We start from the raw sequence: 72,089 nt of genomic DNA on the forward strand, positions 1-72,089 counted from the left end.
ATAGACGGTCAAAAATTGACTTCTGTAAGATCTTTTCTTTACTTAGGTCTGGCCTTTGCTGCGAACAGTTCCTGGAGTGAGCATTTAGCTCACCCCAGGAGCAAGTTCTCAAAGGCCACCAATTCAATTTTAAGTCTACCCTGCCCTAAGACCACGGTGCTCTTTTAGCAGTACAGAAAATATACACACTCCAGTGCACCCCGGTGGCTACATTCGGTGCCGAGATCTGGGGAACGGCCAACTGCTCAGCAATACAGCAGGTTTTGCAGGAAACTACTGAGCTCCCCAATCTCAACCCCCCAATATATATGTCACAAGATGCTCAACATCAATTTTATAACTGATTTTATACGGGCACGACCGGCACTTATGTGGGTATCAGTGTGGAAGAACGAAGCGGCATTCTTGACACAGCAGATTATTAAGGATTGTTTACATTGCGATAAAGGCTTAGAAATCCCATGGATAAGCGGTGTGCTCAGAAGCTTGCTCAGCGTAAATAGAGAAAATGTCTTCCTGGATCCCATATTAGCAGAATCAGTTCCAAAAAAGGAACTGCGGAATGCTTTGTACTCCCTATATAATAAGGAGCGGGATGTGGTGGAGTCTAGGAAACAAATTGTGCGAAATTATATGGCTATTGAACAGCACTGTTATCCGCTTCATATGTATTTGACCTTACCGATGAGCCGTTGGGAAAGGAGCCTTTTGTTTCGATTAAGAGCTGGCAGAATCCGATTTGCACTTTGTTTTCCACTGGGTTATAGCCCAAATTTTAACCAAAATTTGTGCTCTTGTGACGGGAGGAGTGAGCAAACTACTATGCATTTTATATTCTTCTGTAAATATTATCTTAAATACTCTAAACCATTTTTTTATCCATATTTTAACAAGAGAAGACCAATTACTTTGGAGGTGGCGTATCATTGCATACTAGACTTAGATGTTGTTGAATTGATTTTCCGCACTGGCACTTTTCTTAAAACTGCAATAAGGGCGCGTAGGTCTATGATGGATCCCTGATCATATATGACATAATCTTTGAACTGTTTTAACAATTGTATATATTAACATGATGGTCGTCTTTGCACCAGGCACTTTGGATATATGTATATGGAATTTTAATCTTTGTATCAATTATTGTGATGTATTTATGTTTTTGTGCTTTTATGGGTACTATCGTATCCGAATAAAGTTGAACTGAACTGAACGGAACTTAACTGAAGTGATAACTTTCAATTGGGAGCAGGGAGGAATGTTGAAGTTTGTGTCTAAAGTACTATATCTTTAATGGTAAAGTCGGATTTTAAATCCCATTCTGTAAATTCCACTTTTAGAAAGTTGGCATTTACTTGTTCCAACCATTTGGTTCCTGCAGCCCGTATCCTGGGTCACATGACTAGGTGGATCTGCAGTTGGTCTTGGTATCTTTCTCCCAGACAGTGAGACAGAGGAGTATTAGTGTTGGTATGATAGGCTGTCTCTGACTTTATTAGGGGTGGTGCTGTCACCTACCACACTTACACATCACAACGGATTTGTCTGAGCATACTCACAAAGGGTTTGTCACTAGTCAAATGTAACCCCAGACACACTGGGACAGGGCTGGGAGGGAGGAAATTCCAAACGCGGACGCCTCTGGGTGGTGAAAACCTCCAGAACCTACTCCTGCTTCAAAGTGGGTACTAGGTCTAAATATTGAAGAACCAGACCCAACTCTTCAGTACATTTCTGGATCTGTGGAATTCTCAGAAGTACTGCTGCTTCGCCGCTGCTGCCTGTTTGAAAGTACTGGACCTGCCTCTTGATTCTAGGTCTAAAAGTGTGACTCCAAGTGCTAGTTCTCTGGCTTCCTATCAGAGCCTGAGGAACGAAAAGGCTCCAGCCACCTTGATCCCAGCAACTGGACCATGTCTACTGTGAGTTTTGCAACCCCAGTCTATGACCCTTGGAGGTGGACTTGAAGGTGCTCTGCCAGACCACCTTTGGTCCTGTGGGCAAAAATGGTGCAGCAAGACACATTTTCTCACAACTCCTCTTCGGACCAGCCTGATGCAGATAATTTGCATTGCAGCACCCAGTCTTCTCTGAACCACTGCTGTGCCATGCCTCCTTGACGCAGACCTTCGCGTCACATGCCCAACGTAGACGACATCCTCAATGATAACGCAGGACTCCGCATGGCAGCCCTGCAGCTATTTTCGAACAGCAGGTGTGTGACGCATCTTTGTTGCAGGACATTAAACTGCAAGCACTCAGTCGAAGGCATCCTTGATGATGACACAGAACTTTGTATCACAGCATCACAGCTCCAGGGAACTGCCTCTGCACAACCCATCTTCAAAGTGGGATCTCACAATGCTCTGCAACCTGGATTTAAGTTAAATAATTTAGGGCCAGATGTAGAAGCCAAAATACCGGTCCGTAACGGCCGATTTCGGCCGTTACCGACTGGTATTAAGTTTTTGGCATGTAGGGGCCCTATTTTACCGATTCGGTAAATTTACCAAATCGGTAAATTTACCGAATCGGTAAAATACCGAATCGGTAGTTTTACCGATTCGGTAATTTTGAGATGTAGGTGGGATTCTTCTGAGTCCCACAGGCCTTACCGAATCGGTATTTTACCACCCAATCCAATTGGGTGGTAAAAAACCGATTCCAGGTGTGCATGCACATGTGTGCATGTACACCTTAGGGCATGTCTGTCTGTCACATGCCATAGGTGTAGGGCATGTCTGTGTGCCACATGTCACACATGCCTGAATTCGGGGTGCTAGAGGGTGTCAAAGTGACACCCCCTGCACCCTTGCAACATTTGGTATTTACCGAATCGGTAAATACCGATTCGGTAATGCCCATTGATTCCTATGGGCTTCAATGCCCATAGGAATCAATGGGCATTACCGAATCGGTATTTACCGATTCGGTAAATACTGATTCTTAGAGAATCGGTAATTCAATTACCGATTCTACCTAAATCTCCCCCCTTCTATTTTACTGATTCATAAATACCGAATCGGTAAAATTCGGTATTTATGAATCGGTAAAATATACTAACCTACATCTGGCCCTTAATGTACTTTGTTCAGCAGGCTTAGCTTGGACCCTGTAACCTGCCAACGCTCCATCTTGGTCAGCCTGAATGTATAACTTGGTCCAGGTCTGGCGTCTCCAGATAAATACAGTGAGTGGTTTGTGCTTTTTGGCACTATTTTCACTTAAATCTTCAAAGCTGCATATCTCTAGTTCTACTGATTGGCTTTTTGTCATTTGTCATTTTGGTGTTACATAATTTATTACATTTTGCTCGATGTTTCTAAGTTGGTGTGGGCTTTTCTTGTGTTGTGTTTTCACTTTATTAGTGTTTGAAGTGCTGCATAAATACTTCACATATGGCCTGCAATTAAGCCTGACTGCTTTGTGCCAAAAGGTTAAGCACAGGTTCAGTTGGGGTTATCTTGTGACCTCATCCTGACAGAGATTATGGCTGCTGCTTGATTAGGGTTTCATAACTGTTAGACCAAGAATCCTTGGTGGGGTTTTCCTACTTACATTTTGCCTTCAGACCTCCTGTTTGCTGACTTATATTTTGCAGCAAAGTTTACATCTGCTAACCAGTGAAGTGCCTTAAAACATGGTGGAATTAACTGGTACCCAACTGGCATCTTTAATTTACTTGCACGTCCATTGTAAAGTGGCACTACCTGTGGCCAGGACCTGTGAATTAAATGCTAATAGTGTGCTTGCAACACTGATTGTGCCACTCACTTAAGTAGCACTTTAAGCATGTCTCAGGTCTGTCATGGCAGCCTGTGTGTGTAGTTTTTAACTTTCAGTTCAACCCGGCAAAATAAATGTATTACCAGGTCTGAACCTTCCTTTTATTACATACAGGTCACCTGCTAGATTAGGCCCTGAACAGCCCAAAAGGGCAGGATGCAATGTATTTGAAAAGTAGGGCACGTGCGTTTAAGTTTTACATGTCCTGGTAGTGTAAAATTCTTAAATTATTTTATCACTAACGCAAGGCCTATCTCGCTCATATGATAACATTGGAGATACCTTTAGACATCCAGTAGACTGTAAAGTGCAAATGGGAACATGAAACCAGTTCACGTTTGGTGTCTGGAATTGCAATGAGAAATGATACTGTATGGTGAAGTCAGATTTTACATTTCAATTTAGAAAATAACATTTTTAGGAAGTTGGCATTTTTGTGGCGTATTCACTTGGAGCATACAGCCTGTCTATGGGCCACATGAGCGGGTGTTGTTGGCAATTGGGCTTTGCATGCTCCTCTTATGGGGGTTTTTGGGTTTATAGTTGTAAAGAGTGGAAAGTTAATTAATTTTAATGAACTAATATTCAGAGCCTGATTATGATGTCGGTCAGAGCGACACGTTAGCGGAATGGAACCACCAAATTATAAGTCAGCGGTTCCATTTACAGTATTAGGATCTGACTTTTTTTGGGGTGTTGGAAACATCAATTGCTCTATTGCAGCTTGTACAGTGGCTTCTAACGGGCTGCAGCACAAGCTTTAAAACAAAAATGGATGTTTTGAAACATCCCTGCATCATGCGGTGCCTGCCACATGGAGGAGGGATATTTAGGGGGGCACCATAAATGCCCCCTACAATCCTACAGCAGAGGGTCGGGGGAAGTGGCCCCCTAGTCACTTTCTGCCTGCCTTTTCCTGGTGGATCCTGGGCTGGCTCCGCCGTCTATTGAGATACAGTCTCAATCGCCATCCCAACGGGCTACATGAGCCCGTCCGAAGCAGAGATTTCCCTTGTAGCTTTACCTCTGACCGCCGGTATCATAATACTGACGGAAACCTATTTTATTTATTTATTTTATTTATGAAGCTTATAGAGCGCACAGCTACCTCCGACGGAGGTGTCCCGGTGCTAAGATTACATGATTGTCCCCATGAAGAGAAACCAGAATCATATCTCACAGAGGGACCTAGAAAAAGCGATAATCTGATCGTGCCCGGTCCTACCGCTTAGTGAACAACCAGGTCTTGAGTTTGCGACGAAAGATTGGCTCGGATTCGCAAAACCTGAGGTCAAGGGGGAGACCGTTCCAGAGCCTGGCGGCAGTGACGGCGAAAGATCCGCCGCCAGTCCGAAAAAGCTTGAATCTAGGAACCATCAGCAGACGAAGGTTGTTGGATCTGAGATGTCTAACTGAAACAGAAATTTTGAGACGCTTTCTCAGATATAGCGGGCCAATTCCATGTATAGCCCAAAATGTCAGGATCAGAATTTTATAGTTGATGCGTCGTAGAATGGGGAGCCAGTGAAGCTCTTCTCGGTAGGCTCTGACTGAAGTACGGGCAGGGATGTTACCGATGAGCCGGGCCGCCGCGTTTTGGACTATTTGCAGTCGATCAATGAGGTAGAGGGGGACACCTGCATATAGACTGTTGGCATAGTCTAGATGGGTGGTGATAAGAGCCTGAACCACAGTTTTACGTGAAGATTGAGGGAGGAAGGGGAAGATTTTCCTGATCATACGTAATTTGGAGAAACAGGACCCTACCACTTTGTTGACTTGAGCACTTCCAGACAAGGAGTTGTCAAAAGTGAAGCCGAGGTTACGAGCTGCCTGCACGGGAGTGGGAGGGGGATTCAGGATGGAAGGCCACCAAAGGATGGCAGGAGGGGGGGATTTCTTGCTGAAGAAAAGAACCTCTGTTTTATCGGTGTTAAGGGCAAGATGATTAGCTGACATCCAGGTGCAGATGTTACCAAGGCAGTTTCTAAAATTGGAGAAGAGGGAGTCAGAATGGTCTCGAAAAGAAAAAATAAGCTGAGTATCGTCAGCATAAGAGACCACCCTGACACCCCAGGACTCAACTACCTTGGCCAAAGGAGCCACATAAGCATTAAACAGTAGTGGGCTCAAAGCAGAGCCCTGGGGCACTCCGCACAGGAGGGGTTGGTCCTCGGATTCAAAAGGGTGCATCGTAACCCTTTGAGAGCGACTAGACAAGAAGGAGGTGATCCAGGCCAGCACTGTCCCACCGACCCCTAGCTGTTGTAGGCGGGTGGTAAGTATTTTATGGGAGACAGTATCAAAAGCAGCGGATAGGTCGAGGAGGACCAGCATGGCCTCCTCGCCCCTATCCACTGATTCCCTGATGATTTCAGAGACTTCAAGCAGTGCAGTCTCAGTGCTAAAGCCGGACCTAAAACCGGACTGAGAATCATGTAGCAACTGGTTTGACTCTAGGTACAGTGCTACTTGTTTCTGTACCACCTTCTCCAGAATCTTAGCAGGTTTAGGCAAGAGGGAAATAGGTCGATAGTTGCTAAAAAGTAAAGGGTCGGCACCAGGTTTTTTCAGTATGGGGACAAGCCTGGCCTGTTTCCAAACTGAGGGGAAATGGCCATGCGACAAAGAGGCATTCCAGATGGAAAGAAACGGGTTCACTAGAATAAGGACAAGAATGCCCATGACTTTGGCCGGGACAGGGTCCAGAGGGGAACCAGATTTAACATTGCGTAGCAAGGCTAACGCAAAGTCTGGAGTTAGCTCGCTAAAAGAATTAAAAGAACCTATGATGCCGGGCGTAAAGCTTCTACTAGCTTTCAGATGACTTTCCTCCCAACATCATAATAAGGTCCTCAGTTTTTAATTAATAATATTTGTGTTATTGATAATGTATTATCTGAATTGTGCAATAATTTTTTTTTAAAGGATTTAGATGTGGGTTGTGGGTTGTGTATGGATATGGTTTGGAGAGTGAATTAATTGTAACAATAAATAATCTTTGAATTAATATTAATTATTACATAGATCATTAATTATGTCAATTGTGTAAATAATTTTATGTTAGATTTTATGAGTGTGTTGTTTTAAAATTCCGTTTTAGGTGCAGGTTGTGAGTTTTGTGGGGTTTTAGGGTGGGAAGTAACTAAATTAAATGTGTGTAATAAATATGTTTTGTTGATTAATAATTTCTAAATAGAAACATTTATTTTTTCTGATAGTTATTTTTGTATTGTATTTATAATATTATTTGTAGTTATTTGTGATATGTATTTAACATTGTATCACGTTTCTATATATTTTTTTTAATATATATTTTTTAGTTTTTTGTACATATTTATATTTTTTCTTCATTCACTTTGTTTTTGAGATTTTTTTGTTTAAAATATTTTGTTTCTTTTTAATGTTGCACTGACCCCCACACAATCCAACACCTTCCCTACTATTGTACTGACTGGAGTGGGAATAGTACATTTTACCTCTCTTCATTCCAGCACCTTCCCTACTGTTGCAGTTATTGGAGTGGGAGTAGTACATTTTACCATTCCGCTATCCAACACTTGCCCCACTGTTGTAAGGACTGGAGTTGGAATGGTAAATTTTAGCCCTCTGCAATCCACCACTTCCCCTATTGTTGCACTTATTGGAGGGGAATAGTAAATGTTACTTCCCCGCAATCCAACACTTTCCCTACTGTTGTACTGACTCAAGTGGGAATCGTACATTTTACCCCTCAGCTATCCAAAACTTTCCCCACTGTTGTACTGACTGCGATGGGAATATTACATTTTACCTCTCCAGAATCCAACACTCTCCTTACTATTGTACTGATTGGAGTGGGAATAGTACGTTAGTACGTTAGCCCACCACAATCCAACACTTTCCCTACAGTTACACTGCCTGGAGTGGGAATAGTACATTTTACTCCCCTGCAATCTAATACTTTCCCTACTGTTGTACTAATTGGAGTGGGATTAATACATTTTACCCCTGTGCACTCCAACAATTTCCCTACTGTTGTACTGGCTGGAGGAAAATGTGTACAGTTTACCCAGTTTAATAATGTTTGCATTGCATGAAGTGGGAGTACACATTTTTTATATATGTAGAGTAATAGCTTGCGTAGTTTTGTAAAAGATTGTTGTGGGACACCCTCTTTGATAACCCCTTCTCACCCCCTGGTAGATTGGCATGAGCAGCACGCTTATCTTCAAGGCAATGTGTAAAGTATTTGCAACCACACTCCCAGTGACACAGTGATAACACCACAAATGGACACCACAATGATGTATGAAAATAGAGGTATCTTTATCACGAAGAAAAATACGGTAAGACCAAATTATATAAATCCAACATATGCATATTCGTAATCTTTCACTTGGACGGTTATTAGGCCAACAAACACAGGTTCTTGCGGTATTAATGAGCAGTGCAGGATGTTCAAATGCAGTCCTAATGCAATGCTATGCAGTTCGTATTCTCAGACCAATGCAGTTTGTAATAATGTAAGAATAATGCTACACTCAATGGAAGTAATCAGGAAGTTCGTAAAGGAAGAATAATGCAATCCTCAATGTACGTAATCAGGCAGATCGTAATGCAAGTGTAACACACTCCTTAATGTAAGTAATGTCAGTTTGTAATGCGAGAATAATTCAATCCTCTATGCACAAAATCAGGCAGTTCATAGTGCAAGTATAATGCACTCCTCAATACAAGTAATAAGGCAGTCCATAATGCAGGTATAACGCACACCTCAATGCAAGTAATAAGGCAGTTCATAATGCGAGAATAATTCAATCCTCAATGCACATAATCAGGCAGTTCGTAATGCGAGAGTAACTCAATCCTCAATGAACATAATCAGGCAGTTTGTAATGCAAGTATAACGCACTCCTCAATGCAAGTAATAATGCAGTTCGTAATGCAGGTTTTCTGCCAGGAATGCGATGTGCCCGCTCTATGGTGCAAAAAGAGAGAAAAGGAGGAGGACGAAAAAATATCCTTGAGCTACCGTTCCAAGAAGACCACTGCATCCTGAATCTCTGCCCCCTCCAGTAGTCCAATCAGGCACACATTATTTCATCTAGGGTGACCCTACTCCACTCTATCTTGAAGGTATCTGATTCGGGTGTCAGACACATTCTGCTGCTTCTCCAGGAAATCAGTTGCCAGTTTTAATTCTGTAACATCCTGCTCCACTGCAGTAACTTGGTCTCCTAAATTCCAATGATCCGCATGCAGAAGCGTAAGATCCAACACAACCTTGTCCACTTAGGATTCAATAGACTCCCTGGTTCGTTCTATGGCATGCAAGATGACATCCAAACGGTCATGCGTGGGGTCCTGTTGTGTAAATGGTTGCGTCAAATCCATATCTGTTGAGCCAGCAACTTCAAGGAGGTCCATGACCCAGTACCTTTAGTATGGGCCATTGTTCCAGCCAATTTCTTTAGTGCACAACAGAAGGTGCGACACTCCCAGCAGAACAAAGCAGTATAGTTGGAAAGATTTCCCTATTCACTGTGCAGTACTTAATGGAAGAACCAGCAGGAGAAGCCCCTACAGTCCCTCCACTCACATGGCCAGCTGTTGTGGTTTGGTTGTACCCCTCAAATGCAATACCCTCCATATTCCATCTTCAGGACCCGCATCCCCAACCTCCTGCAACAACGCAAGTCTTTCCAAATGGTCCCTCTGGCGATCTCTGTCCCAAGCAACAGTGTCATCAATACTATCAGGCCTCAGCCCGACTGCTCCCGAGGTCACAATCAGGTCCTGAAGTGGCTGTGCCGCCCACTTCTTCCCATACCAAGCAGAGCTGCAAACAATGTCTACCATAGCACGCATGAAGGCCGTTGCAAGCATTACTCCTCCAAGTATTTTAAGCAGGCCACACACTGCTCCCACAGCCATGGTCAGACCGCATTGTCACCCTTCTCTTGACCTCACCAATCAGTGCTGCTGGCAGCGACACTTTCCTTCCTTCACGCAGAGGTGCGATATGGGGCCCATCGGCAACCACTGTTTGCACTTCCCAATGCATGTCGCATCAACAGCAAGAGCAGGCCCAGATCGGGCCACTCGCAGAGGTAAGGTCAGTAGCAGTGTCTCCCATCACTTCTATCACTTGGGCTGCACCACCACTAGTCTTTACTGCTGGGCAGGTGCCCCCATCCACATTGCCTGGTCCTTGTGACAGACCAGGCCCCAACGCCGGGCACTCCCAAGGCCTCAGGATGCAGTGCTACTCACCCTGTCTCACATTGGGTGGTCTCCTCGTAGCATCATCCACAGGTTTTCATCTCCACTCTGAGTGGTGCGATGTGCACTTCCTCTGTTGCCGGTGACTGCTCAAGCAGCGGCCACAACTGCCTCACAGGTGGGTCAGCAGGCTCCACCCGGGACGCACATCTCCAGCTGTGGTCTGATATCTGGTTATAAATGAGAATTGCCATAAAAAAATTACAACTTCCAAAACTAAAAGGCGGTATAGGTTTACCCAACTTCAGAAATTACCAAGCCGCCTTTCTCTGCTAGCAGGGTGCTTCCTGGTTTGCTGAAGACCCTAAATATACGCCTCTATGGATTGATATTGAGAAATCCATTATAGGCAAGGCCCCACTTTCTGCAGTACTTACAATGGACCTCTCACACCTTACGCACTCTAAAAACATCATGCTCATTACCAAGAGAGCACTTTTGCGATTAGATCAGCTCCACAAGACTGGTCTGCAATTCCACAAATCAACCTCTGCATCCTTATGGCGCAACCCATTGATTAAGATTAACGGCTCGCCCCCCCATATGGGACCACTGGTCTGATAACGGTATTAACGTAGTCTCAGATCTCTATGAGAATAATATGCCATTGCCCTTCTCGACACTACAAGCTAGACACTCCCTATTACAGATTGACTTCTACGCTTTCCTGAAGATAAAATCGGCTCTGTCCACACGAACTTTCAAGCCAGCGACACCGTGTCTAACGTCTATGCTTCCGCACTTCCAATCCTCAGGACATTTCGTCTCAAAAATATATAAACTACTTGCACCTTCACCTAACAAATCAATGAGGTGTAATGAGTTCAAATGGGAAGCAGAAGCAAACAACACTGGTATAGACATAGACTGGACCAGGATACATGCATCGGCACTCACACACAAGGTTTCACCGATACTGTGGCAAACTAAGTACATGATACTCAACAGGACATTCTGGACCCCACAGAGACTATATAAGGCTGGCCTAGGAGATACACCAACATGCTGGAACTGTTCTTTGAATGTTGGTGATCTCCCACACATGTTATTTAATTGCCCCATGCTTCACACATATTGGACCAAGATCTTTGATTATATTGGACACATACTTGACATACATCCCACAAGAGAATTCACTTATATTATCCTGGGAGCCATAGACCAGAGATTAAAGGGAGACCATGACCGCCAGCTTCTAGACCTTTTACTAACACTGGCATGCAAGGTGATCCTATGCAACTAGAAATCAGCGACAGAGGTCTCTTTCAATGCCTGGAGGGAATGGCTGTCCTGCATCAGGGGCACTGACAACCCTGCTCTACACACATCACCATGGCAGGTCAGCAACAACAAGTTGTGGTCCTCCTTAGACCAGGCTTCCTCCTCCTTCACCTTCGACCCACCATAAGGTACTGTCCGACACACTTAATGTTTAGTTACTCCATGGGGTAACTTCTGCACAAAATGAGCATATTAACCAGAGACGTAATGTGCAGGGATGACGAGGTACTGCATGACATTTCATGCCTGGCTGTAGATGGAAGGCTTCTACGGAATTGTATGCAATAGTAATAATGCGATGCTGATTGTTTATTGTTTTCTAAATTGTTATCACTTCTTCTTTTTTAGAACGGTACGGTGTTTATTGTCTTATTTGGTACAATATTATACTTTATTCTTTATTCTTTATTCATATATCATTTTATATGTTTTGACCCATGACCGATTTCGGCACCACTCCAATATGTTTGTATGAACAACGATGCTTTATTGCTGCTCTAAATTTTGTTATTGCTTAATAAAAAAGATTTGAACACAAAAAAATAAATGTTTAGGCAATTGCCACCCTACAGGTATCTTCGCACAAATCGGTTTCTGGGGGCTTGCACATTGATCCACTGTGGCTCCACACTGTGGATCTTATGTCTGTGCCAAAGAAATTTATCCCAGGGTGGTGTGGAGTGCAAAAAAACGATGGATTTGGGCCCGGATCTTTGGACTGGGGTGAATGTGTGACATTGATCCACATTCTGTCCATCACCTGTTCTGTTTGCAATTACCGCCATAAGTGCGATGGGGATGCTCAGACGTGGGTCCCAGGCACTCCACACCACTGGAGTCAAGCTAGCCGGGCTGATGAGAGGTGTTACCTCGAAACCGGTCCGGTCCTCGGATGCTTGATTCCGTTCTGGGAAGGACATGGCTTTTGTAGTTCGGACTGGACTGTTCCCATGGGGCACAGGGTCAGAGCTGATTTGCATATCGCCATTGTCTAACCCAGGGTGGTGTGGAGTGCAAAAAAACGATGGATTTGGGCCCAGATCTTTGGACTGGGGTGAATGTGTGACATTAATCCACATTCTGTCCATCACCTGTTTTGTTTGCAAAGAAATTTATCGGATGAAGGGGATGAGTGGCAGAGCGAGCTCAGAACACTTCCACCATGTTGCCCCTGCAAGCCACAAACCTGGTCCATCATACATCCTTACTGAAGAGATGAGTCTGAGAGTTCAATATTCATACTTCATGCCAGCATTGAATTAGGAGAAGGTCCTAGAGATTTTTGCTCCTAGACCTCAGGGTCGTTTGGAATTCCTCCCCCCCCCCTGCTCTGGCCCCAGCTTGTCTGGTGGCACAACAGACTGGTGCATACAACCTTTGTGAAGGTGCAGCAGCAGAGCCTTTGTGATGTGTAAGTGTGATAGATGACAGCCCCTCCCACAATCGACTCAGAGATGTCCTATCCTGCCAACACCTATTCCTCCTTTATCTCAGTGTCTGGGAGAAATAGACAAATACCAACTGCCAGCTACACTTAGTCATGGGACCCAGGATACAGCTGCAGGCAACAAATGTCTGGGACAAGAAAAGGCCAACTTTCTAAAGGTTTTGGAGGTTTCGGAATTGTAACTGAAAATCCAACTTTTAAATTGCAACTTATTAGACACCAAACTGATCATTTCTACTTGCTCCAAATTGAAATATATGAACTTATTCCATGTAAAGAGTAACCCATTGTTATTCTAAGGGAGAATTTGGCCTTCAGTATTGAAAAACAAATTAAGATTTTTTTCACTACCAAGACATGTAAACGTTAAAATACTTGCCCAGCGGTTTAAATGCACTGCACCCTGCACAATAGGTTGTTTAGGGCCTACCCTAGGGATATTAAAAGGATGGTCTAACCTAGTAAAGGTTTACATTACCAGATCGAAATGGCAGTTAAACTGCACACACAGACTGCAATGATAGTCTAGAGACATATTTGAATGGGTGGTACAATTAATGCTAAAGCCCCACTTGTAACATTTAATTTACAGACCCTGAGTAAACGAAGTGCACATTTACTAGTGACAAATAAGTAAAATAAATCTGCCAATTGGGTGTGAGCCAATGTTACAATGTTTTATGGAGTGAGCACACACACTTTGGCGCTTTTTAGCCGTGGTAAAGTGCACAGAGCCCTATGGCCAACAAAAACATGATTAGCAAATTGGAGGAGTGAGGCAAATGTTTTGGGGGAAGACCACCGAAAGGCTGACAGGTAAACAGTATTTAAATCTATTTTATTAAGGGTGAGGTAATTATAGTGTAAAGGAGTGTGCATCCTATTCACAATTGGATTTGTACTTTATCAATAGCATTCCAGTACATAATCCTATGAGACAATTCAATATGTGAAATGTTAAGATAAGTTAATAAATGTTTCCTACTTAACATCTGTTAACATCTGTTTCAAGAAGGATTTATATTTTTGTGCTACGTTCAAACAAAGTTTTAATCTAGAAAGCCAAAAAGGAAACCCGTCATGACTGCACATGTCACATCTTCATGTAATTGCAAAACGTTCTGTCCATATAAGTGGCAAGAATGACATACCAGCCCCTATGTGCCGTAATAGATTATAATCCCCACGTGCTACTTTTACCAGATGATGAATCTGTTGACCAAAAATGCACTAATTATTTCCCAATAAAAAATCACCCGCTCTGTATGACATAGAATTTCTTTTTATATTCTAACGTATGTGATGCCGTGAGGTATCAAGAAAATGTCGCCCCTGCAGTATCTGAGGATGTCCAAGAGTTTTTGAAAATGAGGAGGAATCCATTGTCATGTTTGTGCAGAAATCGAATTTTTTTAGATGTGGGTTGGTTAGAAGCTTTCGAGGATACTAGTTGCCAGTGTGCTGTTTTCGGGAACAACCTTATTAAAACAATTCACACCACATGTTTGCAAAAAAACAAACACACTATGGTTTCATACAATTAACAGTGTTAACTTGAAATGTTGTAGGACGTCACCCTTGTTGTTGCAGAAACGCGAGAACGCATCACAGTTAAAAGTACATAACATGGTGAGAATACGCAACATGTCTTGCAAAATAAGAGAACGCCCTTGAACTATTATGATAGCAGGGAAATTTGTCTTTGTGAAATATTAAATTGAACTTCCCTAAATTATGTGAAAGACAAAAATAGTTCAGAATAGGTCATCAGGAATAGCTGCAAGCAGGTATTCATTTCAACTCTCAGCAGGTGTAACACTACCTGTGCTTTTAGGAAAGGTACATTTTAGTGACCCGGCGCGTGATTCGCACCGTTTATTTCCAGGGAGTATGTAACTTACACGAACATTCATGAGTCGGCCGCACCCAAACCTGGAGCGTCTTGTTTATTCACAGACAGAGTTGTGCAAATGTGCCCAAGTGATCCCTCGGTGAAATATGTCAGGATATATAAACCGCAGTGCTTTGGACGTGCCCACTTGCAGCCAGTCTCTGACAGGAAACTTTGACCGCAGCTGAATTGAAAGCAGGTATGTGTCAATATCTATTTTTTGTTTTGTATTTTGGGTTAATTATAAAAGATGCAGGTACTTCGAACTATAATTTGTAGACCTAACCATTTACTGTGCCCAATACATTGTTTAAATTACTATATAACAATATTGATGTAGGTTCTGGGTACCCAGGGGCAGCAGACACTGCTCCTGCTACCAATACATTCAGACATCAAGCTAGTGCGGAAGATACAGATATCTTGAAGACTCGTATTTACTCTCTGTACACTTCACGTCAAGTTCTCCTAACAATGCTGGGGTAAAAAGGGGGACTTCGAGGGTGCAATGGTGAGACAAGGAGACCATCTTGTATTCATTGGAGATACGGTTTGCATGGTCTCACATCTGCTACTCCCCTACAATTGGTTATTAAATGTCCATGATCTCTTGTTCATAAGACTCTTCTAGGCGCTTAACAACCAATCTGACTAGGCCATTCACAATGTCGACATCTCACAATTCTTTCCATTCTGAGCCTTTTTCCTTTTTACCTAAAAGGGGACAAGTGAAACTCCATGTCCCAGAATGTAAAGTGGTGTTAGCTATGGTCTGGGCAGGCGGGAGAATTCATACATAAGACAGCCATCGTTTCACCATGACAAGTGATGCAGATGTTCCCGTTCGTATCAGTTTATCTTAAGATCGTTGAAAGATAAGGCACTTTCTATTTCATCATATTTTCTTTAGTTATTTTGCCCACCTCTCTTTACTTCTGCAGACGGTCTCCTGTGTACTGTACCTTTCCTTAAGAATAACTCTGGACTGCCATGTACAGATGTGCTCATCAGTGACTGCATTGTTAGGTTGAATCTCCCTCTAAAGGAGAAGCGAGTGAGAGACGGGCTCCTGCAATGATTAGAATGTAAATTAAGGGGGACCTTTAATTACCACATTTCATGACGAAGAAAAGATATCTAAAGCACAAAACAGAAGAAATCGTTTTGATTATACTGAAGGAAGTTCTCAAAACTTTGTAAAATTGTTACTAGTAATATAAAGCAAGAAAAACCCTTGGAACATGTAGTTATTATGACCATGGGCCCATCAAAGTGATAAACGGCCTAACGTTAGCGCAATGCATTGGGTAAAAGCGGTCACAATTTGTTCACTCACTTTTTACTAAGTGCTTTGTTGTTTTGCAAACTAACATATGTTGAAACTTATTGGTTCACAAAATTCTGATTCGTAAGTTGTCATAATTTGACCTTCTTCATTAATATGCATCAGGTAGGTTGTAACTTGCAACCCACTTCAAATCGCTGCCATCACATGGATCGTGGACTGCCTGGATCAGAAAATCACTGTCTCTGATTGCTTTTAATTAAAGAAATCAAATTTTTTTATACGTCCGGTCTACCTTTAACTGAAATGTACCGAGAGCAAATAGGGGACTTGGAGACATCTTTATTTTCCTGCCTAAGTTGATGCCTGAATTTACTGGTAGCAAGAGCAGTGTTGGGGTATCATCTGCTGCCGCTGGGTACCCGGAACTGATATACATATTTGCTATATTAATTTAAACAATGTTTTTGGGCACAGTTAATGATAAGGTCTACAAATCCTTAAAGGAAAACAGGGTGCACTTAAAAAACTGAAAAAGAACAACTTCTAAAGCCTTTTACAGGTGAGCAGCAGACCCAGGAACCACTGCCTACTCCCAAAAATGCTTATTATAACATTGACAAAGTGGAACGTGCATTTAGGGGACCCCTTCCTGTTTGCTAGTGTGATACCACCTTCTGTGAGGTATCAATAACCTATAAATGATTTGCAACCACAATTGCTGTCGTAAACCATAGGTAAGTACCTTAATAAATCACAAATTTGAAGGGACGCCCTAAACATGCCCTTTTCAATTTGTGATTTGGTATGTAGTTGGAGTTTTGAACATACCCAAATGCTATTTTGAGGTCACAAAGGTTCCGATTTAGGCTGGTCAGAGTCTTTTTTACCACCCAAATAGGTTTGACCATAAGGCCCAAAATCACAAACACCTACTATTTATTACTTAATATCAAATTCTTCTATGCCAATGTAATCGATCAATACAGAACACACTGTAAAGTGACTGCATGATCACCAACCTAATGGGTGTAATCACTGAAGGAAAATGACACTTGCAAAAGGAAATGATGAAAAAGAAGCCACTAAAATAAGGAACAGGCCATATGGCTCATTTGAGCAAAAAAGCTGCCTCACGGGCATAGTAAAGGAAATTAGCAACAGAACCAACCCTAAAATGCCTTCACATTACATAAAGATTGCACAACTCACTAAATCAATCTATTCATGAAACATCCCTATAAGGACTCTAAAAGACATAGATCACTCTTTCAAATTATCAGATATTTTGCCAACCCTGTCTCATAACCTGTCATCTAGGAGCAAAGGATCATAGTGATCTTCGCCCTCAAAAAATTACAGTGAGAGTGCAAGGTGTGAATCCAAACCGGCCAATGGAGCATCCTAACTCCATAAATACTGTAATAACAAAAGGATCAAATGCAAAACCTACTACCCAGAATGACTGTTGGCTTTGGTGAAGGCTCTTTCAAATGACAGGCCCAAAAGCAACAATCAGCTAGGAAAACTTCACTAAACTATTAGGAGAATCTCACACAGCAAATGAAGGGCCACAATCAATGACAAGAGAGAAGCCTTGACATGAGGATCCCCCCACAACTCAAATCATGCTAGCCAATCACCTCTCCACCTTACAAAGTAGGCAAATTCAATGCCTTAACCCCTTCACTGCGGCGGCTATTCCGCCGCAGTGCTAAGGGGGCGGGGCGGAAATGCGGCGGGCCCATGCTGGTGACGGAACCTCTCCGTCACCAGCTTCGGTTGCGCTGTGCTTATGATGGAGCTGTTCCGTCATAGCCCCGCCCGCTCAATAGAATGCTCAGCGTAGGCGCAGAATTCGCGCCGCGCAGAAGCGTCGGGCGGGCCATGACGGAACCGCTCCGTCATCAGCACAGCGCCACCGCAGCTGATGACGGAGCGGTTCCGTCATCAGCAGGGGAGGGGTTAAGAAAGCAATAAATAGATCACTGCCTATCTGACCCTGAGAATAATGCCCTAAAGGAGTTCAGACAAATAAAAGTCATCAAGAAAAACCTAATCTGTCAATCAAACAGGAAATCAGTGTAGACGCTCCTTGGCAAATTACTCCATGATATAAAAAAAAACAACAGAACAAGATTCTGGCACACTGGAAACAGATTACAGAATCCCACAGTTCACAGAGTTAGCTCTCACATGACAAAAAAAAGCCTGGGTACGTTTTCTGTGTCATTATTTTAATACAGAATACTCCAACAGTACAAACAAAGAGAAGATAACGGGTTATACAAACACAGAAACACAGGAGAAACTCATGATCTAAAAATGCTCAGACAACATTAACAAATGCAATTACGGACACACAGATTGCAAACAGGAAGCCCAAAGAAAGGAGGGAAGGAGCACCAGGTCCAAAATCCCCCCCAATTCTGTTTAAACTAGACCCAGATTACTGGGCAGAAGCATTAAAACCAGTATTTGAGAACATTCTTCACACATACACAATCCCAGCTTTCTGGAGGGGTTAATCATTTCCCTAATACACAAGACATGTGACAAGAATGAAGCAAAAAATGATAGGCTGGTCACCTTAACAGACAACAACGCAAAATATTGTGTTGGGCTCATTCTAGAAGAACTAACAGATTGGGCATCCCAAAACCTAGACATAACCCTTAATCAAACAGGTTTTAGCAAGCACACGGGGACAACCACAAACATATTACCTCTTCCCCTGTTGATAGACGCTATATAAGTTGACAACCTACCATTATACTCCTGCTTCATTGATTAATCCTCAGCCTGTGATCACACGGACAGAGAGAAGCTGTGGGACAAACTCACTAAAAGAAATATTCCATCCAGTCTTTTGAATCAGCTAATTCTTTTACACATTGGTTCTTGGGTCCAAGCGAAGCTTGCAGGCGGCGACCATCTATCAATAAAGATTTCAACCCCAAAGGGGCTGAAACAAGGCAGCGTACTAGTCCTGACTTTGTCCATTCTCTCTTTGCCAGATGTATCAAACAAATGGGACAAGTGTAATTCCCATGCTCTAAAGATGGTCGGTCTTTCCCTTTTGAAGCTGTTATACCCTGATGACCTTGTGGCCATCAGCTTCCAAATCTTACTGGACACCACCAAAAGTTATTCTGATGAAAATGGGCTGAAAATAAACATAGACAAATCTAAAAGCCTGGAATTGAACCCAAAAAAATAATCTTAAAATGTCACTGGCATCTGACAGACAACAGGTAGAAAAAGTCAATGAACATAAATATGCGGGGTTCACAAAATATAGCAAAGGTGCATTTACGGCTCAAAAAGAGGCATTAAAAAGAAGAGGAATTACAATGGCAGTAGCAAAAAAAATCTCAAGAACAAAATTGTCTGTCCAAAATGTACTCCCTTGATCCAGGTGGTACAGGCAAAAGTCATTCCAACTACCACCTATGGGAGCGAGTGTATGAGGGGTGGGATGCTATCACGCAGGATGGTATAGTAACGTGAGCATTTGGAATGATTTTTAACTTACCAAAATACACATCACCTGCTCAAATTAGACTGGAATTCTGATTGCAGTTGTAACAATGAGCACGCAGAGCCGCTTATGTCAAAAGCTGGTATAAGATCAAGAGAGCTAAGAATGGCTCACTAAATTCTCATCTATGAATCAATTGCTGTCTAAATATACCAGTGCAGTGAAATCCTATTTGCAAGAGTTAATAGAAAAACTAGCCTTATATATGGTCTTTTGGAGGAATAAGGAGCATACAACAGCTTCAAACAGCCTGTCACAGCAAGTGTCAAAAGGGTTTCCTTGGCAAAGGATGAAACTCTGCTGTCTGGGAGAGTGCACAAATAGTTTACTCTGCACAGCTACCCCAAGGGATTTCCACAACCTTACCTAGGTGCCGGGTTCAACACAAGAACTAAAGAAAAAAATCTATGGCACCGGCTTAGCCTTTTTCCATCTCTGCTCCACTTACCACCATAGAAACACCATCAGACAACATTTAGTTGCAGTTTGTGTGGGGCAGCCACAGAGGATATGATTCAGTTGCTATGCATACGTGGAGAACTTGTACATGAATACAGATTTCCCTTTAATGCCAAGGGATTAAAAACTTGAAGTCAAGCAGTGAAAGCATGCTTTGCTGGCAGATATGTTCCATTAAACTGCTGCCTTGTGTTGTTCCTGAGCATTGCTGAAAAAAACTCAACACCAGTCGCAATAGATTGACAACTGTTAGACCTGACATCATTGGCTTGAGTCTCTCCTCCATTTTTTCTGTTTGCCTCCTCTGTTTACAATGTTTTGCTGGTATATCGCTCTGGGCACTGTGCCACTGCTGATCAGTGCCGCTGTGCAAGTGTTAAATTACTGTATTTATTGATTTCCATGTTTGGCTTATTTGGTTTACTGTCAGTCCCTAGTCTAGTGCACGCGGAGTGCCGGGGCTTATAAATACAAATGCCGCTAGTGGGCTTGCAGCACGCGTTGTGCCACCCACACGAACGGCCTGGTAAAAGTATGTCTACAGGTCTGTCATTGCGAGACCTACGTGCAGTCCCGTACTGTCACGCGGGCTGCGCAAGAACGCCTACTTGCCAGCCCTCCAAACCTTCCCTTAACTTCATATTAGTCACCCCTATGGTAGGCCCGAGGGCAGGGTGCATTTTAAGCGTAAGGTAGGACAAGCCTGACGAAGTTGGCGTGTCCTGATAGTGAACTACCGCCATGTTCGTCCTTCACTATCGTAAGGTCGCCTCCTCTCCATTAGTTAGAATGGGCTGCCAGGATTATTAATATTATGATCCTAGCTGGCTCGGGGAGCATGGTGCAATGTCGAGTTTGGTATCCCTGAACTCAGAGTTTGATAACGCATCCGTTTGAGTGGATGGTTTTTGGACTCTGGGTTTGACAATAGCACTTTTAGAAAGTGACTATTTTCTTGTCTAACTAGTTCTGGTTTCTACTGGTTTGGTGTGTGTGTGACAGGGGCTGGGTGGCTCCAGAGTTCTGAATGAGTCAGTGTGGGGTGAGTGGTACATTTGCCTTGAGAGTAGGGGAAGAGTAGCTCTTGATGGCCGGCCCTGCCCGATACAATGCTGGCTTCTCCTCCCGCCGAGCGACGGATAGCTCTGCTCCTGCCAGTGACAATACTGGCTCCACCTCCTACTGGGTGTCTGAGGACCTAGCCCTGCACCGTGAATCGGCCAAGTGTCACCACCTGGCTTCACCCACCACAGACCCGGAATGGACAAAGGGATCAAAGCCGGAAAGGGGTATAAAAGAAGGACCCCTGAACCAAGACTTTAGATAAATTCTGACAAGGAACCATGAACCAAGGACAAGAAGCCTGCTGATCCAAGGACTTGCCTACCCCTTCTGCCAGTGTGCTGTTTGCTGGGGGGAATCCTGCAGTTGCTTCTTTATTTTTGCCAAGGAACCAGGAGAGAGGAACTGAGTGTGTACTCTCGAACTTTGCCAAGGAAATCTCCAAGGGCTGGAAGAGTGCCAGCCTCCTGTTGAAGTCACAGGGCTAAAGGACTTCACCGTTTGCTGAAAGTGCTTGTTGCTGGAACCTAAAAGTCCAGCACCTCTGACAGAATCCAGCAATCCCTACGCCGACGGCCGTCGCCGAATCCAGCTCGACATCGGGAGTACGGCTCCAGTGTCCCGCTTCCTCGACGCCGGACGCCGGGCCCGATCGATGCCAGTAGCGACGCCAGTGAGAAGTGAGTTCGGCTCCAGCCCCAAGTGACCTCGTGTCTGCACCGCCGCTGATCGCATCGACTTCGAGCCCTCTCGACGCCGTGAGCGCTGCACACTCTTGCAACATCATCATCGACATCGACGACTACTGAGGCCGGATTGACACCGAAGACGCGACGCCGGATTGCTCGACGCCGCTGATCATCGTGTGCTTCATTTTCCCAAGGTACTGTGTTGTTGGGGGTCCGTGGGACTCCGGGCTCGACGTAGCGCTCCTCGCGGTCGACGGCGAACCTTTGGATTAACCTTGCCTCAACGTCGTGTGGGTTACATTGTTGCCAAGAACTGTGATCTAAAGAAGAAGAGTTGCTTTTGTGGCTGAAAACTTTTTGTGCTAAGAAGAAACTACGCTTGACTTATTATTTTTCCTTCCAAGAGTATTTATTAAGATTGTGGTATATTTTTGTCATTATCTGGTCTTGTGCTAAACCTTATATAAACATTCGTATTTTTATAATACTACTGTGTCGTGTCTATTTGTAGTGTCTTCACAGTATTACTGTATGTGGTCGTAAATACTTAACGCACTGCCTCTGAGATAAGCCTATCTGCTTTGCCAAGCTACAGAGGGGGTGAGCAGAGGTTATCTAAGTGTGTGATTCCCTTGCCCTGACTAGAGGAGGTGAGTCCCTATTTGTCAGAAGTGTATACCTCTGCCAATTAGAGACCGCAGAGTCTAACAACAACCAATAAATAATTATGTATATTTCTACTGGCCAGAATACTGACACCACAAGAGGGCAAAATACCTTGGAAAGGAGAAATATTTAAGACTATGGGGCATATTCACAAGGAGCTATTGCTGAATTAACTGCACTTTATCGCAGCCAAAGTCATGATAAATTTACCCCACCATTCACAAGCAGGTGCTAACAGCATATCCTCGTCCTGAAGAAGGAGTCGCTGTACTCCGAAACATGTCGACGCACTTTCTGAGGTTGGTATACCCTAATACGTATAACTAACAACCTCGTCTTGCACCCCTTTTAACAATACCAGCCGAGGACATAATAAATATTTTTTCCTATGAGCCAGGTATTTTTTAACCTTCACTTTCTCACCTCACCACTCACTCCCCATCTCACACACACATACACATAGTTCACTATCAGTGCTCCTACGTATTCGTGAATCACTATCAGTGCTCCTACGTATTCGTGAGTCGCAGCACGCCGTGTCCCGTAGAGGGATGCGAAGGCCCCGATGATGAAGCATGACACCAAGGGGCCTGTTGGTGTGTGAGGGGTATTCAAACAACACTGAGTGCTCCCCATCACTTTAGGGATCACTACCACTTTCTGAGTGGATTCTATTTTGTTTAAACAAATTGTTAGGGGAGACTAAATCCACTCCTTCCTCTCCCTCCCTCCTTTGGTTGTATTTAAATTTTTAAATGTATTAATTCTTATATATTTTTTACACTGATTTACAACATTTTGTTAACTATTTATTTTTAGATATTTTATTTTTTAAATTACATTATAGTTATTATACATTTAATTACAAAATATACTTTCTCAGAATGAATTACTTTAGTTTAAATACCTTGCAAATAGGCAATAGATGTTTAAGTACAGGAGTTTCAGTTGTTGTAATGCGCAACACAATTTCAGACACAATGCAACATTGAGCTCAATGCAAATTTCTAGTTAAATGCAATGAGTTACTTTTTGGATTACTTTTCTAACCACAAGACTAGATCCTAAATTCAGTCCTGGGATATCTCCTGTAAACAGTTGAGTAAAAACGTTATAGTTACAGTAGTGATTTTTAAGGAATATTATTGTATTTTAAAAGTTGACACTTAGAAACTTTTTCACATAGAACCACCAATGTTATCCTATGGGAGGAAATTCACTTATCAGGTAAGTAATGTCAACGTTACTTTTTCTTACTCAGTGGTGTATCCTGGATCCAGCATGGGTGCATCTCTTGTAAACAGTTGAAAGAATGTGTTTAAGTCATACAGGCAATATTTTTAGTTTGTGAAAATAGACGGAAACTTTTCTGGTGAAAATCACACAATGGATTCCTATGGAAGGAAATACAAGTTACTGGTAAGTACGCTTTGAATTACTTTTCAGGGTCAGTGCTGGGCTAAAAAATGCAGCACTGAGTTCTCCCCTGATAACAGGTGAGTAAATCGGAATTCGTAGTTCGACTGATTTTAGAGAAATATTTCTACAGTGGTGAAGGAAGGGGGCGGGGCCTGCGGGGACATGTGTGCAAACACGCTCTGTGGCGCGTTTTAAGTTGGGGAATTAATTCCTCTTCAATGCTGCGCTCCCCTGGGGGCTAACTAGCCCACCAGGTACCTCCAATATGCACCAAGGAGCTGCGTTGCAGAGAGGTATTCAGAGGCCATGCCCTCTCTAAGTTGGGGAATTAATTTGTCTTCAATCTAGAGGTCCCCTGGGGGCCAAGTAGCCCACCAGTTACCTCAACTAAGCGCCAAGGAGCTTTGTTGCAGAGTGTTGTAAAAAGGGGCGTGGCCTCTGAACACATCTCTGCAACGCAGCTCTCTGGCGCCTACTGGAGGGACCCGGTGGGCTAGTTGGCCCCCAGGGGACCTCTGGATTGAAGAGGAATTAATTCCCCAAATTAAAACACGCCACAGGGCGTGTTTGCACACATATCACCTCACGTCCCGCCCCCTACCTTCACCACTGTGCAAACGCATCCCGTGGCGCATTTTAAGTTTGGGGGATTAATTCCCCTTAAATCCTGAGGTCCCCTGGTGGCCAATTAGCCCACCAGGTACCTCCCGTAAGTGCCACAGGGCTGTGTTGCAGAGAGGTGTAAAAAGGGCCGTGGTCTCAGAACACCTCTCTGCAACACAGCCCCCTAGCGCATGCTGGAGGTTCCTGGTGGGCTAGTTGACCCCCAGGGACCCCCAGTATTCTAGGCGATTTATTTCCCCCTCTGCAAACGCAGCAGGGGGCGTGTTTGCAGAGTGGTGCAATGAGGGGGCGGGCCTAGGGACAATCACGTCTTTTTTAAAAAAAAAAATTGGGGCCCTGAGCAGGCCTAGGGGGTCACGGTGTGTCTTCCCTGCCCCGTGTTCACAAGTTGCACACATATTTCAATGACTTCCTCAGCCTCGCTTTTACCGAGGCACAAAATGGCTGCCAACAGTTCCCTATTTTGAATGTTTACAACCGCCTGACATCCAATTAAAATTGAGCACGTGATCGGGACGGTGCGCTTATCCTATGAGGCCTATCCTCACACAATCCGCGGATCCTCCGCGCCCATAGATACATAAATGACTTTAACCGTAATTTTCAAAGAAACTACTGAACAGATTGATACCAGATATGCCAAAGGCACAAGTCGGAACTGAGGGCTACCTCTCTGCCAAATTTGGGGTAATTCCGTTCAGCTGTTTGAGCTGTGGCCGTGGCTGATGGTCCTATGGGAAATTGCATGGGGAAAGCACGTTTTGGGACCCCCCTTTTTTCTCGGCCCCTGCTTCACTAATCACCCCAACCTTTCAGGGAAGGAGCGGAACTGAGCTGGCCAAAAGTTTGGAAAATTTCAAGAAGATTTTTCAATTGAAGCAAAAGTTTTTGCCAATAGAATGTTGCGGATTTCCTATGGATAGTAGGTCCTAATGCTAACTATCTACTGGCAACCGCCAGTAGATAATATATCTATATCTATGTATCTCTCTCTTTATATATATATACATAGATATATATATATATATATCCACCATGACTTTCTCTGCTTAGGGAAGCCTCACCTCAGCAGGGCGGCCTCGACATTCGGTGACGGAGCACCCCATGAACATTCCAACAAAAACTCCTTTGCTCATACATAAAGAAGAATGATGCACACCAGGACCTTTCAAGGAATCAGCCACTTTATATAATAAAATGGAATGGGAACTCATTTAAGATCTTTCAGTCTTGACACATTTAGCTTGGTTCAAATTCTTTTTCAGAGGTCAACCATCATATCCTGTTGCAGCATTGCATTGTGGTTTTTATAAACTTGCCGACTACTAGGTTTCAATGTAGTCCTTCAATACTGCCGTTCCCATAATGCACCTTGGAAGAAATATCATTGTATTACTAATTGGAACTTTGCAATTCGATTTCCCCTCATACTACATTATTACAGGTACACTTTCATTGCATTTTACTGTCAAAGTGCTATTGTTTCCGCTCATCAATATGCAAAGTCGTTAAACATAGGATTAGCACAGTGCCATCCACCCCGAGATAGAAAGGGACAAAGCCATTTGGCATTTCTACAGAAAATTCTTTAAGCATAGGACCAGCACAGTGCCATCCATGCCCGGGCTGTAAAATGACAAAAAACATTTACCACTACAGGCACAGTATTACAGTTTTTAATTGTTAAAATACCAACCAAGCTAACCTGAAATGAGTAAAAACAACCCCTGACATAGTATTTTGCTCTCATTAGAGCTATTCAGAGAGGTATAGCTTTCTCCAGACACAAGGGAGCACCCAGTTTAAAGGGTATTCTTTGAACTTAAACTGGATGATCCCTTGTGTCTAGACAAAGCTATACCTCTCTGAAGAGCTCTAATGAGAGCAAAATGAATGGCTTTTGTCATTTTACAGCAGAGCAGAGACAGCATTATGCTAGTCATACGCTTAAATACTTCGCTAAAGAAATGGCAAAAGAATGGCAGAGTTCTGTGTATGTTCTTTTGACCAATGTCTTGCTACAGGGTAATTCACATCACAATTCTTCATCACCCTGAAATGCTTCACTATTCTCTTCTTTACTGGAAATAATATACTGCACACATTTTAGTAGCCACATGGGTATACCAAGACATACACACACAAGTCATTGCTGTATGGAATAAAATTGTTGATGTTGGCTGTCTTACGAGTGGGTAACTAGAATGTTTTCTTGCTTTTACTACCCTTGCAAGCGTTGCAATTTCCACATTTGTAGGAACCCTGTCCCTCTCCTTCCTGCCTTGTGTGCCTGTGTATCTATGCCCTAAAATGTCTCCAATGGGTTTCGAGTTGCAATAAGTTGCAAGGGGATGGAGGGACACTTTGCCTACTATCACTGGGTCTGACATTCCCAAATGTCAGTGTCTTGTGATCATGGATTTGTTTTTCTTTGATTCACTGCTGTAAGTGGTGATGAGTCTTACTTTATTAGGATCTTCTTTGTGTCTCCTCTTCTTAGTAAGGAGACTGTCCCTGGTCAGACTGCTGGCTTTCTCCCTAACAGTCTTAGGGACCGTGTAAGGGTAGCCCCTGTCCCTGAATCTGTTGGTCATTTTTTCTGTATAGTATATTAGGGATTAGGTAATGGTGTTTCGAAGGTTAGAGGACGGTGAGGGTGTTTTTAGTGTTAGGTCAAAAAACACTTTAAAATAAACTTCACAAAATACAAATGTGTGCAATTCAGTTCACCTACCTGCCTCAAGGACACACTTCACACTACATTAGGCAAACTAAATACATGAGGCAAAATATGTTTACTTCTAGAGCACACAATGACTAACTAGCAAAGCTCTAGGTGTTCTCTGGTGCAAATTTTATAGGAAAGCAAGCTCAGCCCTGAATTATTGTTTTGCAAGAAATAATTCTGTACTTCTCTCTTCAGATCACATTTCCAAAACACTTCCAAAATATACAAACCAGTACAATTGCCATTCTCAACCTATAATCAAATGCATCTCTGGCTTTCGCTGACATAGCTAGGTCCGTACTGTGCAAATGCAACACATATTGAAATAAATTACAAAATCAATACTTAACTTTTGAAAACATATGTGTTGACATTCAGTTCAATGTCATCAAAATATCACTTTTGTATCACTCATCACTCTTGTTTCTTCTTATTTCAGGGCCTTTGATTGCCAAAATGTTTAAAAGCATGAATCTACTTACAATGATGGCAGTAGGTGAGTACCACAAGCAAAGCTTTGATAACACTGAGATATTCCTGTCCATTTCACACTTAGCTAATAGTATTAGAACTGTGAACGTCTCAAATGCCTGACAAATCAAACTCATCACCCAAGTACATGTTTAGATTAATGTGTTTGCATAAAGTAGGGGTAACCTAGAATCTATGAAAAATAAGGGATAGTAGATCCTTCCTGATAACTCAAATTATATTGATACATTCATAAAGGACGTACTTTTGGATTTGATGTAAATTAGCTGGTTTCTTCTTCACTCGTTTAGTATTTTTATTGTCCATCTTCTGAATTTAAGGGATTAGAATCTACTCATGCCTTTGGTTAAATGTATGTAGAGTTAAGAGTATAGATGAGTGCAATGCCAATCCACGCACTAAATGGACCACAAATAACTTAGGTCAACTTACGTCATCATTTTTGGTAGGCGGTCAGGATCAAAGCAGTTCTCATTTAAGTTGTGGGTGAGTTTTTGTGCAAAGGTGTTTGTGCATGCATACTGATTATCCAGCAACAAATGATAAAAGAAATATCTAATGATCGGACAAAATAACTAAATGTGAAATGTAGACTAAAGGTGAAAATATCTGAGGGAACGTGACAATTGAAACAAAAGAATGCATAAACTGAAGCACCAATGTCAACACTGAAGATTCATTTATAACATAGATCTCAAATATGAATACATTTTTTCATTAAGAAAACTCCAAAGCCAAGTTCACTTCACAAGTAACAGCAACTGGAGGGATGTTTCCAAAGACGTATATCTTTAAACGTGATACAATGTCTTCTGATGTCACTTAAAGGATTATTACTTTCTAGGGAAATCTGTCATTGACATACTAGACTGGAATCATGTGCCCCACCTTTGGCACAAACACCATAAAAGAACTGTAGGTATTTTCCAGGACATTGATCTTTTAGCTCATTGTGACTAGAACCTAGGCTGAACCTCACTGCCAAGGCTCAAAAATGTTAAAACCAGTTAGGTAATACATGTCTTCCCAGGCAGTTTGATCTGGACTATTGTTCTTGGAGCAGAAACCTGTCTGATGTGTATATCATTGGTCTCTGTCTGTAGTGGCATGATGAGCAAAAAGACAATGGACTGGAATGTAACACAAATAATTAAAAAGGCCTCAGATTAATACAAATATTCTATCCACATTTTAGTTTTTCTAAGTGAAAACCCCTAAGTATTTGGGTTACAACTCACGTTTGAGAGCCATCATAAGAACTTGGAGTATTAGTTGTGATAAGTAAGAACCAACTTCAAATAATAATAAATCTGGTCTGGGTGAGCCAAAAGTCCCTCAATAAACCTGTACTTAACCCCAAGGCAGCTTGAAACAAAAGCAGTTAGGTTTAACTTAAAGAAACAGTGTAAAACATTAATGCTGCACTCAAACAGTAATAAAGTGAAAACGCAACTCAAATGAAAATGTAAAGCAATATAGTAAAATAGAGAAAATGTAATAAATGAAATGCCACCAAAACAGCAAAGATACAATTGGAAGAATCAGAGATATGAATTTTTACATTTTGAATTGAAAAATAGTGCCAAAAAGAACAAAGGGCCTACCGGGTTATCTGGCTGTGCATGACCAGGCAAAGTCAAGAGCTAAGGCTAACTGTGATGGAGCGTGGGTCAGATAGAAGGTCCAAGTTGGATCCTGTCTCAGAGTTACCTTCAAATGTAGAAGAAATTCTGAGAAGGCAAACACTTCTGTGGGGCAAGGCATTGACTGGATCCAAAGACGCTGTCATCGGTGATTGGGAGCTGCTGGACAATTTCTTAGTGAAGCCATTGAAGGGAAAAAAAGCTCAGTGAGAGAAAAGTCAAGATTTCACACTGAGGAGGCTGTCTTCGATGGGGTACAGTGTGATGGTGGGCCTGGTGGGCCTGGTGGAAATTTCTACCTTGAAAATTAGATGTTTTTCTGGATCTCAGACTTCCTCAGGCAAGGGAACAATGCAGGTTGTAGATTACAAGGGCTCCAAAAGGCTGCATATTGTGTTCGGGAGGTTCGGCTAAACAGGAATTGCTACTGTGCATAACACCACGACAGCATTTGCATTGATGTCAATCCCACAGCGATGCACCCTCAGTGAATGGCTTTCTATTAGACCCCAGTCCCACTCCAGTTCTCAGAGCAGAAGTTTGCAGAAAAGCTTTAAAGCCCCAAGAGGTTAGACAGGAGGAGTACACTCTTACACTAATCCAAGGGTCCAAGACCAGAGGGGCACCACATGGGTTTCAGGACTCACTCTAGCAGAGGCCATCAGCAGAGTACAAGGGACGTCCAGTTGGGTTGGTCAGTTGGGCAGTTGCAAGAAGACACCTTTGGATGCTTGTTGTATCTCTGTAGCTCAGACACATGGTCAGCCAACTTACCTTTGGAGGCCCTTCTGGGGTCCTGAATTTCCTTCAACTAGAGTGGAATGGTGGTTCTGATGTTACTTGATCTTCCTGTGGCATTTGACATTGTGTCACATACATTGCACCTCCAGCATTAGCATTCCTTCGGGGTGCGAGGACTAGTGCTAGATTGAATTACACTCCTCATCTGATTACACATTTTTTTTGGTGGGAAAACCTGAGGGTTCTTCTTCGAGTCCAACTCTTTATAATGTCTAATGTGCTCCCCTTGCAACTTTGGTGGAACGCTGTGGTGCCTATGTGATCTTGTACACTGGACTGCAGCCTTTTAATTCTTGTCTTTCTGCTGTCTTTAGATAGCTGCACTTGAATCACCTTATGTGCAACATGGACAATATGGAGGTCCTCTTATTCGAGACATTTCAATCTGGATGGTGGTCTAGCTGTTGAGTAAATAGAGCTTCTTCTCCATCTTCTCCATCTGTGGTAATTAAAAACCATGGGGTAATATATGATAATCATTAATATTTTCAAACACAGGTGTCCACAGTGGTTGGAAACGGTTTTGGTCTGCTATGCTATTTGAATACATTTTGAATACAAGTAACGACGGACCTACAGTCCCTCATTACTTCTAGGCTGGACTCTGCCAACACTCTTTTCCTGGGTCTCTCTGATTTCTTCATTGAAGGACTCCAGATTGTTAAGAGTGCGCTGCTCGACTCATTCTCAAACATCCTTTTTAGACATGACTCCCTACTTATTTAAGCTCTTTGCATTGGCTACATGTAAAGTAGTGCATTCTTTACAGTTCTCTGGTTCTGGCGATTATAGCCTTTTTTGACTGCACCTCAATATTTGGTAGTTGATTGTAACTCTATAGTCCCTCTATAGCTTTGTGTTCTGCTCAGGCTTCATTTGCATTGGGGCAGATACTAAGGCAGGCTAGAAGGGGAGGCCAACTATTCTCCCTTCTAGTTGCTCATGCATGGAACAAGCTCCGGTTTGGGCTTCGATCATTTTCTTCTGAATCTTCTTTCATAAAAAACTCAAGACTTGGGTCTAAGCAAAGGAATTATTGTGATAGCTCCTACCAATTACATTTCTAGCACCAGGACACTCCTTGAAACAGCTGTGTGCTTTATAAGGCTCTGTGAATTAATTAAGGTAAGCAGGGGAGCACTCATTTTTCCATCCCCTAAAGTAGTTCTAGTCAATTCCAGTAACCCCCACTTGCTTTGGTACCAGTCTAACTAGCGAGACAAAGGACAGGCAGGCCAAGGCAGGTGCTGCATCTGTCAGTCATAGGGTAGGATTCTTCTGAAGCTAGACAGGGGCTAGGTACAGACCCCGGGATACCCTTTGAAATGCAATCAAGGGCTGAGTGAAACCCCCAAGCCAGTCTGTGCATGGGAGTAACACAACTAACACACCCAAGGATATTTGTACACGTGTAACAGGAATACACATCTCACCACTGAAGAGACATTCACATTCAGGAGACACTGAACACAGGCACATTTCGCTTCAGCAGAAAAATGTCAACTTCTAAAGCTGGCATTTAAAAAATTGTAATTTTAAAGTCGACTTGACCATTAGGTTGGATTCTAATTTAACCTATTAAACAGAGTCCTTGATTTATTTTTCTACTTAGTCCTACACTTAGGAAATGCATTATGAATTGTTATAATGTACCTCAGTTCTTTTCTATGGGAGATTCATCCTTGCCACACTGAAAAACTACTTTGAAGATTTTTCATTGCCAGGACATATAAAAATGTATTCTACTGGCACGTCGAGCCTTCCTTAGGAGTGACTTATCTATACTACTATTATAAAGAGAGAACTTGCACCTTTTGGCAAGGTAATCTCAGGAACCACAGCGCCAATCTACACACCCAATACATCTTTGAAAATGTCAGGGTGTGTAGATGGACATAGGCTATATAAATAAAAAAAAAAAGCAAAATAAAAAAATTATTTACAAAGCTAAGTAGTCCCCTGAAAGTAGAGCCGGCCGGGACCTAGCGCTGGACGCGGCGTGCGTCATGACGAAGGAGTAGTGGCGGCGTCATGGAGGAGCGGCGGCGTCATGGAGGGGCGGTGGTGCAGTGGTGCAGTGAGTAGCGGTGGCGGTGCAGTGGTGGCGACATGAAGAGGAGGAGCGGCGGGTCAGATAACAAAAGTAAATAGTCGGGGCGGGAGGGAGTCGGGCGGTACTCGGGAGGCTGGAGGCGGGGGGCGGGAGGCTGGAGGCAGGGGGGCGGGAGGCTGGAGGCGGGGGGCGGGAGGCTAGAGGCGGGGGGGCGGGAGAGAGTCGGCGGGTGCACCGCTCGACAACATGCTGCCCCAGACACCTTCCGGTCACGGGCTACAAATGCAGCCCCCAGCCCCCTTCTGCCCCAGGCAAAGCTGGGGCGGGCTGCTAGTAAGTAATAAACAGAAAAGATTAGCCTTGGAAAAAGGTTTATTTTGCCCTGCCGAAATGGCAATTTAAAACTGCACATACAGGCTGCCAGGGCAGGCCTGTAGACATGTTGTACAGTGCTACTTTCATGTGTGCGTTGTAGGATTTGATCTAAAGGCCCTAGCTACCTATAGTACCATATGCTAGGGACTTATAAGCAAATTAAATGTGCCAATTTGCTGTATGCCAATATTACAATATTACAATATTTAAAAGGGACAGTACAGGCACTATATCACTGGTTGGTAGCAATTAAGTGCACACAGTCATATGGCCAACTAAAATAGGCTCAAAAACAGTTCACAAACATCTGGAAGAATACCACAAAAAGATGGTATTTTCCAACACTCTTTGAGGGTGAAACTCGTCTGGAGTTGTTTATGTTCCGGTTTACTTGGGACATTGACAGGCATTTCAGGTTTGACTGTTTCTACGGGAGCAAAACCAAGGATGCCTATAGTGACAGGATGATGGACATTGAGGTTCAGCTTTGATCATGCTCCATTCATGACCAATTGCCCGATTTTATTTGCTTCTGTATCCTGGATATCTGTGATGAGGAGTTCTACATAGTTGCTTTAACATAACATGATGTATCCCACGTGGTTTACTTGATAATCGGGCAAGGATTCGGGCTTTTGGGTGAACATTGGGCCCCCGGACCTATAATTTTCAAAGGCAGTGGTTTTTCAATTCTCAATGGCCTTCATTTAAACGGTGTAGCCCTTCATTTTCTGATCGGGGCCTTATAAGTTGTACTTCCCAAATGTGCTTCAGGTTATTTCTTCTTTTTTTGATTCTCATTTTCTTTATGAACTTTTTCAAAGCAGAAGCTTTCCTGTTTTACTGACGGGGAAACAGAAAAACAAAGTACACAAACAAATCTGTGCTGTAAATTGGTGGATTGGGCTTGAGATTATTAAACAGATGTCGTTTTTTGGGTGTAAATTATGTGCCAGGTTTACCTGTTCTACATGTATTATTCCTTTTAAAGATGTTCATTAACTATGAAACATTTAATGTGCTTGCATACAATGTAGTGAGAGAGAATCTGTAAATTATGCCATCAAAGCAACTGCACAGGAGTGTTAACACTGATTATGCTCATATTTCAATAATTTTTTCTTCTCAGTGTTGGCTGCAGCGCTCTCAATTGGACACTGTGATGGTAAGAAGATAAGCATTTAATGTGTTTCTAAATAGATAAATCGATGTATTTCATATAAATGTGTGCTTCTGTGCTGCAAGGCAACCCCTGCCCTGCTAGGTGTGTTTTAAGTATTTGTCTACTACACTCATGCTTCGCAGTGGTCCTACTGGATCCACTATCCTCTAGAGGATCCACAGAACATCTGGGTGAGACTTGTAATTAATTGTCCAGAGAAGACAGACAGACAAGAAGACTTATGCCCTGATCGTCATGTCGCCGCCCTGCTCCCGCACCGCCAAACCCGTGTGCGCACCGCCTGCCACATCACAACTATTTTTGTCACTGGCAGGTGGCTCTTTGGAGGTTCCACGGCAGTGACTATGTAATAGGCATTGCAATAGGAATGTCAAAGTCAGTACCTGCACAGCATGGACTGGAGCAGTCCATGCTGTGCATGTACTGGGGGTGTTTGCACACAGAGGGGCACATCATGTGTCTCCCTGAATGCCCCCCCATGGCCATGCGACAACGGAGGGCCCTGTAGGCCCCCCCTTTGTTTCCTCTACACCACGTTTTCATGGAGTAGGAACCGCCATGAAAACAGTGGCGGAGAGGAATCGCATAATATGCGTGGCGGGACGCAGCGGTTCCGCCAAGCAAATTGCCGCCTCAAGACTGCAACGCCACAATTTGGGATCTCTTATCCGTGGAGGCTGTAGTGGTACAAATGCGGCCTGACCGCTCTAGTTGGAATAGAGTGGCTGGAAGATTGCCACAGTGAGTCTGGCAGTCCATGAACCGCCAGGCACATAATCAGGCCCATAAACGTTTTCATGTAGCATAGCATAAACCACAGCTTAGAGGTCTCAAAGCTCGTTCATAAAATGCATTGGTGGAATTTTAACATAGAAAGAATGCGAATAATGGTTAAGTTAAAAGAGGCAAATATGCCAACCATAGCAGTGACATATATAAACAGATATACATTGACTGCTATCACAGTGTTAACATTATACTATTCAATTGGGAGTTTACAACAATTGTTAGGTGGCAATTACAGCATGTATATGTCATCACTTAACCAAATTTCCAAGGTAATCCAAGATACAATAAATCACCTCATATAGTTTTTATCTGTTCAGTGCCCAAACACATGCTATCCATGGATTCCAGCCCAACAAAGACACAAACACTGGGGGGCAGATTTACTGGTCGCTCAGGCAGTGCAGCAGCTGCAAATGCTGGGTTGTGTTGTGTGAGAAGGAGAGAGCAGAAGTACGCCATATTTACAGAATATGGCGCAATCTTCTCCTCTCCCTAGCACTGGTCCAGAAATATGCCTCGTGTAAAAGAGTGTATGCTTGACGGAGGCATGACCGCTACAATGAGACAGGTGTTATTTGTCAGCAGAGACTGGGTGATGAGTGGGGCAGTTCTCCATTAATAGTGTGCACTGAAGTCCCCCTCAATGGACATTGGTGCCATGCCTGGCAGTAGGGGATGGCTGAAGAGAGTAACAGAGCCAGAAGAATTTCTCCTAGCCACACACATATGAGGGGAGGAGTCCTTTTCGAATCAGGGGACTGACAATAATCTAGTGCATGGTCAGAAAGCGATGTTGCTAGTATTAGATATTCTTGTGAAAACATTGGATAATGTGGAGAAAACTGCACGTGTGGTGAAGTCATGCTGGGGAGATATGGAGCAAAATATGCTTGACTGCCCTGAGTGGTAGTCACAGGAACAGCCATTGAAATGAAAATGCAGAAATCTTTAGGATGAGTGGATGCTGTGGTGACAAAGATGCAATACTTTCAGTATTCCAATGGGTTTCATGTAGGGCAACATACCTGCTTTCAAGCAACATTCATATTCAGAGCTGCAAGGACCAATAGAGCTGAGGACTGTCCTTCTGTGGACACCAGTTGAAACACATCTGAGGTACAGCATTTTATTTAGCAAACCTTCTGAGTTTGACATCTCAATCTGGAACAATGCCTGTGAAGAAAAAAACATTACTCAGTTGTATTTCAAGGACTATTGACCACTAGGTGTTACCTTTATTAACGATTCTTTTCCAACAAAGACATTAAACAGATAGATTCTGTAGCATGCTGGCTCTTATTGTAAGTGACACGCTCTATTCTGTTTCCTATTGTGACATGTTCCAGGTCTCTTTACACTCGACCAGAACCTCCTTCTCCTTTAAAGTGAGTGCTGTGTGCAGAAATAACAAACACATCTGTTCACACTAAAGGGAGAAGAGGTAAAACAGTGAGTGCTCAGCAGCACATTTCTTTCTGCGGGCCCTTATTCCAACTCCTGTCTCTTCTTTCTTTTTTCTCTTCTCCACCCTCTTTCTCTGCCCTTTCTTCCAAAGTCATCTCTAGCTGTTTCTTTCTCCACTCTCTGCTGGAGCTCTTCAACTACTTAAGACACCAGTCAGCCCAAACCTGTTCCGGAGACTGTGGGCTGTAACACATAAAGTAAACACAAAGAGCATAAAGTTAAGATAAAATATATGCCACAGCATGGGATCACTGATGTCCTAAGTAGTTGTAGAGCTGGAGCAGCACTATTTTACCAACTTACACTGTGATAATTGATTGCTTTCCCCAGGAACCTTAGAGGTATGTGCTGCTTTTGTCTGTAGACATAACAATATTTGCAAATATATCTAACGTAAATACAGTGCGTAACAGAAAAACAAATATAAAGTAACAAAACAACACCATTAAAAAATAACAGGGTACGTCCCCGGACTATATAACCACTCAAAAAATGTGCACAATAAATGGAGACAATCATTTTTGTGACATGTTACCACCTGGGGAATCCTGTTTTCATAATATAGTGTTAAAATGTGTTAATCGCTTGCACTACCATACCTTACCACCAAGAGTATGAAATGGCGCAAGTCACAAATGCTTTGTGATCCTCACAGTGTTTTAGTTAAATGCTCCAAGTTCTTATTTTTCATGATTTGGCCCCTGTTCTGTTCTGTTTCTTCCTTGGCATTTGTTGTGCTCTGTAAAATAAAGATAACGTCCGGTGGTCAATAGTCCTTGAAATACAAGTGAGTAATGTTTTTTTATTCACAGGCTTTGCTTTGCGAATCCCTATTTATAGTCGCAATTCTAGGTAATGGCTCTTTTTGTGATTACCAAAAATTGGGACTAGAAATCCTTTAATACATCTTGAAAGGCTTTTTTGCATTCTCAAGTGGAGGAAATGATCGATTCGCACCATATGCGAATGCAAAATTGTTTGATCCATGTGGGCCCTGGGTTATTACTCTCGTGGGAGATTACCGGCTACGTTTCAACAAGAGTCAGATATTTGTCCTTAGTGTATTCTCCGAAGATGGCATAACTGCACATGAACTAATAAAAGAGATGTTCAAGGCAAAGCTATGATATACTCACCCCAGCTGGATGGAGGTCAGCAGACCCACTGCCAGGGTATGGAACTCTGAGGCAGTCTAAGACAACAATCTATTAACAAAATGACATTCTGTGCTCAGTGTTACACACTGACTGTAATCGACAGATTTAAAATATCACAATAACCATAAGACATATGTATCTAAGAGGCTGCTGGGTTTCTTAGTGCAGATTTCAAACTCATTTCACGGGAGAGTAGTGACCATGTTTGCTCTGCATTGTGGCTTCGAATCGGCTTTCTTTTTGTTCCCGGATAGGACTTTATCCACATGATCAGATAATATACATCAAAAGTAACATCAGATACAATAGAAGGCTCATCAATATCTGTGAGCACTTACGCCCATTGCAAGATCATATTAAATTGACCACGAAGACTATTTGTCAGGCCACCTATTGCAAATAAACTCAATCTGTTTTGAAATGTATCCCTGCCCCAGTTTATCAATTGCAGCATGCTCAGATCAAGGTAAGGTACGTCATGGAGTGCTGTCAGGATAGGTGGTGATGGCAAAGTAAAGACTGTGGGCCGTATTATCAAGAACGTCGATAACATTATTGCTGCTTTAGGGGCAGGAAACTGCCGCTAAAGCAGCGATATGGAGCTTGAAAATATGCCCTTGTGAATTTCCATAGAAGCCCAGGTTCTGGTGTGAAGGACATCAAACCTGGGCTTCTATGGGAATTCACAAGGGCATATTATCAAGCGCCTTATTGCCACTTTAGCGGCAGTTTTGTGCTGCCAAAGCAGAGATAATGTTATTGCCGTTCTTGATAATATGGCCCTGTATTTACTTACACACGTGATGTGGTAATATATGCAAACACGGGAATGTACACATATTGTTTGCATGCATTACCACATCCGTATGCAGGTATGCGTGTAGATTTCTCTGTGCTTCCTCCGAAGTTCATAAAGAAGGCTTGGAAGCCAATGGCACCTGGTATACATGTCTGTCCTACTGGCTTTAGGAAGGGGGGGGGCTGTTTTTCAAATTCTGAAGCTAGGCTATAAACCAGAACGCTACATTCTAAAGAACCCTTAAGCCAAAGGGAGTCCAGGGGCAGAAGTTATCTCGTACCCAACAATGCAGCATTGTTGCTGTTCTAATCTTTCTGGCAGTTAATGTCGACTTGTTGGATTCTTTCATTTCACATGCCCAGGCCTGTACAAATCATCCTTGTGATTCCCTGCATGTCTGCTTCAGATGATGTAAGATTGGGCTGCAGATACCTCACAGTACATACATGAAAATGTGTAGTATTTTTAAAAGTTAGAGTTTTAAATGTTAGACTGCTGGGTCGCATTTTGTATATAGTCAAAGTGTGTAGTATTTTTAAAGATACCGGTTCCAATGTTAGGCTGCTGTGTCGCATTTCATATATGGCCAATAATAATCCTGTAACTCTCCTCATATTGTCATTGCAGAAAAGTGCAAAAAAAACATGGAGTACAACACCTGCGGCAGCAGGTGTCCGAAAACCTGCGAGGACGTGGCCAACATGGGGAGTGGCATGGTGTGCCCAGCACTGTGTGTTACAGGATGCTTCTGCAAAAAAGGATATGTCCTGAATTCTGGTCAATGTGTACCTGAGAGTACATGTCCTTGCGCCGCCAATGCTCACTATTCTAAATGTGCCTCTCCATGTCCGCTCACCTGTGGGAAATATAAAGATGCAGAACCATGCAAAACACAATGTGTGCCAGGATGCACATGCAACAAAGGCTATGTTAGGTCTGGAGAATCTGGTAAATGTGTGCTTCCTAAAGACTGCCCTCTTGCACCCAAAGCCTAGACTTGGAGCTCAATGGATCCTTCCAATCAGGTGTGAAAAGTGTATTTTACTGCAATTGCAATAAATCGTTGTTATTACAAAATAAAACTGTATCTGTTATACGTACTAATTGAAATCTAGTGTGATATTCCTCTGTATTAAAGAAGTTTGTAATAAGAAAAATATTAAATCCGGTTAGTATGCATAGACGTACAATGAAGAAACTCAAAGTAGTGCTATTAGTTGGAATGATAAGCCACCTTCCTCTTTGTCCCGGGCAAGGCCAGCAGATCTACATAGAATGACATACAGCATATTCTGGCCCAGGCCACCTACTGATGATTCCTTCTTAGGAACCAATGTATCCAAAAGATGAACAGTGGCTTAAGTAGAAGTCCTAATCCCACAGATGAGAAGTTTGGGAAATAGACGTTTTAAACATAAGTAAGGTTTAGGAACTGACGTTCTATCGTCCATAATCGATTATGTTGTTAGATCACAGCCATTATTAATCAATTTCCTTTTCCTGCTTTTTAGACTCAGTATAACCTTTTTAATAGGTGCTCTCAGCCACATGCATCAAAGGAAATTGCATTCGCAAACGGTGCGAATCGCAAAATTCGTCCGTTTGCAAATGTAATTCCCATTTTTGGGATGCATTAACATTTTAGTAATTGTGGCAATTTAAGAATTGAGATTCCTTAAATGCAATGCATCAAACTTTAAAAATTTGCGAATTTGCAAATAAGGGGAGCAAATTACCATGAAGTTGACCTTCATGGTAATTTGCGAAAACTTTGAAAAATGCACTAAAGTGCATTTTTCAAAGTTCCATTTTACACACACACATGTGTGCAAAATGTACTCCTAAGCAGATTTCAGGGGTGCAACAGGGTGTCCTTTGGACACCCCTGCACCCTTGAAATTGCATTCTTAATTTGCAAATTTTTAAAGGTGAATTGCAAATTAAGAATGTATTTCCATTCATTCCAATGGACCTCTAGGCCCATATGAATAGATGGGGAAGTATTCCTTAATTGCGATTCTCAATTAGAGAATCGCAATAAAGAAATTTTAAGAAATCACTATTTTTATAGCGATTTCTTGCTGCATTGCAGTTTGCAATTCTTTAATTGCGATTCGTTATTTTTTGCAATTAAGGAATCGCTAAATACAATATTGATGCATGAGCCTGTATATGCTCTTTTTAGGTCTCGCCTTCGCAGCGCACCTGCGCTGCGAAGGCAAAAAGACCTTTTCCGATCGGTTTGGCTTTTCATCCTAGCAAATGCATGGGTTCCATTTCCTTCAATGGCAACGCGCGCACGTCAGGAGATTCACATGCGGGAGCGCGCCCCACAAGATGGTAGTAATTAACGCTCCTGCAAGTGAATCGCGCAGTCTATCACCCCCCCTCCTGCCGCGCGAGCGCTTGTACCAAGGATGTGGTCACCTGAGAACTGGCACAGTATACACAGTTTGTTTTCTATGGCTGTAAATACATTTTCACTATTTCGTTAAAACCGGACGAACCAATAGCCTCATGTCATCAAAGACTGATTGCCATGTCAGAATGGTGTGCGCGTTCGAGCCGCAGCAATCAGAACCCACACTTTGGTCAATAACGAGAAGAAAGGCTGCCTATGTGTTGCGCACGATAAGCAATACAAATCTTATCTATATATTGCATTGGAAATTCTAACCCAAGATGGATGGTGTCACTAAGCTGATACTAATATTGTCTGGAATATGAATTTTGCCCGCGCAACACCCAACTGAGGTCATAAGCTAAAAGGAAAGCTGATGTTTTAAGATGTGTTTAGTGTAATCAGTGAACGCCTGCAAGCGACTTGGTAGCTGGGTTTCCCGCACATGTGCAGAGAGAGTTAGCCCCCATTGGGTGTTGAAGCTACAGCTGAGAGACACTGCTCGTCTGTCATGGCTGGCCAGGGGAGCTCGGGCCCCAGTATCCTGGAATACTTTGGGGGAGAGGATGGCTACCGTTGTTGATACTGGCCGAAGCGAGACCGGGAATATGTCTAAACTGCAGCCTTCAGGTAAACGGAATAATCCTTAAATATGGTAACTGAGCACATGGAACTTTGGTTGCATTAGCGCGCAGGCAAGGAGCATCTAAATTCACGCTCTGAATAAAAGGCGTTTGAAATGTGGCAACAAATTCAAGTTTAACGCCTGCCGAGGCTTGATCGATTGGCGTTGCATGACACACACGCCCTCTCTGTTCCAGCTACATGGTTTGAACGGAGTGCTCTTGCACCATACACCCTCCTCACCCATGGTAAGGTTTGCACAGTACGGCAGCCAGCCCTCTTGCACCTGTCTGCAGCGGCACGCGCCTTGCCTCAGCCGGGCAGGGCCTCACCCTCCTGGGTCAGAGAGCGTTGTCTGACCGGGACAGGTGGCTCGAGCGACAAATGGGCAGCAGCGGAGTGTGCGAGAGGTGCAGGAAGTCGCAGTGCCGCTCTCATTGGCGGACCAGTTTTGTTTCTGGGCGTGGGGCATGACTCGCCCGGCTGGCTCCCGGGTGATTGCGGATGTCTCCGGTGCGTTGAATTCTGCAGCGGGCTGTCCAGCTGCCTCCCGAGACCGCCAGCTCACGCCGTGGCTTCTGCACCCCTCCCAGCACATCCAGACTGCGGCACTGTCCGGGAGCTCGCACAGGTGGGTGATGTGGATGATGGGACCTGATGCGTAACTTGGTCCCCACCTGGACCAAATTTGGAGCGTTGGACTCTCATTTAATACTGCAGGTACATGTGGGTGTTTTGGCATATCATTAGTGATGTAATGTCACTGTACCCCTAACGTAAAGTTCTGCATTTGAGTATCTTGTGTGTAAGTTATAACTAAGCATTGGCGAAATTTGCGAATTCGCGTACCGCGAATTCACAGGTTTCCCCGCGAAATTGCAAAAAAAATCCTCAATTTTTGCGAATTTTCCCACCCAATCGCAGATTTTTTTGCGATTTGCCCTGGAGTACTTTCTACTGGCTAATCCAGTAAGTGCTCCCTCATTGGATAAATGTATAGTGCTTTTACTACACTGCAGCTGCGTAAAGGGACAGAAGATGTGTCTCCAGTGACCATTTGTGCCTGTAAAGCATGTATGTAGTAAAAGCACTATGGGGCAGATTTACAAGCTGCTTGCACCTCTTTTGCGCCGCAGTTGTGTCACTTTTGTGACGCAGCGGCAGCACAAAAGATGCGCCATGGTGCTGGGTATTAACAACGTGACACATCTGAGAGATGCGTCACGTTGTAAAGCCCTGCACCATCAGGAGGCGTTCTGGCGCTGGGGAGGGCGTTCCTGCGCATGAACGCCTCCTAAAAGTGGCTAAGTGAAATCTACAAGATTTCACTCAGTCACTTTTAGGCCAAAGCTGCGTCAAAACCCTGCACCTGCTTGAAGAAGGCGCAAGGTTTGACGCAGCATTGGGGAGATAGGGCCCCCCAGAGCATTGCTGGAGCTGCGTCGTGCTTGCGACGCAGCTCCAGCAATGTGGTGCTTTTGCGGCACAGATGCGTGATGCATCTGTGCCGTTTTTGCCACATGGTGCGCCGTATTGTAAATGCGGTACAAAAGGGGGTGGTGATGGACGGTGGCGGAGTGGATTAAAGAACGGTGATGGATTAAACACAGATCTTTTGACTGGGGGTGAGTGTTTGATTGATTCAGATGCTCCGTCCATCACCACCCCCTTTTGTACCGCTTTTGGCCGCCATAATTGTGGCAGGGTATGCTCAGACGTGAGTCCCTTGCTCACTTTGCCACTGGATTTAAGCAAGCCGGGCTGAAGACGGCTGGAATGCCAGAAACCGGTCCTCGGAAGCTTGTTTCCGGTCCAGGGAAGACATGGCTTGGCAGTTTGGGCTGGACTGTTCCCATGAGGCACAGGGTCAGACTGATTTGCATATAGCCATGTCTGAACTGGGGTGGCAGAGTGGGCTAAAGAACGGTGATGGATTAAACCCAGATCTTTTGACTGGGGGTGAGTGTTTGATTGATTCAGATGCTCCGTCCATCACCACCCCCCTTTTGTACCGCATTGTAAATGCGGCGCACCATGGGTGGCGGAGCTGCGGCGCACAATAACTGGCGCATCTCTGGGGATGAGACAGTTATTGTAAATCTGCCCCTTTACATTTAGCCAACGAGGGAGCACTTACTGATTAGGACAGTAGAAAGTAGTCCAGTTGAGTAGAGGTATTACACAGAAAGGTGGCATCTTCGTGGACAAACACGCAGGGCTGGATTCGTTCTGCCCCCCGTTAGACTCGTTTTTTGTGCCCTTCTGCCCTCTGTTATTCCCTTGTTTTTGTGCCCTTCTGCCCTCTGTTAGACTCGTTTTTTTGTGCCCTTCTGCCCTCTGTTAGACTCGTTTTTCCCTTGTTTTTCTGCCCTTCTGTCCACTGTTAGACTGGTTTTTTGTGCCCTTCTGCCCTCTGTTAGACTCGTTTTTCCCTTCTTTTTCTGCCCTTCTGCCCTTTGTTAGACTGTTTGTTGTGCCTTTCTGCTCTCTGCATCACCACATCATCACTCAGAGCTACTCCAGCATCACTCAGCACCACCACATTATCACTCAGCACCAACACATTATCACTCAGCACCACAACAGCACCACTCAGCAGCACCACCACAGCATCACTCAGCACCACCTCAGCATCACTCAGCACCACCACAGCACCACTCAGCACCACCACAACACCACTCAGTCCCACCACATTATCACTCAGCACCACCACAGCACCACCACAGCATCACTCAGCACCACCACAGCATCACTCAGCACCACCACAGCACCACTCAGCACCACCACAGCATCACTCAGCACCACCACAGCACAACCACAGCACCACTCAGCGCCACCACAGCATCACTCAGCGCCACCACAGCATCACTCAGCACCACCACAGCACCACTCAGCACCACTACAGCATCACTCAGCACCACCACAGCAACACTCAGCACCACCACAGCACCAATCAGCACCACCACAGCACCACTCAGCACCACCACAGCATCACTCAGCACCACCACAGCATCACTCAGCACCACCACATTATCACTCAGCACCACCACAGCACCACTCAGCACCACAATACCATCACTCAGCACCACAGCATCACTCAGCACCACCACAGCACCACTCAGCACCACCCCAGCATCACTCAGCACCACCACATTATCACTCAGCACCACAACAGCACCACTCAGCACCACCATAGCACCACTCAGCACCACCCCAGCATCACTCAGCACCACCCCAGCACCACTCAGCACCACCCCAGCATCACTCAGCACCACCACAGCACCACCACAGCACCACTCAGCGCCACCACAGCATCACTCAGCGCCACCACAGCATCACTCAGCACCACCACAGCACCACTCAGCACCACCACAGCATCACTCAGCACCACCACAGCAACACTCAGCACCACCACAGCACCACTCAGCACCACCACAGCATCACTCAGCACCACCACAGCATCACTCAGCACCACCACATTATCACTCAGCACCACCACAGCACCACTCAGCACCACCATAGCATCACTCAGCACCACAGCATTACTCAGCACCACCACAGCACCACTCAGCACCACCCCAGCATCACTCAGCACCACCACATTATCACTCAGCACCACAACAGCACCACTCAGCACCACCATAGCATCACTCAGCACCACCACAGCATCACTCAGCACCACCCCAGCACCACTCAGCACCACCCCAGCATCACTCAGCACCATCCTAGAATCACTCAGCACCACCACAGCACCACTCAGCATCATCATAGCACAACTCAGCACCACCACAGCACCACTCAGCGCCATCCCAGCATCAATCTGCGCAAACATTCAAAAACAACTGGTTCAAATATGTTCTCTCAATGTTTCAAGCTTTATTACAAATGTCACAAAAAAATATTAATATTTCACTTCTGTTCTTGGATTTTCGTCACAATAAAATACACTGAACATAATCTTCACAAAAATTATTTACAAAAGTTTAAGCTATTGCCGTTATAAATTAAAATCACTTTTATTTAAGTATTAATTATTTAAAAAAATTAAAAGTCATTGTAATTTGTAATATCAATACATCTAAGTCACGTAAATACAAAACATGGTGCATTACAAATGCTACAGGTGTCACATTTCCAAAAGTTATAACTATTGGCATTGTAAATGACAAAGCTATTAATTTAGCTATTTTCAAAACCAACACATAAATCAAAAAAATTGTCATTTACAAGACCAATAGCTCAAACTTTCCAAATGCGAGACCTTTGCATTGCAAATGCTTGTTTTTATATCTGTCAGTGCTTCCTGTTGAGGTTTTATTTTCATGACACGCGCCTCATTGCCTACTTGTAACTATTCTCTGACCTTGCTTCAAGGGTCAGAGCAGGGTCAGCAAATAGTTGCAAGTAGGCACAGAGGTGCCAGGAAGCACTTACAGGCTTACAGCAGCATGTGCTCAAGTTGAAGTTAAAATTAGCTTCAACTTTTGCACCTGTTGCTGTAACCCTGTAAGTGCTTGGCTGAAAATTCGTCCCCACAGATTCGCAGATTTTACCACGATTTCGCAAGATTCGTGGATCCCCAAATCGCGGAAAATCCACAAATTCCGCGAGCAGAAGAATTTTCAGCCCATGCTTACTTATAACTACTTGGCTACGATATTCTTGTCAAGGCTGATATACTTTTGTGAACATTAGCACAACGCTGGTGTTTCCATTCCACTCTTTGCAATATAATCATTAAAATAGCACTGTAAGATAGCGCTGCAAATGGATTTTACAGTGGCACAAAAATTCCCCTAAATGTGTGAAAGAAGGCAGAGGTAGAATGATCATTATGTTAAACAATATATAGGATTTAATTTCACCAGTTCTTAGCCTTTCCAGGATCCAAATCATTTAGAAATGTCATGTGTTTTTAGGACTCGCCTTCGTAGCGTGTATGCTCTGCAAAGGCAAAAAAAATATTTGTAACCTTTCCACACATCTGATGAATCTGTGTGCTGTTAAAACTGTGGCGATAACATAGAGGATTATTAAAATCCTGTTATTTTAAACCAAGAATAACAAGTGCTTGAAATTCTTTCAATTTAAATTTGGTGGTAGGAGTTAAATTCTTAGAGATGTTAGGACCGCCTTAATGTTGTACCCTAGGTTATCATATTCAGTACATTCTCTCCAACTCCTAAGGGCAGTGGATTCCCAAACATTAAACCCATGTCAATAAGAATCAATGGCTTGCTTGTCCAGAATGCAATGAATTCATTTTACGTTCTCGTGCCCAGTGAAATCATTAACCTGCCACTTGGGCAAATAGCTGTGCTGACAGTCTGTTAGTAAAACGATTGTTCAGCCATTAGTCTCAGGTGTCATGACTTCCTTTGTAGAAGTTTGTAGTTGCACTGCTAGTGAACAAGAGATGTAGAACCCTAGCATCCTTAGGGTTATACACCCACTGCTGCCCATTCATGCTACAGTTCAGTTACAGATTTGTGCTGTCCTAGACTGTTCGCTATTTCAGATGGGCACTGTACAGGTACAGATTTGTGCTTCCAGTGGTGTGCAACTAACCTGTGCTTCTGTCATTGCACCAATTCTATCCCCGCTTGTGTTTGTGAGCAGCTTCTATCCCTGATTGTGTTTGTGAGCAGCTTCTATCCCTGCTTGTGTTTGTTAGCAGCTTCTATCCCTGCTTGCGTTTGTGAGCAGTTTAGACCTTCGATGTGTGGGCCCGGCACATGCGAAGCTCCTACACGTGACCACAGTCTAGACCTTCAATGTGTGGGCCTACCACATGTAAAGCTCCTACGCATGACTCTACCCTAGACCTTCGACGTGTGGGCCTCTCACATGCGAGGTTCCTACACATGACCGCAGTCTAAATCTTCGATGTGTGAGCCTGGCACATGCAAAGCTTTGGCACATAACCGCATGATGTGTGGGCCTTGTATAAGCGGAGCTTCTACACAAGACCGCAGTATTATTCTTCAATGTGTGGACCCAGAACATGCAAAGGTCTATCGTATGACCGCAGTCTAGACCATCGATGTGTGGCCTGGCATACATGAAGCTACTACATATGACCACAGTCTAGACCATGGATGTGTGGCCTGGCACGTGTGGAGCTTCATGAAAATGAATGCACTCCTTACTCAAATCTAAACAATTGCTTTAATGTGCACTCTTTTGGCAGGTTTTTACGTGCAGACTAGCTCATGCTATGCCACAGCAGCATGTTTCAAATCATTCCATTACAAATGGAGCGTTCATTACGTTCAAGACACGCCGCACAGCAAGGAAAGTAGGGCCCGATTCACAGAACTAACTTAAGACAAAATCCTAAACCTTAGTACCATTTTGGAAATTACAGAAGGCACTTACTCATTTTGGTATTCAGAGAAGGCACTTACTCATTTCGGTATTCACAGAAGTTAGGAGTCCTAACTGTAGGACTCCTAAATGCCGTCTGTGAATACCAAAAGTCTTAAAATTGGGGTTTTTCTCAGTTTAGTAGTAGTAAAGATAGGACTCCTAACTTTAGGACTCCTAAATGCCTTCTGTGAATACCGAAACTCTTAAAATTAGGATTTTTCTCAATTTAAGAGTAGTAAAGTTAAGACTCCTAACTATAGGACTCCTAACTGGAGACAGAGTGTGGCTTTTATTACATAAAAAAACAGGAAGACTTTGACAAAAGTGTCAGTAAAACAGTGAGTATTAATTTACACAAATGTGCTTTTTAGGTCATAGAATGCGATCTGCTGCCTGCCGCTTGGTTTTGGTAACTCAGACTCTCTGGCATCGGACATGACATCGAGGAAGGAAAATGTCTAATGTAATTTCTTAAATAATGTGTGAGGCACTAGCAGTGGCAATTGCTGCCGTCCAGAACAAGAAAGCATCTACCCATTTGTAAGGATGTGAGGAGGCCAAGACGCAGTGACTGGACTTCGTTTTGCCAGTAGTCTGACTCCTCTTCCTCTGGCCAGAGACCCTCTGCCTGAAGAAGCTCACCAGCTACATTGACTCAGGCCAGTAAGCTGCGTACTGGATGGATGAGGGATTTATGGAGACTTATAACTGTCCTGAGCTCAAAGACAGTGGGAGACTGCCTTTGAGAGTGCCCCTGCCTAGGGCACGGCAGATGCCTAAGCAGCAGAGGAAACGACTGGTAAGTAGGATTGCCAACTTTAATAAAGAAATACCCACTATGTGTTCACCTCATTCAAGGGTCAAACAAGATATACAATGCTACAAAAAATGTTGTTTATAAATATTTATTTTTATTGATCGTCTGTTTACTTCAATTAGCATCCATTAATAATTATTTTGGCAGCTCCAGAACACTGCAAAGTGCTTTCTTTTTCTTGTTTTTTCTGTTTAAAATATGTACTACTGAGGGAAAAAAACAGGCTTTAGGTGCTTTTCAAAACTTTATTGAAAGCAATAGAACATTCCTCATGCCAATAAAAAGACAACCAGGTATAACTCTACTGGTAAGTGGCTAGTTCAGGACGACATACATGTGATCCACAAAGGCCAGTCCAGCCCTGGTCAGGCACAGGTGCTTATTACTGGGAGGAGTGTCAATGTTCAGACTGAGGAGAATTTACTGCCTGGTTGTCACTTGTTATTAAGGCCTTAAGCTTGTGTCAGAAGGTGGCTTTAAGGGTCTCATGGTACAGGAGTTTGTGCCTGTTCGTGCTGGGGTTTGTCAGCACGGTTTGATCAGTTCATGCAGAGGGAGGATGAGGCATGTGGTTCTATCCTGTTTCTGTGGGCAGTGAGGTGGATGGGGCCTTATGGAACATGATTCAGAAAAGGGGTGGTGATGGACAGAGTATCTGAATTAAGCAGAACACTCGTACCCAGTCAACAGATCAGGGCTTGATCCATCACCGTTTTTTAGCTCACTGCACCATCCCAGCTCAGAACCTGGCTACATGCAAATTAGTCTGTCCCTGGTCCAGTGCATCATGGGAACAGGGCAGACCAAACTACCAAGCCAATTCTTTGACTGGAAAGGAAACAAGCTTCCGGAGACCGGTTTCTGGCATTACAGCCGTCTTCGGCCCGGCTTGCTTGAATCCTGATGGTGCAGTGAGCAAGGGACTCATGTCTGAGCATACCGTACCATGCTTATGGTGGACAAAACGATTCAGAAAAGGGGGTGGTGATGGACAGAGTATCTGAATTAAGCAGAAAACTCGTACCCAGTCAACAGATCAGGGCTTGATCCATCACCGTTTTGTAGCTCACTGCACCATCCCAGCTCAGAACCTGGCTACATGCAAATTAGTCTGTCCCTTGCCCAGTGCATCATGGGAACAGGGCAGACCAAACTACCAAGCCAATTCTTTTACTGGAAAGAAAACAAGCTTCCGGGGACCGGTTTCTGGCATTACAGCCGTCTTCGGCCCGGCTTCCTTGAATCCTGATGGTGCAGTGAGCAAGGGACTCATGTCTGAGCATACCCTACCACGCTTATGGTGGACAAAACGATTCAGAAAAGGGGGTGGTGATGGACAGAGTATCTGAATTAAGCAGAACACTCGTACCCAGTCAACAGATCAGGGCTTGATCCATCACCGTTTTTTAGCTCACTGCACCATCCCAGCTCAGAACCTGGCTACATGCAAATTAGTCTGTCCCTGGCCCAGTGCATCATGGGAACATGAGGCGCATTTGCAGGGAGTATAACCTCTAACATCCTGTTTGGTACAGTCGGGTCCAAGAGTGCCCTTCATTTCATGTGCTTTAAAGCAGTTTTAAGATCTTCTTAGAGTTTCTCGCTGCTAAAATTGTTTTAATTTCTGATGTTTAAGTATTTCCCTCATCTTCATTGCTTGATTTTGCTCACGAGAAAGTGTAAGCATGCACACAGTACATTGCCACTGAGGCCCCAAGTGGACTATTTGACACCAATCCCACACTCTCTGTGTGCCTGCAGCCAGCACCACAATAAGAAAAACAATGTTTAATTTGCCCACCACTTAGTTCATAGTTGTAGCTCAGTTCTTACTATGATTCGCAATATTCAGTAATTCTGTCAAGTGCGGATGTACTAGGCTAAATGTTAACATTTGGTGTTAGAATACACACCAGGTAATTCACCAACTCGTAGTCTAAAGTTTACAGCGGCGATAGCAAGTCGGGTGTACTACCGTGTCCTGTGTATGGCTTACAACTTTGACATTCCTCAATTGCCAGCCCGGACCTTCCAAAGAAAGAATTTTACATGCTTTCCTGAAATTAAATCAATTTGATTGTGACTGGTATACTGTACATACTGTGGTATACGGTGGTATACTGTGGCTGACAGTGGCTGGTGGTTATAATGAATGTGTTTGTTCTGCGTGACTGTCCACTAGTGATGACTGGCCCTCCCACTGCTGTCTCATGACTGCATAATGCAGCAGTGGACTCGAGTCGGCCATCCTGGGCTGCTTAAAAATAATTTGCCGGCTTGGCCAATAATTAAGCTCTTGTGCCCCCTGACAGATCGGGCGTCCTGTACAGGTTTGAGCTCCATTACGCTTTACACATCGTGTCTTTGGACTTTCAGCATTTCTTAGGTAACACTAAAGTTAAAAATATCTGCTTAACCTAGTGTGCTGACCGGCTAGCATTTTGCGGCTTCTTCCTGTCTCTGCATCCCGATATATAATGCAACAAGTAACATTACACCAACAGCAGTAAAATCATATGATGGTACCACCATTTGAGTCTTGTGCTTTTCTAAACCCAAAGTGTACTTGCCTGTGTAATCAATTCATGTCATGGCGTGTGTATCCAAATTCCAAACCTGCCTTAAGGCCCTTAACATGGTGCTGTATGTGTGGAAATGCACCATCTTTTCACTTTTTTAAGCAAAAGTTTGGAGTGCACAGAGACCATACACTGGCGCACACATAGGAAAGAAATTATAGGGAACATTACTGACAAATACAAAACCATTTCGTCCATCCCCATCCCTTTTGTGACTTTTCATACTAATGAATGTTTCCACATTTTTTGTGATTTTGATACTAATGAATATATGATCTTCTGGGCATCTTAATTACCCATAAGTTCACAGGACCAATTCTCAGCTAGTACTCACAAACTCTATCGACACATCCTAAATCCCCTCACTCTACACCCCTACAAATCTGCTGGTCAGCATCCTACAGTGAACAAGCCTGTTCACCATGCACTCAATTGGGAATTTGTCCAAGTGAAGTGGCAGAGTGAGGTGTTAGCCGTCATGGCTTAACGCCTCACTCCGCCACTTCTGAAACACAAGGCTGCACCATATTTATTGGACATTGTGCAGCCTTGCGTTTCCACTGGCACTGGCTCTACACTTAGCAGCGTAGCATCAATGCCAGCACCCTTGTACCATCCTGCAAGGGTGTCTGCGTACAGAGGAGGATTGTTTATGTATAGGGAGGTCCCCCTTGCTGCACATAAACAGTCCTAAAATGCAATTGTGTCAGTTTTACATGTGCTGCTTCATGCAGCACACATGAAAGTCACAACATGGCACTTTATTTACAGATTGTTCATGTTCAGGAAGGCTTACCTTCCTGTACATAAACAATCCATGGCATTTTTCTTTTTCCAAGTGTGCTGCACCAGGCAGCACACACGGAAAAAGCAAAAACAAGGAGAAATAATGCATTTCTACTCATTTAGCCAAGTTAAGACCAGGTTTTTCCTGGTCTTTATTTTGGTCCTGCCTCCTATGTAGGATGTCCTTGTACATAGGGGGCAGCGTCAAAATCAATGGGTGTTGCGATGGAACACCCACCACAACACCCACTGCCCACCCCTTTTGCACTAAGCATAGCGTGCAACGGGGCCTTATTTACTAGGCATTGTTAAGCCACGTTAAGTGGCGAATGCTGCCTTGTAAATAAAGCATAGCCCCTATTGCCACCACGCCATTTAAAGTGATGTTGTGGTGGTGATAGGAGCTTGTACATATTCCCCACGATCTCTTCTTTGGACAATATGATCACTTCATTTTGCTTTTCTGTCAACTCTATCCAGATGAGATCCAAGTCTTCCTCCTTCCTGTCTCCTCACATCCTCTCACAGATATCAAAATACCTTCTGCTAACTGCCCCCGGATGGTGGTTCAGTCACTGATTTTGAAACCATTAGTAACACTAATAATTGAATTTCTGGCCCATCTACACTCCCTTGTCTACTATACACCTTACCCTTAGACAGGCTAGCCATACTATCTCCAGATTACGAGTAAATTTAAACAATTCAAATAAAATGATTATATTCATAACTAACATCACAAGAGAAAGCCAAATTTCATTTATTTAATAATAGAATTACAATAGGATGTTTTCATTTACGTAGCAAAGACACTCATTTCCTTACCTGCCCATAGAAAAATTGACTAGTGTAACTCTGTAGTAGTTGGTATCCATTTACCCGGCAAAGTAATGTTCTAAATTTCATTAAGAACACTCACTTTAGTCTCTTCAAGCACACCTTACTAGTGACTAAGTTGACTGATGACAACTAACACAGGGCTCAGTTCAAGCTAATGATCTTGGACTGCAAAGCTGTAATTGGTTTCTGCTGGAGGTAATGCCTCTGAGTAAATAAGTGACCTTCATGATCAGCATCTAGGTTCCTTTTCTTTTTATTATACCCCATATCATATAAATCTACACTCAATAAACACTACATTTTATAAGATTCATCTTAACTACCATATCTGCATGTTAATCTGTTAATGTAGTTTTCCATATATTTGTATCGGACAAACATATGTCCTATTCAGCAGTATTATCCATCTAGCACCAATCCACTATATTTATGTCAATGGATGTGATAGGTTTCAGACACTGCATGATGCCAGCATAAACCAGTGGCACAGGTGTTAGCTCTCCATCCTGAAACCTTATACAAGGAGCTGAAGGATGCCTGACTATGAGATTGCCTACCTGACCTTTGAGGACTAGTCGCGGCATAAGCCCTGACTGGAGAATGTCCTGTTGTTCAGAAGCATGTCCTGAGGACTAAATAAGAACAATGCTCACTTAAAACATTTCCATCAGTTGTAGGAAAGTGTGACTTATCCAATATACTGCGGTACCCTAAGGACAGCATACTCTGAGCGGGCAAGAAAAACAGGTTCATCCCTGTGAGGTGGTTGGTTCTGATACATAAAGCTTTTTGGACCCACTCAGCTTTTGGATTTCTGCTGTGAGTCTTGGGTAAGAAGTTATGTGCAGGTTGCATGTCAGCACTTTTTGACACACATGAGCAGAACATACGGACTACTGTCTAACTCAGCCAAGCAACTGCAACTAGGCCTAAGTAGTCTGTGGCAGATGGGACCCTAATATATTGATTATGACCTGTGTGGCCTTTATAATTAGAATGACCATTCAAAAAGAAATATTTCCATTTCCTTTTGGTTATATTGTAAATACATAGTGCTTCGCTGAAAAGTCTGCATCAGGAACAATTTCGCATTGGCTGGGCCTAAAGAGGAGCTTGGCACATGTTTCACTATTTCTACAATGGTGTAAGTCAAGCACTATTTTACTCATAACTGCTTTGAGAAAGTGGATGATTATTCGAAATGGATGGCTTTCCTCTTCAATTGAGTATGGCACTGTTCCACTAGCCTAGTTAGATATCTTGCAACTTAAAACTGAGCTCAAGCTTTGGTAGCTGTAACACAGAGTAGACAGTCTTAAATTAGGAGAATGTCAAATTCACTCATCCAGAAAAACAGTTACAAAGTAGAAAACCCAATACAATAAAAATCTTACTCAAATTGATAGAAAGAGAGAAGATTTTGTTGAGAAAATAAACAACAAAACAACAAAATCTGATGCAAGGACCAGAGATATGATTTTTCAAATTTTCTTGCGCCAAAAAACACAAAGACGGGTATCTGGCTATGCTGGACCATGTCAAAAACAATAGTTAAGCCCAAACGCTATGGAGCAGGGTCAGAATCAGCAACTAGGTTGAGTGCGGTGAAAAGTTTGCCTTCTGACTTTTGGGGAGAAAAGAACTTATTGATGGTGGCCGACTGCACTGCAGGCCCTCGATGGGAACCTCTACACTTGTGGGAGGTTCGAGGTTCTCGACATCAAAGCAGACAAACCCAAATACGGTGAAGTTTGAGGATCAAACCAAGGAAGGTGGCAGCAGCGGCAGGTTGGCCAGGTTTAAGTTTAGATTTAAAAACCTTTCTAGAAGTTACACTTTTTTCAGCAGGACAAATCTGCAATTTCGAACTAGACTGGAGATGAGACATCGGAGTTTGTGGCTCTGCAAATTTCAGGTGGTAGCCTCTGTTTTTCTTTTAGCACAAATCCCTGAAACAGTTTCTAAGTCCTAGCAATTATGGTAAGGCAGGGGGAGTGCACTCTGACACCGTTCCAAAAGCTCCACAACTATAGGGACACTCCTTCAGGGTCAGCACTCATACCATGGGAAGCCACCAGCCTGGATCCAGGGCAAGGCTAGTTGGAACTGGTCAGCTAGGCCATGGAGGAAGGTTGGTTACTTGTAGCTTGTGTGTCCTTGTAGTGAAAAAGAAGGCTAGCCAACTAGCCCTTTGAGTCCACTCTTTTTCCCTGGTTTCAAATGGGAGCAGATCTAGCCCTTGGAGTTTTTCTCCACAGATTTTCTGAAGTCCAAAGTGTTCAGCAAGTGCAGCACTTTTTCAGTCATCCTTAGGTCCAGCAGTGTTCTGAAGAGGGTAATAAGGGTACCACTTTTAGGCCCTGTGCCTGCTCACGGGTGGTGGAAACTCCTGAGCCCTCCTCAACTAATGGGGCAAATTTTCCCCTTCACATTTTTGCAACACTTCCTTTGTGTCCTTCGGTAAACTATATGGTATCCGGTAAAATCAGTATGAGACAACAGTTCTTCCCTTATGCAGAGCTATGGGTACATCCCTGGTGTGTGCATGAAAAATTGTGAACTCCCTATGCCAACCAATTCTGTGACAGGTTTTACCCCCTATGAGATTGATGCCACTTTGGCTACTTGGACAAAGACAGAGGCAGGCCTTTGTGTGAATTACATCTGCCTGTGACTGAATTTTCCCATGGAAACTTTTGCATTTCGTGGTCTTATTACCAGTCCATCCTGTAAGGAGGTTGTCACATCTGTTCCCAGCCAAGGACCTTTTATTCCCCTGGGAGGCTGCCAGGTGACAATTGAACATTAACTCTAAAACCGCTACTAGAGACATTAGGCAGGAAAATGCTAACTTTCTACTAGGAGCATTTTCAATATAGTACTTTAAAATCTGACTTGATCATTAGATTGGTTTCTAAATTCCTAATAATTTGCTTTCCTGATTCGTGCATAAAGCTATCTCCAAACTGATGCTATGCATTATAATGTGTTATAATTTAACTCAGTGCTTATCTGTGGGAGAGCTAGCCTTGCCACAGAGAAAGATGACTTTGGAGATTTTTTACTGAGAGAACATGTAAAACTTACCCTACATTTTAAAAACCATGCTTCATGTCCTATGGATATTTTGGGTCTACTTTATGGAGTACTTAGATGTACTATAGAGGACAGGTTAGGCTAGGCAAACAGGTGGAGGGAAGAATCAGCAAAATGTAAATACATTTATAACAGTCTGTTAATCTGGGCATGCCCTACTCGAGAGATTGGGTGGGGGGGGGGGGCAAACCTCAGGCATCACTCACAGTACATGCTCACCTTTGAAGCTTTTGAAAGAAAGAATCAGGCTGCAAGTGTCACTTAGCTGAGCTTAAATATTTCATAGAGCTCCAACCAGTGGCCACTTACATTCGTTCCGTGTAGATGTTTAGGGACAGTGTTGGTGGGATGATGTGTTTCCTTTGGATTAAGCAGCTGTGTCATCTATTTGGAAATGTTCACCTTCACTTAGAGAAACCTGCAAAAGCAAAAGGCTAGGAGAGAAGATGCATTTTGCAGGACCCATGGAAGGCTGGACTGCACGTGGATCGACCCCAGTCTGGAGTGATTGAGCATAGCTAGATAGAGCCTGCCACCAGCAAAACAAACCCAGAATCATCCAAAAACAAGCCAGAATGGCTTGGGAACACAGTGTTTGTTGTCTCCCTTTGTGGGATAATTGACGAGTGGCCCCTGAGTCTCTGGGCTTGTGGATAACTGCAGGAAATGCCACGTGAGACTCCCATGCCTTTTGTGATGTATCAAAATGAGTTCCCCCTTTGTCACTAGTTCCCAGGGAAGATAAGCATTATGAGGAGAGACAGTAAGGTGAACACCACTGTGTGACTTTGCCCTTTTTGCAGGGTTATCCACAAACATTTTGCTTCTTCCTCTGATTTGTTCCTGCCCTGAGGTTGGCTTTAGGACTCTGGGTACTTTTAACACTGCTAATCAGTGCTAAATGACATATGCTCTCTGTGTAAATTGTTATCATGATTGTTTCTCCCTGATTGGCATTTTTGATTTACTGGTAAGTCCCTTGTAAATTGCACTGCATGTGCCAGGGCACTACTGGTGGGCCTGCTGCAATGATTGGGCCATCCACCCAAGTAGCCCTGTAAATTTGTTTCAGGCCAACCACTGCAATGTTGACGCGCGCAGATTGTAACTCCCATGTTGACCTGCCAAGTACACCTGCTTGCCAGGCCCTAACCTTCCCTTTTCTTACGTGTAAGACACCCATAAGGTAGGTCCAAGGTACACTAGGGGTGGGAGGACATCTCCGTTCCACCCACGGATTGTGCAGAGATTTGCACTTCCGCCCTTGTGCAAAGAAGGCGGAGATTTGAGGCAAATCTCTGCACATTCGGGGGCAGAACGGAAGTTGGCCGCCCGCCTGCCGCCAGCCTCCCACCTGCCTCCCGCCCGCCGTATTAAATTATATTTCAAAGCCTAAAATTAAATTTAAATAAAACGTACCTTATTGCGGGCGCATCCTTCCCCATCGCAGCTACATCTGGAAATTGCGCATTCGCTGGAGCCTGCGCATGTGCAGTCCTGGCCAGGAATTCGCATGTGCAAGCTCCCGCGCAGGCGCAGTTTCCAGATAAAACTGCGATGGGCAGGATGCAACTGCAATAAGCTAAGTTTTATTTAAGTTTAATTTTTGGCTTTTAAATATAATTTAATAAGGCGGGGTGGAGGGGGGCGGCGGGCAGCGCATAACGGAAATATGCAGAGAGGCACAGAGATTGATTCATACAGGGTAGCACTTATTACTTTCATGTTGTATATCTCCAAAGCAGGTGTAATTGGCTTTGTTGGAGAAGATTTGTGTTTGGACGATAGGGCACCTGCAAGCGGGTGGAATTTTAAAATGGCCACATCCGTGTTTGATTTCCAACCCATATTGCTCTGGAGTAGAATACCTAGGTAGGTGAAAGCCTCCACCTGCTCAAGGGGTATATCATTCAAGAGGATTCTACCTTTAAAGGGTTTGTGCTGATTCAGGGACATGAACTTGGTTTTTGTGGTGTTTATATCAAGTCCACGCAGTTGGCAAAATTTCCCAAAGGTGTTGACAGCCTTCTGCAGCCCACTCGGCGTCCGTGAGACAATCAGAGTATCGTCCGCGAACATGAGGATAGGTACGTGGGCCCCAGCTATAACAGGGGCATCAGTGGGGGAACTAAGAAGATGGTCAACAATTCCGTTGATATATAAGGAAAACAGGGAGGGGGCCAAGACACAACCCTGCCGAACACCATGCTCGACAGGGAATTAATCGGTAACCTCACCCTGTGACCCCCATCTGATTCTAGCAAAATTGCTCTCATGTAAGAGGACGAGGAAAGTCAATAGCTCAGGGGCCATTCCCAATTCAGCAAGAACTTTCCAGAGTTTGCAGTGGGGAACTAAATCGAAAGCCGATTTCGAGTCAACAAAGACTGCATAAAGTGACCCTTTAGTAAAGACCACGTTCCTCCAATAGAGTGTAATAAAATAGAAGACTTGATCTATTGAACTAGTGCAGGGACGGAACCCGGCTTGAAATGGAGATAAAATATTGCGTTCCTCTACCCATGTCTGTACTTTATGTTGTACTAGTCGACCAATAAGTTTTTGTGCTGAGTCTATAAGATTAATAGGCCTATAGTTGCATGGGAGGGATTTATCGCCCTTTTTAAAAACAGGGATTATTTCAGCTTCCTTCCACGAAAATGGAATCGGAGCCCCCCTGGCCACTGAGTTCGCTAACAGCGCAAAATACTGGCACCAGGATGGTCTGTCACTTAAAAAAACGTCGGCAGGGATGCCGTCCATGCCTGGGGCTCTGCCACCGATCACACAATCTAATGCTATGCTAACATCTTTATGGTAAAAAGCTGACTTTGATAACAAATAGTAGGAGGTAGAGGACACTCCTCTTCAAGACTGCGAGCGTATTGGGGCTTAAAAAATTCTAACCACTGGGACTGGGCAACTTTATTTTGAGGAGGTTCTGCTAGGCCTCCCCTGTCCCATTTGATGATGTTCCAAAATTGCTTGGAGTTTTTAGCTTCACAATCATATTTCAAGTCCCGCCACCTATCCTCATCCCACTGTTTTTTAGCCACCCTCTGGGCAGGTCTATAAAAAACCCTTTCCTCTCTTGCTCTAGTGGGATTCTTTGTCCTTAATTCCAAGCTCAATTTTACATGCCTCATTATACCACCTAGCGTTGGGCAACTTTGTGGCTCTGTTTTCCAGGCTCAAAACCTTCGTAAAAAAGAGTTTAAGCCTAGCAAAAAGTTGGGCACGTGTCTCTTGATTTTTTTGTTGCGGGGACACAAAGATTAAGAAATCCCACACGAAAGACTGGAGTTACTGACCAAGACTCCTGGAAAAGGTTAATGTTGTGCTGATCTATGAAACTACACCATTCCGGAGACAATACCTTATTACCAATTCCCGCCAGATTCCATGAAAGGAGGGACAAGCCTTCGATTTTTTGCCGGGTTATACTCGTGTTTGAGGGACTAAAATGTCCCCCTCCCTCTCTGATGTTTGCTCAACAATGATAGGCATTAAAGATTGTGCGTTTGGCGGAATTCTATTTGTCACTCACTGGTGGAATTCAAACATACCATAAGGGGGAGTTAGTGTCCTGGGTGGACCCAGCTTTAGGAAGCCAACTTACTAAAGGACATACAAGTGGAATGGGATCTTGACAGACCTCTACACTACCCTGCTCCCAATGATCATTTACTCGGACACTCAAAGATGTATTTCTCAGGAAAGAATTAGAGATACCCAGTAGTCAATCACATTCCTCCATATCGGTCAGGGCCCCAAAACGATTCCTCAGACTAATACTGTACAACAGAGATGGGGTCATCCTCCCGAATGGCAGGTGTGCGTACGAAAGTTTTTAGCCAAGTCCTGCTGGTACTCCTTGCATACCAAAATCTATCATAAACAAAATTCAAGGCTTAGTGGTATTATTTCAGAACCCCTTTGTTGGGGGGGAGTAAGTTTGCCATCACATTAGTCAATACTTGAGGATTGGAAAAGTTCATGGCTACACAATCACCCTTAAAACTTTTCTTGTGATCGCCCAACCATGTCACCCTTCTTGCTAGTTACCCCTTGCGGATATCCTCATGTTATTGGTCAGCCAATGCAATGCTTTGTCAATTAAGGTGGCTGCAGTTTCCACTTGGCCAGGACCCAGAGGAGGAGCATTAGCTAAGACAAGTACTAATGAACGAGCCACTGGAATAAACTGGAATGCCTCTCTCTCTAGTAAGGGTTTATGTATGCCAATGGGGACAGTCGGGCAGGTAGCAAGAGTAACAAGAGGGGCCTCTTTCTCAAAATGTACAGGCCCGCTAAGACGTTTTGGGGCAGCTGTTTCATGGCCATGATCCATGGTGGTTAATCCCTCCGTAACATGTGGGAGAACAGATATGGCCTGGGTTAAGGGCATCTGCTCCTTTGGATTAGCTAACTGGCCGACAAGCTCCTGGGGAGCTGGTGCTGATCCTACCAAAGGGACATTAGACTGAGAGGTCGAACTACTATTCTGCTCCAAAACAATCACCCTATTTTCAATAGATGTTAACCTGGCCATGATTGGACCCAGAGTAAGGTCTAATTTCTCTTTAAGAACTACCCAGAGTGTGTTAGATAACTCCTCCAGTGATGGCTGGATGTTTGGGCGTGGCAGTTTGGTTTTGCTTTTGGAGGCCTTGCCCCCTTCTGATGTTTAATCTTACTAGGGGGTGCCTGCCCGCCAGCCCTAGTGCAACGTCTCGTGATTGGAGCGGGCGGAGGAGAGGAATTAGATAAGCCATCTTCAATACAACTTATGGGGGAAACATTTTGGGATTGGACGTAACAACTCGTAGACAAACAGGGTGGATCAACCAAGTCTATCAAGTCCTGTGGTAGACCTGGGGATGGAATCAGTGGCTGGGAGGCAATACCCTCAGGGATGTCATGAACCATGGCATTAACAGTACGACCTGGGTCCAAGGAGAGCCTCCTTTCAGTTCTTTCAATTACCTCATTAAGCATACTGGATACTTTCACCAAATATGAGTCCAGAGTCGCCCCTCCCCCTCCGTGGGGTTTGTGGCCCTCGGTTCTCTTTTTACCCATGATTGTTCATCAAGATAGATAATATGGAACAGTACCTTTCCTTGGAGCGAATGTTAAAGGGGAGACCCGGCCCGGCCCCCTCGGGCCCCTGACGGCCTCAGATGGGATTGCCCTTGTCCCGGGCTTAGCCTGGCGCAGCTCGCGTACGGTCGCGCGACGCAGTGGCTGTCCTCTGATTAAAATGCCTCCGGGCGCGGAAATGGTGGTGGTGCTTCCACCGCAAAGGAGCCTCTGAGGTGTAGTCCCCCTCCGCACTGCGGCCGCGAGGATGAGGAGCTGGGGCGGCGGGAGGGAGACCAGGACGACCAGCAGCAAGGGCAGGGAACAAGGTAAGTGTAAAATGCCCCCACGAGTGTCCAGATAGCACCAGCTCCACCTGGGCTGTCCTCTGATCAAAGCGTTTTGTTCTCACTTCATCAGGGGAGTAGGACTTGAAAGCATCACAGCTGGGCAATGTTGGGCGGCACAATTTAAGTTCCAGAAACCCGCCCCAGTTGGCGTGGCCCACACCGTGGCCCCTTGGTTACTGTAGTCCCTTGCCAGTACTCTCGAGTGAGTTGCCTTCTGTGTGCTTCAAATTGAAATAAAAAATAACATCCCAGTGGATCGTGGCTCAAGCTGTCATGTCCTGCCACTGTCTGTGTACCTCTGAAAAAAACAGCACCAGCGCCAAACGTGATCCCGTGTTCGCGGAATCACTGGAATGCAGAGAGCATCGGGTTATCTTCAGCGGGTCAGGCGGGCTGCTAGAAATCCAAAAATCACAGTTGCCTGCTGAAGAAGATAACAGCACCACTGGTAGAAATCTGCCACACTTGGTTTATTTCAAAGAAACAGCAGCAAAAACCATGAGGCAGTCCACTTGAAATCGAGGTCCATCCCGACGCGTTTCGTTCTCACTTCATCAGAGGAGTAGGACTTGAAAGCATCACAGCTGGGCAATGTTGGGCGGCACAATTTAAGTTCCAGAAACCCGCCCCAGTGGGCATGGCCCACAAGGTGGCCCCGTGGTTACTGTAGTCCCTTGCCAGTACTCTCGAGTGAGTTGCCTTCTGTGTGCTTCAAAATGAAATAAAAAATAACATCCCAGTGGATTGTGGCTCAAGCTGTCATGTCCTGCCACTGTCTGTGTACCTCTGAAAGAAAACGGCACCAGCGCCAAACGTGATCCCGTGTTCGCGGAATCACTGGAATGCAGAGAGCATCGGGTTATCTTCAGCGGCTCAGGCGGGCCGCTAGAAATCCAAAAATCACAGTTGCCTGCTGAAGAAGATAACAGCACCACTGGTAGAAATCTGCCACACTTGGTTTATTTCAAAGAAACAGCAGCAAAAACCATGAGGCAGTCCACTTGAAATCGAGGTCCATCCCGACACGTTTCGTTCTCACTTCATCAGGGGAGTAGGACTTGAAAGCATCACAGCTGGGCAATGTTGGGCGGCACAATTTAAGTTCCAGAAACCCGCCCCAGTGGGCATGGCCCACAAGGTGGCCCCGTGGTTACTGTAGTCCCTTGCCAGTACTCTCGAGTGAGTTGCCTTCTGTGTGCTTCAAAATGAAATAAAAAATAACATCCCAGTGGATTGTGGCTCAAGCTGTCATGTCCTGCCACTGTCTGTGTACCTCTGAAAGAAAACGGCACCAGCGCCAAACGTGATCCCGTGTTCGCGGAATCACTGGAATGCAGAGAGCATCGGGTTATCTTCAGCGGCTCAGGCGGGCCGCTAGAAATCCAAAAATCACAGTTGCCTGCTGAAGAAGATCACAGCACCACTGGTAGAAATCTGCCACACTTGGTTTATTTCAAAGAAACAGCAGCAAAAACCATGAGGCAGTCCACTTGAAATCGAGGTCCATCCCGACGCGTTTCGTTCTCACTTCATCAGGGGAGTAGGACTTGAAAGCATCACAGCTGGGCAATGTTGGGCGGCACAATTTAAGTTCCAGAAACCCGCCCCAGTGTGCGTGGCCCACACCGTGGCCCCTTGGTTACTGTAGTCCCTTGGTAGTACTCTCGAGTGAGTTGCCTTCTGTGTGCTTCAAAATGAAATAAAAAATAACATCCCAGTGGATCGTGGCTCAAGCTGTCATGTCCTGCCACTGTCTGTGTACCTCTGAAAAAAACGGCACCAGCGCCAAACGTGTTCGCGGAATCACTGGAATGCAGAGAGCATCGGGTTATCTTCAGCAGCTCAGGCGGGCCGCTAGAAATCCAAAAATCACAGTTGCCTGCTGAAGAAGATAACAGCACCACTGGTAGAAATCTGCCACACTTGGTTTATTTCAAAGAAACAGCAGCAAAAACCATGAGCCAGTCCACTTGAAATCGAGGTCCATCCCGACGCGTTTCGTTCTCACTTCATCAGGGGAGTAGGACTTGAAAGCATCACACCTCATGGTTTTTGCTGCTGTTTCTTCGAAATAAACCTAGTGTGGCAGATTTCTACCAGTGGTGCTGTTATCTTCTTCAAAATTTCCTCAAAATGGCCTTGTCGAGCTCCGGTCCTTCCCTGAAAGTTTGGGGGGGATGCGTCAAGCAGGGGCCGAGATAAAAGGGGGGTCTCAAAACGCGTTTTCCCCATGTTAATTTCCATAGGGCGGTCAACCTCACTTTTAGCCCGAACGGCTGAATGGATTTCCACCACTGGTAGCCCGATGTGCCTTTGCTATGTCGCAAGATATGTGTCCCAGTGGATTTTGAGTAATTTAGGTTAAAAAAAATATATATATCTATGGCAGCGCCCCGGTATGCGCTCCGGGGAGCGCTCCGGGCGCGCCACGCGACTTGCGCACAGAAAGCTGATTGGCCCTCGGGTGTCTGTAAACATTCGAAACATTGCTGAGCGGCCGCCATCTTGTGTCTCGGTAGGATAGAGACACAAGAGGTGGAAAAAAAAAGGGGGAAATGACCATAAGGGGGCAGGGATAGACCCCCTCTGACCCCCTAGGTTTGATGTGGGGGCCATAAAAGGGCCCCAAAAAAATTTTTGGGGGGGGATTTGCACGGGGGGAGCGAACGGCACGCGCACCGGGAAGCGGACCGGGGAGCGTACCATGGGGAAAAATGAATAATAGAGTTTTTTATATTGGAGGTAGTTCTAAAAAGAACTGTTTTTTTCTTCTTTTTGTTGTTTCATATTTTTTTTATGTTTTTTTGAACCATTTTGTACTTTTTTGGGGTTTTCAGAACACTTTTATATTGTTTTTGTATTTTTTGAGGGGAGAAACGAAAAAACAGGGAATTGAAAATGGCTCAACTGGAGCGCAAAAAAAAGAAAATAAATAATTAGGGTTGATTGGGGCATTTGTGGTTGTCCCCAGCAAGGACGATGAGCTTTACGCTCTGTTCTCCATAGGAGATGGTCTTCCCACAATATTTACATGTGATTCTGAAATCTGCAAATCGGGGCTAAATGCACGGCATCGTCTCACATTCCTCTGGTGCAGACGCAGTGGGTTGCTTCCTTTTTGAGCTGGTTCTTGTTGATTGGGGAGGGTTACTGGCCAGTTCCCTCATCTCTGCAGCAGAATAGTTCATAGGATGCTTGCGCTGCATGTGGCGGATCATCGTGTGATTTCCAAAGGAATATTTTTTATTAGGGTTCCCCCTAGAAAGTTCCATGTCACAGATCAGGCAAGTCACCTTGGCTGCATTTACCTTTTTCTTCCCCTGTGGAACCGAAAAAAACTCCCAAATAATGTGTGGTCTGGGCTGGTATGGGGTATTTTGTTCTTGGAGAAATGTTCTCCTCTCTTCTTCCTCCTCCTCCTCCTCTTCCTCCTCTTGTTGGCCACCAATGAAATCTTGTGGTGGTCCTCTTGGTTGTTGTGGTGGTGGTGGTGGTGCCGATGCACCAGCTGCTGCTGCTACTGAAGCCATTATAAAGATCAAAATGGTACAGAGAGGTACAAGCAGGTCTTCCTCAGTCAAAGGACAAAGTCAGAAGAAGGAAAAAAGGTGGGGTCTTTCATCAGAAGGAAAAAAAAATGTTTTGAACCAATGAAAAGTGTTATTTTCAGGTCACATGACCAGTGGCTTCATTATTATGAAACCAAAACTGTTATGAACCAATGAAAAGTGTTATTTTCAGGTCACATGACCCGACGCGCTTACGCTACGCGCCCCGGGGCGCGCTCCGGGACGTGTAGCGTAAGCGCATCGGAAGTTTATGATGCGCGATCGTTTTCGCACGAGTGCTTCCGGGTGCGCTTACGCCGTGCGTTTCATGCAGACGCGGCTACGCGATACTTCACGATCATGTTTTCGTTCGCGATAATGGCGCTTACGGGACGCTACTCGGTACGCGCCCCGGGGCGCTTCATATAATTACGCTTTCCGGTGCGCTCCCCGGGGCGCGCACCGGCAGCGCACCAAGGCAAAAAAAAAAAATATATATATATATATATATATATATATTAAAAAAGAAATTAGGAAAAAATTGTAGGGACTGGTAGCCCGATGTATATGCTCAAGTGGTTTTAACGAAAGTTAACTTTGAAAAAATATATCTTGGGCTACATTGGGTTATATATATGTTAGAGCCCAAATGTAGCCCAATGTAGCCCAATGTAGCCAAATGTAGCCCAAAGATGGCCACCAGAGACAAAAAAAACAAATGTAGCCAAAATATTAGCCAGATGTAGCCCAAATATAGCACAATGACAGAATGTCCCAGAGTGTTCTAAAGAACAACTAGTGCGCTAACAGTCTTACTCATAAACTGAGATTTATAGTTAGGAATTAGCATTAAAAAAAACTTTGAAATTCACTGAAAAAACCATAGGTTTCACTCCAGTTATAGTTATGTTATGTTATGTTATGTTATGCGATTTTATTAGGCGCACAGATGCTCCAGCAAAGGAGCGTCCTGGCGCCCGACAAGGTAGCAGCACAACACAACGAAAACAACAAACAGAGAAATTTAAAACTAAGGGAATAAAAAGGTTTTCACCGCACGGCGAAAGGAAAGCAAATCCCTAAGGGCGCGAATCGCCGGGGGAAGGGAGTTCCAAAGCACCGCACTTGAAAGGAGCGTCCGCCAGCTCTACTCCGCTTAAAACGAGGAACAACAGCCAGTTCTGAATCAGCAGATCTTAAAGCTCGCACTGGGATGTAATGAACCAGAAGCTTGGAGAGAATCATGGCTGGGGACCCCTTGAGTATTTTATAGGCCACACAGAGGACCTTGAACTGGATCCGCTGAGCTACCGGGAGCCAATGCAGTGAGCGCAGGGTACTGGAAGTGGGGCACGATCTAGGTAATCCTACCACAGTTCTTGCTGCGGCATTCTGGATCCGCTGCAGGCGTCCAATTTCTGCCTGGTTCAAGCCTGCTAATAGGGAGCTCGCGTAATCCAGCCTAGAGATGACAGTGGCTTGGATCACGAGCTGCCTAGTGGCGGCATCAAAAAACTTAAGCACAGGACGGAGCCCACGTAGGATGCCGAAGCAACAGGCCACCGTACGTTTGGTATGGCATGCAAACGTAAGGGAAGGATCCAGCCAGACCCCGAGGTTTTTAAGCTCAGGGACTGGGATGGGTGTAGGACCCAAATCCCCTGGCCACCATCTCTCTCCCCAAAGTTCCGGTTGTCTGCCAAAAATCATGACCTCGGTCTTACTAGCGTTCAGCTGGAGACAGTTGGACGTCATCCAGCCGGCGACCGCCCGCAGTCCTTGTTGGAATCTGGGTGCATCCACATCGGCATCCCCAGCCAGCGGCCTTACGTATAGGTTAAACAACGTAGGACTCAGCAAGGAGCCTTGAGGGACCCCCAGATCCAACGGATGGTATTTGGACTGAAACGGAGGGACGGTCACGCTAAAGGCCCGATTGGCTAAAAAAGACCGGAACCATTGGAGAGCGATGCCGGTGACACCAGCCTACTCAAGACGACGCAGAAGGATGGGGTGCGATACGGTGTCAAAGGCGGCGCTCAGATCTAATAGCACCAGCGCCGCCGTTTGACCCGCATCGAGCACGGAGCGCAAGTGCTCCACCATATACAGTAGAGCCGTCTCCGTGCTATGACCGGCCCGGAACCCATTCTGCGTCATATCAAGGTTATCGGCTTGGTGTAGATATTCCGAGAGGACCGCGTTGACATGCGCCTCAGTCACCTTGGCAGGCCACGGCAGAAGTGAAATTGGCCGATAACTTTCGGGCTTGCTACCATCCAAGTTAGGTTTCTTGATAATAGGCCGGACCTGTTTCCACTTGTGTGGAACTACGCCGGAAGTGAGGTATTGATCAAAGAGCATAGCGGTGAGATGTCATGCACAGCTAAGTCTTTAAACACAGCCGGACAAAGCGGATCCGCTGGGGACCCCGACTTCACTTGGTGAGCCAGTTTACCAAGGCTTTCAGATGTTAAGTTCGGAAATGAGTGCAGCTCCTCGGATGTCAAAGATTTAAAAGGGGTGTCTACATTTGGAGTAGCCGACGGAAAAGCCCGGTAGATCGCATTGACCTTTTCCAAGAAGAAATCCGCCAATATTTCACAGTGCTCAACAGAGCTCTGGTAGGTCGCAGTCACCTTTTTGGCGGTAAGATCTTTCAGCACCTTGAAAATAGCCTTTGAGGGGTTAGAGCTAGTCCGAAATTGTAAGGCATAAAAGGCAGCGCGGGTTCTGCACACTGCCCGATGATAGAGTATCACAGTGGCCAGATACAAAACCTTTTTCTCGTTGTTATAAGTTTTGCGCCACGCCCACTCTGCACGCCTACAAGAGGTCTTAAGTGCCCGTAACGCATCATCGTACCATGGGCTGGCATTCCTGGCCCCTGATTTACACCAAACTATAGGGATGAGGGAATCTAGTGCCCTGGTCACCCAGTTGCAAAAGCCATCATAGCCCTGATCTGCCGACCCAGTTATATCTAGTGGGTCGGACAACAAGAGATGGAAGAACTCGTCCAACTTCAGTTTATTCCAGCGCCGTCTGGGAATTGGACACACCACTGGTTTGGGCTGCATAGCAGGTATGGGGCACCGAATCTGTATCAAATAATGATCGGTCCATGCAAACGGTGTAAGGCTAAAAATGCTGGCTTCCGCAAAGTTGGAAAACAACGGATCGAGGGTGTGGCCCCCTATATGGGTAGGCTGTGACACCAACTGAACCAGCTGGAGCGCTTCGAGATCTGCGATGAAACTGGACACCGTAGGGCTAGATAGATTATCAAAGTGCAGATTCAAATCCCCAATAATGGAGAAGTTGGAACACCCTACAGCCAGTTTACTGATGCCGTCTGGTAATGCCGCTCTAAAGGCCACTTCACTCCCTGGGGGCCGATAGATCAATAGCCCCGACAGAGTAAAGTTAGGCGTGATGGCCACCTTAAACATAGCACTTTCACAACCTGAGATACTTTGTCCCTGCCACGTACACGGGTAGCAGGACTTAACCGCAAGGGCAATCCCTCCACCTCTAGAAACTAGTTAGGAATTTGCATTTAAAAAACCTAATAAATTCACTGAAAAAACCATAGGTTTCACACCAGTTATAGCTAGCTGGAAATTTTACTGACATAAAACCATTGAAATTCCCACGTTACAGTTAGTTGGACTCACTATAACTTGCGCGTGCAATGCACTGCTGATGACGTCACATATTACATCACTCATGACATGGTCAGTGACATCACTCATGACATCACTGATGACACCATCCTTGTGACATAGTGACAGACCTCCTTTCACTGTAATGTAACACTTGAAACACATATTCAAAAATAGAAACTACATTTTAAAAAAAAATTGAGATACCCATATCAGTTACAACAACCAATTCAGTAATTCCACTATCTATATACACATCCACTCATTCACAAACAGTTCTATGTAGTCACTCATACATATACTCACTCATCATATGAAGTGATACACCTATACATCCTGTTACACACCGACAGTCATCCAAAAGTTATTTACACACATACTCACACATGCAAATAAACTTTTGAACACCCATTTATTTGCATCTAGAGCAATACACACACTACCACCTTACTTCTATTGAAAATTACACATATTTATTCTCTTAAACAATCACTTTTCGAAACACATACTTATTTAAACAGGAACTCTTACAATCTCTTACTCTCACATATACTCACTTATATGCATCAATATTCACATATTCTAGATTAAAACATATGTAGTTACTGTTTAAAACACTAGTGAGACAGTCATTTTCTCACTAACATAGACATATACACACTATTCAACCATACAGTCCTGCACATATGTAGTCTTCAAAATACATACAAAAAAAGAGTCAGTCACTCATTCATCAATGTTGTAAGTAATTCCAACACTAAACAACACAAACAATCATACTGATACTAATAAAACATCTAATGCCCATGTATATACACTTGTACCTACTCACCAACCCATGCAGCTACTTATACACAAAGTGAAACACTAATACATATATTTAAAAATGTAAACATTACTCACTAATATTTATTCTTCAGAAAGACACACATTCACTGGATGGTGTCATCAGTGATGTCATGAGTGATGTCACTGACCATGTCATGAGTGATGTAATATGTGACGTCATCAGCAGTGCATTGCACACGCAAGTTATAGTGAGTCCAACTAACTGTAACGTGGGAATTTCAATGGTTTTATGTCAGTAAAATTTCCAGCTAACTATAACTGGTGTGAAACCTATGGTTTTTTCAGTGAATTTAATAGGTTTTTTAAATGCAAAATCCTAACTATAACTGCTGTGAAACCTATGGTTTTTTCAGTGAATATATATATAGATAACTGGTGTGAAACCTATGTTTTTTTCAGTGAATATATATATATATATATATATATATATATATATATATATATATTCACTGAAAAACCATAGGTTATAGACCATATATAGTTAGGAATTAGCATTTACAAAACCTTGAAAATTCACTGAAAAAACCATAGGTTATAGACCATATATAGTTAGGGATTAGCATTTACAAAACCTTATTTTACTCACACAAAACCATTGAAATTCGCATATATAGTTAGTTGCGCTAACTATATATCGCGCACCCGCAATCCACTGCTGATGATGTCACATATTACATCATTCATGACATGGTCAGTGACATCACTGATGACATCACTGAAGACATCTCAAATGACATCACTGATGACATCTCATTTGACATTATTGATCACATCACTGATGATATCATTTATGTGATAATACAATGAACCTCTTCAGACTCTAATATAACCTTAGATACAATCAGTTAAAACAGACACTCAGAGACTGTCACTCATCCATGGAGTTACTCACACACCTAGTCAGTCATGTAAAGAATCAATCACACCTCCATTTCCTCAACTATACGGTTATACACACCTTACTTATTCAAACATATACTAACACATATTTACTCTCTTATACAATCCCTGATACAAGTTTACAATGATCCATACAGCCACTCACATATTCACTGGCTCTTATGCACAGTTATTTATATATGTCAACTCTCACATGTACTGTGTTTTACATATGTACTTACTTTGACATGTAGCACTGAGATATCCATTCACTCACCAATACACTCATGCACACAGTCAACCACCCATACAGCTGATTCCACATGCACTTTTGAACCCATACATCTAGTGAATCAACTGCTCACACATCTATGCACAGAGTCACACACCTCCCAGCCATCCACACACACACACACTCACTCTCCCATACAAATACTTGGGCAACCAACCAATAACACATATAGTTACTCATATAGCTACTAATTAGCACATGCAGCAGTTTACAGAACAACAGACATAATGATGCACAAATTAAGACAGTTTAGTCGCTAAGCCATGCACTCAGTGAGACACATTTAATCACTCACTCATACAGTGAGTCATGCACCTACTAAATCCTTCATCCAGACACTTATACATCCACTCATTCTTCAATATGTAAGACATATTTTAACTTTACAGAAACATACAGTCACTGGATGTTGTCATCAGTGATGTCATCAGTGATGTCATTTGAGATGTCTTCAGTGATGTCATCAGTGATGTCACTGACCATGTCATGAATGATGTAATATGTGACATCATCAGCAGTGGATTGCGGGTGCGCGATATATAGTTAGTGCAACTAACTATATATGCGAATTTCAATGGTTTTGTGTGAGTAAAATAAGGTTTTGTAAATGCTAATCCCTAACTATATATGGTCTATAACCTATGGTTTTTTCAGTGAATTTTCAAGGTTTTGTAAATGCTAATTCCTAACTATATATGGTCTATAACCTATGGTTTTTTCAGTGAATTTCAATGGTTTTTTAATAACAAATATCAAAAGCTGTAAAATGTGCTTTCATTTGTTCCGCGACCCGGTCCGCGAACCGGTAAACGTTCCGTTAGCGCAAGTACCGCGTTAGAAAGCAACATCGTGACGCGTCGCATAAGCGCAATGTATCACATTACTGCGTAATGCGTCTTATGACGCGCCGCGTTAGCGCACCGGGAAGCGCTCCGGAACGCGAACCGAGGCGCGAAGCGCAGCGCACCGGAAGTGATCCGGGGCGCGGCGCGGCGCGGAGCGCGTAACGTAAGCATAACAGGTCATGTGACTTGTTTATAAAACTTTTCATTGGTTCATTTTACTTTTGGTTTCCTAATGATGGAAGGCTTGGTCATATGACCATAAATAACACTTTTCATTGGTTTAGAACATTTTTTTTCCCCAAATGATGAAAGCCCCACCTTTTTTCCTCACTCTGACTTTCATTTTTATGAGAGAAAGACCTACATTGACTACCTTACAAATGGCTTCAATGATTGCTGCAGCTAGTGGACACCCACCACCACCACAACCTCCTAGGAAGAGAGGACCACCTCCTCAGGTCATCCTCCAACAAGAGGAGGAAGAAGAGGAAGAAGAGGAAGAGGAGCAAGGGACAAGGAGGTTTTTACCAGAACAGCCAAGGAGGTCCCATATAAAAGAAAATTATATTTGGCAATTTTTTTCATTTCCCGAAGGACAAAAAAAGGTGAACGCCCAGTATGTTACCTGCCTGATTTGTAAAAATGAACTGTCCAGAGGAACAGAAAAAAAATACAGTTATGGTAATTATACCATGCATCGCCATATGGAGAGGTGGCACCCGATAAATTACAGTGGTGCACAAATACGTGATCTTGTGGATAACCCCCGACCTGTGGCCAATACATCCACCAATGAAGAGGCAGTGACGGGACCAGAGGCAAGGGAGACAGTCCCAAATATACAGATGAACTTTGGCCAAATGAAATTTACCTGTATAATTTGCGGAAAATTAATTTCCTATGGAGAGAGGAGTGTAACTCTAATCAATAGAGCTTTTGAACATCATCAATGTACAAAACGCCCAAGAAAATAATTTTTTTTTTGTTGCTCCTGTTGAGCCCTTTCTAATGAATCATTTTTGTTTCCCCCCCCCAAAAAAAACAAAAAAATATAAAACCGTTCAAAAAATACAAAAAAACTATAAAAATGTTCAGAAAAATAATAAAAAAGTAAAAACCAACAAAAATAATTTTTAATAAAAGTTCTTTTCAGAACTACCTCCCCTTTATAA

At 43.9% G+C, this 72,089-nt stretch overlaps 1 protein-coding gene across 1 annotated transcript; it reads left to right on the forward strand.

Annotated features, from left to right (window-relative positions):
• Positions 1-14,531: 14,531 nt before the first annotated feature.
• LOC147701355 (venom peptide SjAPI-like) lies at positions 14,532-38,977 on the forward strand. The gene is made up of 4 exons (XM_086930055.1): positions 14,532-14,865; positions 27,579-27,635; positions 33,633-33,668; positions 38,523-38,977. The coding sequence occupies exons 2-4, from the start codon at positions 27,596-27,598 to the stop codon at positions 38,888-38,890; spliced, it is 444 nt and encodes a 147-aa protein (XP_086786181.1). The 5' UTR covers positions 14,532-14,865; positions 27,579-27,595; the 3' UTR covers positions 38,891-38,977.
• Positions 38,978-72,089: the final 33,112 nt, after the last annotated feature.

The sequence above is a fragment of the Lissotriton vulgaris genome, chromosome 7, assembly GCF_964263255.1.
Source record: "Lissotriton vulgaris chromosome 7, aLisVul1.2, whole genome shotgun sequence".
Classification (NCBI taxonomy): Eukaryota; Metazoa; Chordata; class Amphibia; order Caudata; family Salamandridae; genus Lissotriton; species Lissotriton vulgaris.

What these genes read in the sequence shown, in the direction of transcription:
- LOC147701355 (XM_086930055.1), top strand. Translation starts at nt 27,596, where the DNA reads ATGTTTAAAAGCATGAATCTACTTACAATGATGGCAGTAG. An exon ending in ACTTACAATGATGGCAGTAG is followed by an intron (nt 27,636 to 33,632) that starts GTGAGTACCACA and finishes TTTTCTTCTCAG; the next exon opens with TGTTGGCTGCAGCGCTCTCA. An exon ending in CTCAATTGGACACTGTGATG is followed by an intron (nt 33,669 to 38,522) that starts GTAAGAAGATAA and finishes TTGTCATTGCAG; the next exon opens with AAAAGTGCAAAAAAAACATG.